The sequence below is a fragment of the Hordeum vulgare genome, chromosome 5H (assembly GCF_904849725.1).
Source record: "Hordeum vulgare subsp. vulgare chromosome 5H, MorexV3_pseudomolecules_assembly, whole genome shotgun sequence".
In the NCBI taxonomy this organism is placed as follows: domain Eukaryota; kingdom Viridiplantae; phylum Streptophyta; class Magnoliopsida; order Poales; family Poaceae; genus Hordeum; species Hordeum vulgare.
Genome location: NC_058522.1, coordinates 22,382,756 through 22,454,844, shown reverse-complemented (window position 1 = coordinate 22,454,844; position 72,089 = coordinate 22,382,756).

Below are 72,089 nucleotides of genomic sequence, written 5' to 3'. Positions count from 1 at the left end.
GGTTTAGCCCTTTCTAACTTCATTTGATACTTTTGAATGGTTTAGCCCTTTCTAACTTCATGGTATCATGCATTTCGACCACATATATATACAAAAAGTCTTCAGTTCAAATAAGTTCAAAAATGAAACCCCTTTTGTAACAGATCTGTTTTTGATTAAAACAATAATTTAAAAATGAAAGACCATTAGTCCCACGTGGCGTGCAGCGGAACCACGTGGCGTGCACCGGAACCACGTGGCGTGCCGTGGAACCACTTTTGTTGTGGGGGTCGCTTCTCCTTCTTCGAAACCCTGCTACTTCGAGAGAGATTGTCCGTTTTGTACACGAACTGCATGCAATTTTTGTCGTAGCCCTCTCAATTTTTTAACACATGCTATGTGGGTGAAATGATTATAGCATGCCAACTTTCAACATTTTCAGAGTTCATTTGTAGTGCTTTTCAATTTCAGGGTCAACTAGCTAAAAAAAAAGTAAATGCACGAAATATACCAAATGAAGTCAGAAATTGTTGAAATTTTGTGATGTGCCTTAGAATGGTGCATTTTGAACACACAAAAAGTTTGGAGTTCAAATAAGTTCAAAAAAATGAAATCCCTTTGTAAGAGATGAGTTCTTGTTCGAAACGCTGCTACTTCGAGAGAGATTGTCCGTTTTGTACACGAACTGCATGCAGTTTTTGTCGTAGCCCTCTCAACTTTTTAACACATGTTATGTGGGTGAAATGATGATAGCATGCCAACTTTCAACATTTTCGGAGTTCATTTGTAGTGCTTTTCAATTTCAGGGTCGACTAGCTAAAAAAAATAAGTAAATGCACGAAATATACCAAATGAAGTCAAAAATTGTTGAAATTTTGTGATGTGCCTTAGAATGGTGCATTTTGAACACACAAGAAGTATGGAGTTCAAATAAGTTTAAAAAAATGAAATCCCTTTGTAAGAGATGAGTTCTCGTTCGAAACGCTGCTACTTCGAGAGAGATTGTCCGTTTTGTACACGAACTGCATGCAGTTTTTGTCGTAGCTCTCTCAATTTTTTAACACATGCTATGTGGTTGAAATGATGATAGCATGCCAACTTTCAACATTTTCAGAGTTCATTTGTAGTGCTTTTCAATTTCAGGGTCGACTAGCTAAACAAAATAAGTAAATGCACGAAATATACCAAATGAAGTCAAAAATTGTTGAAATTTTGTGATGTGCCTTAGAATGGTGCATTTTGAACACACAAGAAGTATGGAGTTCAAATAAGTTCAAAAAAATGAAATCCCTTTGTAAGAGATGAGTTCTCGTTCGAAACGCTCCTACTTTGAGAGAGATTGTCCGTTTTGTACACGAACTTCATCCAGTTTTTGTCGTAGCCCTATCAACTTTTTAACACATGCTATGTGGGTGAAATGATGATTGCATGCCAACTTTCAACATTTTCAGAGTTCATTTGTAGTGCTTTTCAATTTCAGGGTCAACTAGCTCAAAAAAAAAATAATTTTTAATAAACATAGTTTTAATTGAAAATAACAAAATAGATAATAGTTTGGATAGTCAAAATTATTAATTATGAAAACAAAAAATAGTTTTGCATTATTTATTCAATTTGAAACACTTTTCATTATCATAGTTTTGTCAAATTCTCAAATATGCAAAAAGAATTTGTAATAAACATAGTTTTTAATTGAAAATAACAAAATAAGTTAATAGTTTGGATAGTCAAAATTATTAATTATGAAAATAAAAAATAGTTTTGCATTATTTATTCAATTTGAAACACTTTTCATTATCATAGTTTTGTCAAATTCTCAAATATGCAAAAAGAATTTTTAATAAACATAGTTTTTAATTGAAAATAACAAAATAGATAATAGTTTGGATAGTAAAAATTATTAATTATGAAAATAAAAAATATTTTTGCATTATTTATTCAATTTGAAACACTTTTCATTATCATAGTTTTGTCAAATTCTCAAATATGCAAAAAGAATTTTTAATAAACATAGTTTTTAATTGAAAATAACAAAATAAGTTAATAGTTTGGATAGTCAAAATAATTAATTTTGAAAATAAAAAATAGTTTTGCATTATTTATTCAATTTGAAACACTTTTCATTATCATAGTTTTGTAAAATTCTCAAATATGCAAAAAGAATTTTTAATAAACATAGGTTTTAATTGAAAATAACAAAATAAGTTAATAGTTTGGATAGTCAAAATAATTAATTTTGAAAATAGAAAAAAAATTAAAACTATATGAGAAATCATAGACAAAGTTCAACCTGAATACACTTTGAATCCAGATTAAATTTTATCCACAATTTCGAATATAGTTTCAATTTTCAGTAAGTTTAGGCCCGTAAGCCTGCTTTAGAGAGGAGCTCGATGGACAAGCTGCGACGGGGCTTATAAACAAGTGTTTGTCCCCCTCGCTGGGCGAGGTGGGACTAAACTTATCGTGCAGCCGAGGAGGGGCTTTAGTCTCGGGTGGAGCCACGACCCGGGACTAAAGACACCCTTTAGTCCCGGCTGGAGCCACGCCCCGGGACTAAAGACCCCCTGCTTCCCGCCTCCTGGTCTGCCCGTAAAGAGGCCTTTAGTCCCGGGTCGTGGCTCCACCCGGGACTAAAGGGGGGGTCTTTAGTCCCGGTTCGAGCCACGAACCGGGACTAAAGATCCACCTATATAATCGGGACTTCGAAAATTTCCAACCCAAATCGTCCATTTCTCTTCTTCTTCCTCTTGTTCTCCTGCCCGGCGCGGCACAACGATGAACTCGACGATGCCGTCAGGCTACTCGCCGTCCTGCTCGCCGCCGCCTGCCGTCCTGCTCGCCGCCGCCTGCCGTCCTCCTCGCCGCCGCGTCGTCCTCCTCGCCGTCGTCCTCGCCGCCGAGCCGTCCTTCTCGCCGTCGTGCCGTCCTCCTCGCCGTCGCCGTCGTCCTCCTCGCCGTCGCGCCGTCCTCCGTGTCGTCCTCCTCGCCGCGCGCCGTCGACACCTCCGTCCGGTAAGCCCCCCGCCCCCTCCTCCCCAACACTCCGACCAGTAGAAGGAAAGAAGAAAAAGGAGAAGAGAAGGAGAAAAAGGAGAAGAAAGGAAGAAAAAGGAGAAGAAAAGAAAAAAAAGGAGAAGAAAAGAAGAAAAAGAAAAATATTTTTTTGTCACTTAATTCCTATTGTTATTAGGTTTGTGCTAGATTATTAGGGTTAGTAATATTTAGAATTAGGCTAGGGTTACAAGAAGAAGAAATATGAACAAAAATAAGAAAATAAGATTACGAAAAATGAAAATAAGAAGAGGAGGAGAAGAAAAGAAGAAAAAGGAGAATAAGAAGAGGAGGAGTGGAGAAGAAGAGGAAAAATAGAAGAAGAGGAGAAGTAGAAGAAGAGAAAAAATTAGAAGAGGAGGAGAGGAGAAGTAGAAGAAGAGAAGAGGAGAAGTACTACAAGAAGAGGAGAAGTAGAAGTAGAAGAAGAAGTAGAAGAAGAGGAGAAATAGAAGAAGAGGAAAAATTAGTTTAGGGTTACAAGAAGAAGAAATATTTTTTTTGTCATTTAATTTTGCTATTGTATAGTGTATATGCTTAAGTGTTAATAGTGTTTCTTAGATTATTGCTTAATTTTGCTATTGTGTATGCTTAAGTGTTAATAGTTTAATTTTGCTATTCTATATGCTTAAGTGTTAATAGTTTATTTTTAGCAAGAAAATTAATAGAACTAGTTTATTTTTTTAGTTCATTTTACGATGCCTATCTCGCATCCTCGTCGTCTACTCGGCGGAGGACACCTGCTTGATCAGAGGGGCCACGTACGCGACTGGGCTCCGCCCGGCTGGTATTGGGAGGTGCTACCTTCCGGGGGGCGTAGGTTGGTGAGGAGCCAGCCCGTCCTTGACCCGATCCTTGTTTGGTGGCGGTCGCGTGGGCCAGTGAGGGTGCCGAGGCTTCCGGACACCGCGGAGGTGGTACGTCACCGTGTCAGCGAGGAGGATGAGCACGTCCGTCGCTACATGGTTGCGTTGGAGGGCAGGTTCGAGCATACCTGGCAGGGTCTTCGGGGATCTCACTGGAGCTATGATCCTGTGATGGTTCCTTCTCTTTGGGTGTCCACCGCCCGCGCCGATACCCGTCGGGCGCTACGGTTCTAGATGTATCAGTGATGCTATATGTATGATAGTATTCGAGGAGTATTAGTGATAATATTCGACGATGTATGGACAAAAGTGATGATGTATTAGCTTATAATTGAATGCATGCTAATTTGAATACTACTTTATTTTACGATTTGGTTTTGCTTATTGAATGCTCAAATTGGAAAAGTACTCCTACTTTGAATACTATGCAGAAATCTAGGAGTCCCGGGTGGAGCCACGACCCGGGACTTAAGTTGTTTTGGAACGGAGTTCCTGATAGAATAATTCTTTTTTGGTACAAAGGTTAAGAGAATCCGTTTTTTGCAGAACTATGGATCCACATATCAGGAACCTCGAAGAGGAAGAACTTCTCGAAGATATAATCAAAGATGGCCCCGACGTTGAGCCAGCTGAATCTCCGTCGTCATATCTAAAACAGGACGTTGGAATGGAGGTCGAGCGACACGAAGATGAAGCCGATGGGCAGGAGATAGGTCCAATGACGGAGAAGCTGATAGCTCCACTGATGGAGAAGCCGGTGAAGAGGAGAAGTCCGGCGAGGTATACATATGAAGTTCGACAATCACTTGTAATATGTGAAAAATATTGGAGATAGCTCTATATTGTGTACATATACATTCATTTGACGAATGTTTCTCCCTCTTAGGCCTCCACATCAAGCAAAACTACGAAACGAGGCCCGACTAGAAAGTTGGATGCACGGACGCATTACACATTTGAGGTGATATTTCCTACGGGCGAACCCAAGCTTCCTAAGAATGTTGCTGACACATTCAAGAAGCAATGCGGAGTTCTCGTTAGGGATCACGTCCCGATCAGCGTTCGGGAGTGGAACAAGCGCAAAGGGGCAGCTGATAGTGACTATGTCGTCGAAAGGTACAAAGATAATCTTTGGAATGATCTCATGTCACATTTCAACCTGCCAGAATGTGAGAATGAAGACGCCGCAGACAAACTGAGGGCCAAAGTCAAGCAGTGGACTCTAAAGAAGATGGTCGAACTGTTCCGTAGCTGGAAGAAGAAGCTATGGAAAAACTATCTGAAGACACAGAAAGTGCGAGTATTCGAGGGGTATCTAGCCAAGCAGGCGAATCACTGGAAGGCATTTCAAGAGTACAAGGAGTCAGAAGATGCCCAGGCATTATCAGAAAAGAACAAGATAAATGCCGACAAGAAGAAATATCACCACAAGCTGGGGCCAGGGGGCTATGAGACTGCCATCCCAAAGTGGGATAAGAAAGAGCAAGATCTGATAGATAAAGGCATCGTACCTGAACCACTCCGTGATGAGTGGGAATTGAGAGCAAGAAATTGGTTCCTTGCGCATGGTGGGTCGTACGACGAAACAACAGGGGACCTCATCTGCAATGACGATCTTAGGATACCCAGGGAGAATTGGAAAAGGATAGTGAAAGAAATTAAGGAGGGACAAAGAAAGTTCACTGCAGATAGAGATAAAGATTTTCTCACACTGGTCCTCGGCAATGACGAACATGGAGGACGAACGCGAGGCTTCGGTCCTTCTTACCCATGGTGGCTTGGGTTTGCCAGAGACCAAGACACTTACAGAAGCCGAGAGAGAGCAAAGAAGCGGCAGCAGGATGAGGAGAATGACAAGTTCAACCAGTTGCTTGCCAGGATTAACGAGCAACAGAAGCAGATTGATGAGCTTAGAGGAGTACCGCGCGAGGAAGATCCTGCACTTGATATTACCGGCGCCCCATCTAAGCGGAAAAGCAGCGTGGCTGAATCTGAGGCCCCGCCCGACGATGAACGAAGAATGATAGAGGGGTCCCGGCTACCCCGTGGATGGAATCAAGGAGTCAACATCATGTGAACTCCATCAGAAATTCAAGAACATATCCATGAAGGTGGCCGTCGGACAAGCTTTACCTTCTGGCCCTGATGCACGCTGGCATGGCCGTGAGATTCCAGCTGGCTTTGCTAAAGTCGGGGTGGATGAAATCATGACGGGGTTTAATGATATGGAGCTCGACATAGCTGGACCCGAAGATGAGAGGACACTCGGAGAAGTACTGGGTGGAGTCATCCTATGGGACAAGAACTACATCAAGCTTCCAGGCTCGGCCCCAAGGACAACACCGCCTCCGAGTCGTCGCAGGTCACCTACACCTCCATTACCTCCAAGCCCTCCACATGGCGTCGGCCAGCACAACACGAGTCCATCTTGATCAGCGCCGACGGACTTGGGTCGTCCGTCTCCGCCGCCGCCCGCACATGATACTAAGCGGAAGCGTGCCAACAAGAACGCTCCGTCGATGATTTCTAAGCGACGGAGCTCCCCAAAGCGCAAGCTGTCGCCCCTCCCAAAGGTACCTCATGCTAATCTTCCTATCAGACCTTATGATCGTACCCCCGAGGAAAACGCCAGGATAGCAAAGGAACAGCATGATGCGCAGATGAAAAGTAAGGAACCCGAGCCCCGCTCGGAATACACCGAGAAGCACACAGCATGGGCAAAAGACTTCATAACCACTCCATCACAGTATGACTTACACTATAAGCCTGATGACTATACACGCACATTGCAGAAGGAAGTGAAAAAGAGCAGCTCATGTGCAAGTGCAAGTGGGAGCAAATCAAGTTCAACTACAAGCAAGAAAAAATCAGACGTTCCTCAGCTTGGACAACAGGCCAAACAGTTGATCCCACCCCTCAAGGTGTTAACCAAGAATGTTCCCCCTTCGGTGCAGGGGCAAGCTTTTGAAAGAGCAAAGGATTTGGCGGATTAATGTGGTATCTCGGTTGAAGATTTGCTAGCTTCCCAAGACGACAGGATACCCAAGGCTGTGGTAGCCCCTAAGCCACAGTTTGTCATCGGAGAGCCTTTGGTCAGCAAAGATGATCTCCCAACAAATATGCATTACTTGCATAAATGGTACTTAAGTGAATCAAAGAATGGGAGAACGATGATCGTGTTGAGTGTCCCACGGGAGTACTACGGCCGCTCCGAAGAAATCCATATCGACTTTGATGAACTCTTCCAGATGTACAATGGCGATGCCCTCGACAAATCGCTTATGAGTTGCTATTGTCTGTAAGTTTTTTAATTCGTTGTCTACATATAACTTGTTTAGTTATTTCAATTCATTGTCTATATATAACTTGTACTCTATTATGCAGAATGAAGATTCTGGAGTGTAAAAGTAAGAGCATCCTAAATATTGGGTTTATTGACCCAGATAAAATACATATAGCGACGCTAACTGACAAACCCAAGGAGACGGAGGAAAACCTTCTAAGGTTTCTAACAGATCAAAATTTCTGTGACCACATATTGTTTCCATACAACTTCAGGTGATGGTCTTTACTCTGTTGTGTCTATTCACTTATAAGTGTAATTGATAAGTTACTGACACACACACACACACACACACAGATATATATATATATATATACACATGTGCAGCTTCCATTGGATTCTGTTGGACATTCAAATTGATAAGGGAAGAGTTGATGCCTTCGACCCATTATCGAGACCCTTGGAACAGTTCCAAAGCCCGCAGGACATGCTCCAAGGGTAATTTTAATCATTCTTGCGCTCTATCGGTCTCTTTCGATGATTTTCTGATATATCAATTAATGAAAAACTTAGCAAATCATTATCCTTGTCGGGCAGGGTTTGGAAGTGGTTCAAGTGCGTGACTCCTGGTAACTTTCCTGAGAAGCTGACCTTTAGAGCAGCTCAGGTAAGTAGTAGTATGATATACTTCTATTAATTTTCAATACATTTATGATGCTAGATTATTATTTTGATTATATATATTCTATTCTCGTAAAGTGCGACCAGCAGCCACGGGGAACGCATCTATGCGGATACTATGTTTGCGAGACCATTCACACGTTTACCTCTGAGTTCAAGGATCACAGATTCGACGTAAGCAATGAACATTCACACCTCTATTTTTACCCGCCATTCTTTGTTATCATGATTGATATTCATATTCATCTCCTCTTCTTATATAGCACACGGCCATGAGGACGAAGGTCCTACCACAGCAACGCGCGATTGCTGTTGCAGAGGAGCTTGCGGGATTTCTGAGGATGGAAGCTATAGAAGACAAAGGACGATTTAGTGTAGCTAAGGGCCATTACTGATGTTCGTACATGTAATCGAATAGACGGGCTCTAGTCCCGATAATTCAGATCTCCATATAATTGTATATATATGATCGCTTGTAAGATAAGTTAATCTTATATATATATACATGCATAATTATTTCTATTTAAATTATATGAAAACTAATTCCCGAACACCAAACGAGGCATCACGTTAATCTCCCGAACACCTAAACCCTAAAACCCTAAAACCCAAAAATAATTTCATTCAAAAAAACCCCCCAAAAACCAGCAAAATCTGAAAATCTTTAGTCCTGGTCCGTGTAACGAACCGGGACTAAAGGGCCTGCCCCTGGGGCGCTACGAGGCGCCCACGTGGAGCACCTTTAGTCCCGGCGTGTAAGAGGGCGGGGACGAAAAGGTTAGGCCCTTAGTCCCGCCCCTTTAGTCCCGGTTGGTGAACCGGGACTAAAGCCCCTTACGGGCCGGGGCTAAAGGCCCCGTCCCCAATAGTGACTATCATATCAAGATAATTTATGAGTACTCTTGTTACCTATGTGGGTGATCATATTACCCCATTTACCAAGTGTAGAGGATTTAAACAAGATCAAAATTTAAACAAGATGGTAATGATCATATGGAGTAGAGGATTTAAACCTGAATTTCCTTTGGATAACTTATTCTTGATAATGATGACTTGTGTAAACTTTTGTAACTTGATCATGGTCGTTCAACAATTCAAACACAATTCTAGAGTACTTTTGACATGAGCATATCATTGGGGTACTCATTGTTGGATTATAGATGGTCTTTGGCCCATGTAAGACAATAATCTCTGGTTAATCTCTATGGATCATGTGGATGTACGACAAGTGGTGGGAAGTTTAGTATCATATGCCATTGGGAGCTTGAAAAGAGGATTTGTACACGCGCGCTTCTCCTCTACCGCTGCCCGTCTCGCCTTGCCACGCCATGCCTCGCCTCGCCTCGTCACGACGCGCGCTCGCAGGCGCTGCAGGAATGAGCAGAGCTGAGCCTTGTTTTTGCCGGTCAGAAATTGGGTTAACGAGTCGCTAAATGAAAGTGCCACTGTCCGAGACGTTGGACTGTGGGCTGTTTGCGGACTCGGTCGTGGGCTTGACCCAGACCCATCTACCCGACGACCTATATAAGGAGGCGCCGCGTGTGGAGTGAAACATAATCCGTTCACTCTCTCCCTGTGTGTGCAACCCTAGCCGTCACCTATTGTTCCTCGGTGTGCTGCTTTCGGTGATCCCATACCGATGATCGCGTGCACGGTTGGTCGGGAGAGCAGGTGCCTCCGGAACCGTGTCATTCGAGATCTTGCCCTCGAGAACGGTGATACGTTTTTTAGGGAGAATCTCGGCGCGACTGCTCTCGATCCATCCCCATCTCCATCCTCCTCTACTTCGACCACTTCACCTGCATCAACGCCATGGTTAACGTCGCTGCCGCCGCGAATAGGAAGGCCACGAATGATGCTGAGGCTGCTCCTCCCGTTGTCGCGTTGGCCTAGCCAACCGGAGGGTATGGTTCGTTCATCCCCCATTCGCTCGTACTCGTACTAGCCATATATGCCATGTTCATAGATATTTCGGTTTTATGTATTGTATCTGCTAGTATGCTTAGGTATCAGTATGAAGTGCATACCATATTTATCATGCTTGTTGTTTATTCGTGGATTAGTATAATCAGGAAAGTGCTAATATTTCCAACAATCCAAAAACCTTATTTTAGGCACTTTTTTATTCATGGCTTCGCCGCTACACTGATACTGGAAAAGTTTACCCTAATGCATTTTAAGCATTGGCAGCCGAGGACCACCTTGTGGCTCACAGCTATAAATGTGTTATGGGTCGGTATTGTGGATCCCGTAGGAGCGATTGCTCCTGGACAGGAGAAGGCATTTAGGGGGGCTACCATTGTCTTTGTCGGAACCGTTCTTACTATGATCGGAGACAAGTTGGTCGACACATATCTCCATATGCGTGTTGCCAAAAACTTGTGAGATGTGCTTGAATCTAAATTCAACGCAACCGATGCTAGAAGCAAAATGTAGGCTACGGAGCAGTTCCATGATTACAGGATGGTTGATAATCGTCCTCTTCTTGACCACGCTCATAAGATACAGTGCATCTCTTAGGAACTGGAGATCCGGAAGTGTGAGTTACCTAACAAGTTTGTTGTGGGTTGCATTATTGCAAAACTCCCTCCTTTATGGAGGAAATTTGCTACTTCTCTCAAACACTTGAGAGGTTAATTCTCTGTTGATGATGTCATCGGTCATTGATACGTCTTCAACGTATCTATAATTTTTTATTGTTCCATGATGTTATATTATCATTGTTGAATGTTTTATGGTCATTTTATAGCAACTTTATATTTTTTGGGACTAATCTATTGACATAGTGCCGAGTGCCAGTTGCTGTTTTTTGTTATTTCTTTCCTTCGTAGAAGATCAATACCAGATGAAGCCCAAATGCCACGGAATTTTTTGAAGATTTTTTTGGACGAGAGGGAAACTTGAGAATCAAGGATGATCACCAGAGGAGGCCCAGGCGGCCCACTAGGCACCAGGGCGCGCCTAGGGCCCGTGGTGCGGCCTGGTGGCTAGTGGGGGCCTCGGGGACCTCCTCCGCCGCCTCTGAGCTCTATAAATACCCAAATATTACAGAAACCCTTGAGGAGTCGACGAAAAATCGTTTCAGCCACCGCAAGTTCCAGAAGCCACGAAATCCAATCTAGATCCCGTTCCGGGGAGGAACACTATCACGGAGGGGTTTGTCCTCCTCCTTGGTGTTCCTCTGATGATGCGTGAGTAGTTCATATCAGACCTACGGGTCCATAGGCACTAGCTAGATGAATTTCTCTCTCGTTTTGCTTCTCAATACAATGGACTCTTGGAGATCTATTTGATGTAACTCTATCTTTTGCGGTGTGTTTGTTGGGATCCAATGAATTGTGATTTTATGATCACATCTATGAAATTATATCCATTCTTGATTATTATAGCTTCGTATTTCTTATTCGATATTCGTGTTTTGTCTGGCCAGCTTGATCTTTTTATCTTGCAATGGGATGGAGTGCTTTGTGATGGGTTCGATCTTGCGGTGCTCAATCTCAATGACAAGAAGAGACATGACACGCATGTATCGTTACAATTAAGGATAAAAGGATGGGGTCTATTGAAAGTGCGTTATGTCGACTAGAGGGGGTGAATATTCGACGTTTATGAATTTTGTCACGGAGGAATTTCCTTGTGAGGAAATTGCTCAGTCACGAACAACGAGCAGTGGATTAAGTACATAGGCGAACATGCAACATATCAACAACATAGTCTTCATGATGAAATGAAACAGTCGGTTTGCACAAGTAGTGTGTTCAGGATGCGCAGATGAAGAACAAGTTGAGTGAAGAGTTTGGGGTGAGGACATTGTGAAAGTCTTCAGTCAAATTCTCCAAACAGTAACAATAAATTTCATCAACACATACATGAGTAAATAAAAGGGGTGATGAAATAGAACCAGGTACTCGGCGAAGATAATGATTTGATGAACCAGTTCCAATTGCTGTGACAGTCTTAAGTCTAGTTTGGAGCAGCTTGGTATTTAAACCAAAGGACACACAGTCCCAGGACACATAGTCCTTACCATATTCTCCTTGAGCTAAGGACACACATTCCTCTCCCAACACTCGTGCTAAGTCTTCAGGGCATAATTCCAAACCCTCAGAACCTCGATCACCCGATGATCCACAATTCACTGCTGGATGATCTAGACCATGACACCTAACCGTTTGGAGGATGCACGGTCCTCAAAGGTAACAAGTGTCAGTTCCATACAGGAACAATCTCTTCATTGATGCTCAATCACTTTGGGGTTTTTGGGTTTTGGTTTGGGTGTTTGTGGTTTTTCCTCACTAATTATTTTCTCTACAAGTCTTGGAGGAATGGGTTGCTCTTAAACAACAAGTGTCGGTTTCTCTCACGGAGCACCCAACGGGCTAGTGGTTATGGGGGTGGCTATTTATAGCATGGGAGCAATCTCGACATGATTTTACATAAATACTCCAATGATATGACCATTATGTGGATAAGGTTGGGGACTGCTGGTGCGCGGAGCAACAAAAGTCGGAATCTTTCAAGTTGTGAAAGTCCTAATGTCTCTCATATTCCTCACTTGTAGGTAATTCGCACTAGTGAAAACCTAACTCCTTAGTTAGAGAAAATTCCTCAGAGACAAGAAGATCTTCGTCTCTGTCACTGGAGAATTTTACTAAACTGTAAAATATTTCCAAAGGTTTCACTCGAAGGATTGGGTATGTGTAGGCTTTTAGATGAGCATCACTTGGAAAATTTTCCTTTGTTTTACCTCTACCCCTTTAACGGTATAGTGGTCCTATGACTCAAAAGATAGCAAATGAAACTACGAAAACAAAAGTCTTCACGCTTCAAAGTCCTCGCATCAATTTTTTCGTGGACACACCAATTTCCTCGCTTTCAAAGTCTTCGAGGAATTACCAAAGTCTTCAGCTGAAGACATTCATTTTTAGGGGTTGATATTCTTCGAATAACTCAAACTTCTCAGCGACTTATAAAGCATGTGTTTACTCACAAACACATTTTAGTCTCTTAACCTATAAGTCTTCAATACACAAAAATCACTAAGGGGCACTAGATGCACTTACAATTTCCCCTTTTTGGTGATTGATGATAAATAGGTTAAATTTTCAACGGTGATAAATATATGAAGTGTAAGTAGAGAGTTTGAGGAATTTGATTGCAAGATATAGAGGAACTCCCCCAAAGATGTGCATATTTGAGGAATTTGCTTTGGACTATAAATGCACATTGTAGGTTTATACCATGGAGATCTCCCCCTATATCTTGTAATCCATGAAAGCATTTAACATATATCATAAGGAAATTGAAATGCATGATGGAAAGTGGTGTCTGACGAATTTCAGTATGCATGCATTAATTAACGTGAGGAATAAGCATGCAAAGAAAACGATTCAAAAGTGTCAGACCACCATCGGGCATAAGTTTACAACTCACAACCAAACACTTCACAAGTACGAGAGTTGCAACTTAAAAATATAGTTCAAAAGCCCATAAGGTAGACCCGCTTGAAGACTAGCTCAGATTTCTCCCCCTTTGTCATCAAGTGTCGAAAAGGCACAAAACTAAGGACTAACGCCCCTATAGAATTTCAACTTGTTGGCGGAGGAGGAGCACCAAAATTTTCGGGGTGGTTCCTCGTGATTGGGCCGGCGACAATGTCGTCAAGATCCTTAGCTTCATCAGTTGTGCAAGATGAAGAAAATGTACTAGCCACCAGGTGAGGAACTTGAACTTTCTTGAATTCTTCTTCGGTGGCCACGACAACTCAAAATCTTGCTGAAATTCCATTTCAGTGAGTTCTTCAGGAGTCTTGACGTGACACAGATTTCATGAAGATAATAGTGATTTTTCTTCACTGCGTTTTGTGTCACAATCATCTGACGCACAATGGCAGACTCACGAGGAACTTTGGCTGAGGCTTTTGGAGCTGAGTGTTGTGATGCAGTGTCATCATTGGTGGAGTAGGATGCAGCCTTTCAAAATTGTCCATCAAGGGGACGAGATCCCTCATCAATAATTGTTATGCCCTTGCCTTGAATTATCTCGAATGATTTCTTGATGACTTCAAGTGGGGGCAAATAGCTGAAGTGATTCTTAAAATCAGCATAGGAATTGAGGATCTGGCCCTAATGAATTTCATGATCCATGGCGCATAAGGCTTCATCTCAAAAGGTGACATAGCAATATTGGCCAAAGTCCTCATGAAGAAATCATGAAGATTTATTGGAATCCGATGAATGATGTTGAATAGCAAATTCTTCATGATTCCCACAATGTTTTCTTCTTCAGAGTTGTGATCCTTGATGGGGCTGAGGGTTTTGGTGAATATGCGGTATATAGTCCTTGGCACATATAACAGATCTTTGACAAGGAATGTGGTCCTTGGTGGCTTTCCAAGAGCCTAAGGCTTCATCGGCACTTGCATGAGGTGATCGGGCAACTCAGTTTCATCATAGATGCATCTGGCTCCTTCTGAGGGGATTGGACCTGGGACTGCATCAATTCCGTGGCAGGAGGTGTGTAGTGAGTGTCTTTGGTCATCTAGTCAAGAACCCAAGTGTTTGCATGTCATGCTTCACCCGAAAAATGCAAAGTGGCCTAGAATTGAAAAATGAGTTCTTCATTCCATTAGCACATATCCATGGAGAATGGCACTAGGCCACTGATATGTCTCCATTGTATCTACTTTTCCTAACGCTTTTCCTCTTGTTTTGGTCTCTAATTTGCATGATTTGAATGAAACTAACCCGGACTAATGTTGTTTTCAACACAACTACCATGGTGTTGTTTTTGTGCAGAAATAAAAGTTCTCAGAATGGAACGAAACTTTTTTGGAGATTTTTTCTAGAATAAATGAAAAATACTGGAACCAAGACCCACCGGAGGGGATGCCACAAGTGCCCACTAGACATCAGGGCACGCGAGCCCTCCTAGCATGGCCTGGTGTCTAATGGGTCCATGTGGGGTCCACGTGGCTCCGCTGGCCCTAATTCGAGCGCTATAAAATCCTATTATTGGAGAAATAATATGAGAGGAAGTTTCATTGTGTTTCACGATACGGAGCCGTCGCCACCTCCTGTTCTTCATCGGGAGGCCTAATCCGGAGTCCGTTTGGGGCTTCGGAGAGGGGAATCTTCAGTCTTCATCATCACTAACCCTCCTCCATCATCTATTCCATGATGCTCTCCACCGGGAGTGAGTAAGCCCTTCGTAGGCTTGCTGGTCAGTGAAGCGCTGGACGAGATTGCTACTTCTTGAGCTTGCGTTGGTTTTCCCTTGAAGAGGAAAGGGTGATGTAGCAAAGTAGATAAGTATTTCCCTCAGTTTGTTGAGAACCAAGGTATTAATCCAGTAGGAGGAACAAGCAAGGCCCCAATCTTTGCACCTACACAAACAATCAAACACTTGCACCCAACACTAAAAATGGGTTGTCAATCCCTTCACGGTTATTTGCAAGGATGAGATTTGATAGAGATAGATATAGAATATTTCTAGAAAAAAAGTAAAACAAAAGTAAACAAATGGCATCAATATATTGTTGGTATTTTTGGTTTATAGATCTAAAAGTATAATATGGAAAATAGACCCGGGGGCCATAGGTTTGACTAGAGGCTTCTCTCATGAAGGAAACTAATATGGTGGGTAAACAAATTATTGTCGAGCAACTGATAGAAAAGCGAATAATTATCAGATATCCAAGGCAACGATTATGCATATAGGCATCACGTCCATGTCAAGTTGACTGAAACGATTCTGTATCTACTACTATTACTCCACACATCGATCGACTCATGCGTGCATCTAGAGTATTAAGTTCATGAAGAACAGAGTAATGCATTAGGTAAGATGACATGATGTAGAGGGATAAACTCAAGCAATATGATGAAAACCCCATCTTTTTATCCTTGATGGCAACAATGCAATACGTGCCTCGCTACCCCTAATTTGTCACTGGGTGAGGACATCGCAAGATTGAACCCAAAACTAAGAACTTATCCCATTGTAAGAATTACCAATCTAGTTGGCCAAACCTAACTAATAACTCGAAGAGACTTGCTAAGATATGAAATCATGCATATAAGAATTCAGAGAAGATTCAAATAATATTAATAGATAATATGAACATAAACCCACAATTCATCGGATCTCGAAAACACACCGCAAAAGAGTATTACATCGGATAGATCTTCATGAAGATCATGAAGAACATGGTATTGAAGAACAAAGAGAGAGAAGAAGCCATCTAGCTACTAGCTATGGACCCGTAGGTCTATGGCGAACTACTCACGCATCATCGGAGGGGCAATGGAGTTGATGTAGATGCCCTCCATGATTGATTCCCCCTCTGGCAGAAAACCAGAAAAGGCTCCCAGATTGGATCTCACGGGAATAGAGGCTCCCGGCGGCGGAAAAGTATATTTTGTTGCTCTTTTGGTATTGGGGGATATTTTGGAATTTATAGGAGAAGGATTAGGGTTAGGAGGCCTGCAGGGGGGCTAGAAGCCATGCCCCCCCCTGTCTAGGACGCGCCATGCAGGCTTGTCGTCTTCCGGCAGGTGTTCTTCCCCCCTCTCCAAGTTTGGCATGTTTCTTCTGGTCCAAGAAAAATCATTCCGGAGATTTTATTCCGTTTGGACTCTGTTTAATATTCCTTATCCACAATACTCAAAAACAAGGAAAAAACAGAAACTGGCACTAGGCTCTAGATTAATAGGCTAGTCCCAAAAATAATATAATATAGCATGTTAATGCATACAAAACATCCAAAATAGATAATAAAGTAGCATGGAACAACAAAAAATTATAGATACGTTGGAAATGTATCATAGATCCATCATGTAATCGAGATAGTTCTTTTAGGGCTTCATCCCTAGTATCCACTATGTCCGGAGATCAATGTTGCTATGACTTTGCTATGCTTAATGCTTATCACTAGGGCCCGAGTGCCATGATTTCAGATCTAAACCGTTTATGTTTTCACCATTATATCTATGTTCTTGATCTGATCTTGCAAGTTATATGCACCTACTACGTGTTAGGATCCGCATACCCCAATTGACAATAATTGAGATTCTTTCCGGTGATTACCGTCGTATGAGGAGTTCATGTATTCACTGTGTGTTAATGCTTTGTTCCAGTTCTCTATTAAAAGTAGGCCTTACTATCCCTTAGTTTCATTATGGACCCCGCTGCCACAGGAGGGTAGGACAAAATATGTTATGCAAGTTCTTTTCCATAAGCACGTAGGACTATTTACGGAATAGATGCCTACATTATATCGATGAACGGGAGCTAGTTCTGTGTCGCCCTATGTTATGACTGATACATGATGAATATTATCCATCAATATCACCGATCCAGTGCCTACAAGTTTTCCACATATTGTGCTTGCTAAGTTACTACTGTTGCTACTGCTGTTACAACTGCTACAAAATTGCTATGACTGTTACTTTTGTTGTTGCTACTGTTACCACTACTATCAAAACTATCATATTACGATGCTACTCATAACTGTGCTACAGATACTAAATCTCCAAGTGTGGTTGAATTGACAAATCAACTACCAATACCTGCTAATATTCTTTGGCTCCCCTTGTGTCAAATCTATAACTTTGGGTTGAATACTCTACTCTCGAAAACTATTGCGATCTCATACACTTGTGGGTTATCAAGAATGTTTTCTAGTGCCGTTGGCAGGGAGCATAGCAATATTTGCTGAGACACTTAAGTTATCTATTTGTTAATCACTATGAAGAATCTGAAAGATACAAGAACCAAGATCGTTTCCTCTAAGAACAGGGGAGGTAAGGAACTGCCATCTAGCTTTGCACTGGATTCACCCTCTGTTTTGAATAGACTTGCAATACCACCACCACATGCTATTAATCTTGATATGTCGCAAGTTATTTATGATGCTACCTCTACTATGAATGATGCTTATCATGATGCTAGTACCTTGCTTGATGATACTGTGCCACTAGGTGAATATCTTGATGAACAACTTGCTAGAGCTAAAGAAATTGAGCATGCTAAAATTGATGATACTATTGAAACTGGTGAAGTCTTTTCTACTGAAAATATTGAAATACCTTTTATACATGACTATCCTAGAACTGAAATGCCTGAAATACCTGAAGGTTATGTGATGGATGAACAAATTGCTAGAGGCTTTCTTGCTTGTGAGGATAGAGAAGATCTTAAGAAATTACTATGCAAGTTGAAAGAAAAATCATTGAATGCTAGAATGAAATATGATCCTAAGTTTGCTACTTCACCTATCTTTGTTACCGATAAGGATTATGAATTCTCTGTAGACCCAAAGATAATTACTTTCGCTGAATCTGATCCTTTTCATGGCTATGAAAATGAAACTGTTGTGGCACATCTCACTAAGCTAAATGATATACCCACCCTATTTACTAATGATGAGAAAATTTGCTACTACTATATCCTCAAATTATTTTCATTCTCATTAAAGGGTGATGCTAAGGTTTGGTATAATACTCTTGCTCCTAGTTGTGTGCGTAGTCCCCAGGATATGATTTATTACTTCTTTGAAAAAGTATTTTCCTGCTCATAAGAAACATACTGCCTTACAAGTAATATTTAACTTAGAGCAAATTGAAGAAGAAAGACTGCCACAAGCTTGGGGAAGGCTTCTCCAATTACTTAATGGTTTTCCTGGTCATCCTCTTGAGAAAAATGAGATACTTGATATACTATATAATGGACTAACCGATGCTTCTAGGGACCACCTAGATAGTTGTGGTGGTTGTGTTTTCAGCGAACAAACTGTTGAACAAGATGAGGAGTTATTGACTAATACATTGAAGAAGTATGATGAATGGACACTTCCTGAACCGCCGCCTAAACCTACTCAAAGAAGAGGGGTGTCTTATTCCTTAGTCCTGAAACTATGCAAGAAGCAAATAAATGTATGAAGGAAAAAGGGCATTAAAGCTGAAGATGTCGAGAATTTACTACCTATCGAAGAAATCCATGGTCTCAAAACACCACCACAGGTGGTGGAGGTAAATTCTATTTTAAAGTTTTATGAAGGTGACATCCCTTACAATAAACAACCTAGTCAATGCTTATATGAGTTTGATAATTATACAATAAAGCAAGATCATTTCAACTCCTATGTCATGTAACAATTGAAGCAAAACTTTGATATGATTGCTCGCTTAAGTGAGTTGTTATTTAGAATCACCAATGATGTAAGAGGTGTAGGAAAACATGCTTCTATGGTTCAAATCCAACTAGAACAAGTTGCTAAATCTCAAAGTGAGTTACTTCATGAAATGACTAATAATATGAATGATCATGTTGTTAGAGTAATGAATAGAGCAGGAACAATGACTCAACATCCACTATGTCCAGAAGGTCATCCTAAAAGAACTGAACAAGATTCACAAAGAATTAATATTGATGCACCTAGTCCTTCTAGGTAGAAAGAGAAAAAATAAAATGATATGACCTTGCATACTTCTAGTGAACCTGAAGTAGAAATACCTTCTGCTAATGCTAATGATATTTATATCTCTGATGCTGAAACTCAATCCGATAGTGAGCATTCACCTAGTGAAAATGAAAATGATAATGATGATGCTCATGTAGATGCTAAACCTGACAATGATAAAGAATCAGATAATGATGTTGAGATAGAACATGTTGTTGATCTTGATAACCCACAACCTAAGAATAAATGTTATGATAAAAGATATTTTGTTGCTAGAAAGCATGACGAAGAAAGAGATCCATGTGTTCAAAAACCCATGCCTTATCCACCTAAACCTACTAAGAAAAAAGATGATGAAGAATTTGAACGCTTTGCGGGAATGCGTAGGCCAGTCTTTTTTCTTACTCGTTTAACTAATCTATTAAAAATGGCCCCTTATGCTAAGTACATGAAAGACATCGTCACTAATAAAAGAAAAATACGTGAAGCTGAAATCTCTACCATGCTTGCTAATTATACCTTTAAGGATGGAGTATGTAAAAAACTAGGAGATCCAGGAATACCAACTATACCATGTTGCATAAAAAATAACTATGTGAAAACTGCTTTATGTGATCTAGGAGCTGGTGTTAGCGTTATGCCTTTCTCTTTATACAAAAGACTTTATTTGAATAAACTCACACCTACTGAAATTTCAATGCAAATGGCTGACAAATCGGCTGCCATACCTATCGGTATTTGTGAGGATGTACCCATTGTTGTTGCGAATGCTACTATCTTGACACCTTTGTTATACTGGATATGCGTGAGGATGACAACATGTCTATTATCCTTGGTAGACCTTTCTTGAATAATGTAGGGGCTGTTATTGATTGCAACAAAAGCAAGGTCATTTTTCATGTCAATGGTATAGAACATTGATACGTCTCCAACGTATCTATAATTTTTGATGGTTTCATGCTATTATCTTGTCAAACTTTGAATGTTTTGTATGCCTTCTATATATTTTTTGGGACTAACTTATTAACTCAGTGCCAAGTGCCAGTTCCTGTTTTTTCCATGTTTTTGACCCCTTTCAGAGGAGGATTTTGAACGGAATGAAACTGCCAAAAAGATATTTTTCGAAACAGAAAAAGATCGGGAAGCCGGAGAATCAGGGCAGGGGGCCTGCAGGGACCCCACAAGCCCTCATGGCGCGGCCAGGGGGCCCGCACCACCCTGGCTTGTGGGCTCCCTGGGCCACCTCTGCCTTAGGTTTTGCGCCTATATATTCCCTAAAATCCCAGAAAAAATCAGGAGATCATCAAAAGTACTTTTCCGCCGCCGCAAGCTTCTGTCTCCACAAGATCCCATCCGGGGCACGTTCTGGTGCCTTGTCAGAGGGGGGATTCGGATACGGAGGGCTTCTTCATCAACACCATGACCTCTCCGATGATGCGTGAGTAGTTCACCATAGACCTACGGGTCCATAGCTAGTAGCTAGATGGCTTCTTCTCTCTCTTGGATCTTCAATACAAAGTTCTCCATGATCTTCATGGAGATCTATCCGATGTAATCTTCTTTTGCGGTGTGTTTTTCGAGATCCGATGAATTGTGGATTTATGATCAGATTATCTATGAATCTTATTTGAGTTTCTTCTGATCTCTCTTATGCATCATTTCATATCCTTGTAATTCTCTTCGAGTTGTGGGTTTTGTTTGGCCAACTAGATCTATGATTCTTGCAATGGGAGAAGTGCTTGGTTTTGTGATCATACTGTGCGGTGACCTCACCCTGTGACAGAAGGGGTAGCGAGACACGCATTGTGTTGTTGCCATCAAGGGTAAAAAGATGGGGTTTTCATCATTGGTTTGACATTATCCCTCTACATCATGTCATCTTGCTTAAGGCGTTACTCTGTTCGTCATGAACTCAATACACTAGATGCATGCTGGATAGCGGTCGATGTGTGGAGTAATAGTAGTAGATGCAGAAAGTATTGGTCTACTTGTCTCGGACGTGATGCCTATATGTATGATCATTGCCTTAGATATCGTCATGACTTTGCGCGGTTCTATCAATTGCTCGACAGTAATTTGTTCACCCACCGTAATACTTGCTATTTTGAGAGAAGCCTCTAGTGAACACTATGGCCCCCGGGTCTACTCCACACCATATTTTCAGCCTTACACTTTTTACTTCGTTGCACTTTCCGCCTTCAGATCTCACTTTGCAATCAATCTTGAAGGGATTAACAACCCCTTTAAAGCGTTGGGTGCAAGCTCTTTTGTGTTTGCGCAGGTACTCTGGACTTGACGAGATTCTCCTACTAGATTGATACCTTGGTTCTCAAACTGAGGGAAATACTTACTTCTCGTGTGCTGCATCACCCTTTCCTCTTCAAGGAAAAAACCAACGCAAGCCCAGTCTCTGTCAACGTGTTAATTTCTGGCGCTGTTGTCTGTTGCCGTAGCAAACATACAATGCATTTTCCGAGGTAACAATTTCAAGTGAATGGTGTTAATGTTATTGAAAAATCTCCATCTACCATCAATGAAAGTTTTCAACTACCTTGATGTCTACTACACAACCTTCTCCTTGTAGACGTTGTTGGGCCTCCAAGTGCAGAGGTTTGTAGGACAGTAGCAATTTTCCCTCAAGTGGGTGACCTAAGGTTTATCAATCCGCGGGAGGCGTAGGATGAAGATGGTCTCTCTCAAGCAACCCTGCAACCAAGTAACAAAGAGTCTCTTGTGTCCCCAACACACCCAATACAATGGTAAGTTGTATACGTGCACTAGTTCGGCGAAGAGATGGTGAAACAAGTGCAATATGGATGGTAGATATACGTTTTTGTAATCTGAAATTACAAAAACAGCAAGGTAACAAATGGTAAAAGTGAGCACGAACGGTATTGCAATGCGTGGAAACAAGGCCTAAGGTTCATACTTTGACTAGTGAAGTTCTCTCAACAAAGATAACATAATTGGATCATATAACTAGCCCTCAACATGCAAGAAAGAGTCACTCCAAAGTCACTAATAGCGGAGAACAAACGAAGAGATTATTATCGGGTACGAAACCACCACAAAGTTATTCTTTCTGATCGATCTATTCAAGAGTTCGTACTATAATAACACCTTAAGATACATATCAACCAAGACCCTAATGTCACCTAGATACTCCATTGTCACCTCAAGTATCCATGGGCATGATTATACGATATGCATCACACAATCTCAGAATCATCTATTCAACCAACACATAGAACATCAAAGAGTGCCCCAAAGTTTCTATCGGAGAGTCAAAACGTGTGCCAACCCCTATGCTTAGGTTCCCAATGTCACGAACCAACAAGTTGATCACCAAAACATACATCGAATACTCACATGAATCCACGTGTGCCAACCCATATGCATAGGTTCCCAATTGTCGCAAACCCACAAGTTGATCACAGCAGATAGACACGTGCAAGACATACATCAAGTGTTCTCAAAGACTCAATCCGATAAGATAACTCCAAAGGGGAAACTCAATTCATTACAAGAAGGGAGAGGGGGAAGAACATCATAAGATCCAACTATAGTAGCAAAGCCCACTGTACATTGAGATCAAGACATCTCAAGAACACGAGAGAGAGATCAAACACATAGCTACTGGTACATACCCTCAGCCCCGAGGGAGAACTACTCCCTCCTCGTCATGGAGATCACCGGGATGATGAAGATGGCCACCAGAGATGGATTCCCCCTCCGGCAGGGTGCCGGAACGGGCTCCAGATTGGTTTTTGGTGGCTGCAGAGGCTTGCGGCGGCGGAACTCCCGATCTAGGTTTCTTTGTGGGGGTTTCTGAATTTATAGGAATTTATGGCGGTGGAATTGCGTCAGTTGGGCCCACGAGGAGGTCAGAAGCCCGCACGGTGTGACCAGGGGGGTAGGCCGCGCCCCATGGGCTTGTGACTCCCCCGTGGCTCTTCTGGCCTTCTTCCATAGCTTCGGCAGTCTCTTTTGGTCCAAAAAAATCATCGTAAAGTTTCATTCCATTTGGACTCCGTCTGAAAAAGGGTCAAAAACACGGAAAAAACAGAAACTGACACTTGGCACTAAGTTAATAGGTTAGTCCCAAAAAAGACATAAAATAGCATATTCATGCATATAAAACATCCAAAGTTGACAAGATAATAGCATGGAACCATCAAAATTATAAATACGTTGGAGACGTATCAAGCATCCCCAAGCTTAACTCCTGCTCGTCCTCGAGTAGGGAAGTGATAAAGAATGAATTTTTGATGTTGCATGCTACCTAGCGTAGTTGTCCTTGGTAACTTCTCTCACATGACATGAATGTTCAGATCCGTAAGATTCAAAGCAATAGTTTGCTATTGACATGAAAACAATAATACTTCAAGCAAACTAGCAAGGTAATCATAAACTTTCGAAATAACAAGGCCAATGAAAGTTATCCCTACAAAATCATATAGTCTGGCAATGCTCCATCATCCTCACACAACTAATGTAAATTTCGCACAACCCCGGTATTTGCCTAGTAATTGTTTTCGCACTCTTGCTTTCTCAAACTTTTTATAACTATCACGCAATACATGAGCGTGATCCATGGATATAGCACTATAGGTGGAATAGAGTGTGGTGGTGGTTGCGAGGAAAAAAAAGAGGAGATGGTCACATTGACTCGGTGTATCAATAGACTATGGAGATGCCCATTAATAGATATCAATGTGAATGAGTAGGGATTGCCATACAAGAGATGCACTAGAGCTATAAGTATGTGAAAGCTCAAAAGAAAAACTAGTGGGTGTGCATCCAACTTGCTTGCTCAGGAAGACCTAGGGCAATTTTGAGGAAGCCCATCATTGGAATATACAAGCAAAGTTATATAATGAAGATTCCTACTAGCACGTGGTAGTGACAAAGCAAGAAGCTCTCAATCATGAAGAACATGGTGCTACCATGAAGCACAAGTGTGGAAAAAGATAGTAACATTGTCCCTTCTCTCTTTTTCTCTTTTTTTTTTAATTTGGGCTCTTAGGCCTCTCTTTTTTTTTTCTTTTTTTGGGCTCTTTGGCCTCTTTTTTTTATTTACTCACATGGGAAAATGCTCTAATAATGATGATCATCACACTTTTATTTACTCATAGCTCAAAGATCATAATGATGATGCTTCCATAGGAAATGCCTCCAGCAGTGTACCGGGATGTGCAACGATCTAGCATGGCGTATGACGTTGAAACATCTCGCTAGCTATCTTACGATCATGCAATGGCAATATGAGAGTGACGACACAAGTTATGAGACGGAACGGTGGGAGTTGCATGGCAATATATCTCGGAATGGCTATGAAAATGCCATAGTAGGTAGGTATGGTGGCTGTTTTGAGGAAGGAATTTGGTGTGTTTGTGTACCGGCGAGAATTGCGCGGCACTAGAGAGGCTAGCAATGGTGGAAGGTGAAAGTGATTCTATACCATGGACTCACATTAGTCATGAAGAACTCACATACTTGTTGCGAAAGTTTTTATTAGTAATCGAAACAAAGTGATAAACGCATACTCCTAGGGGAAGGGTTGGTAGGTGTTAACCATCGCGCGATCCCGACCGCAACACAAAGGATGACAATCAATAGATCAATTATGCTCCGACTTCCTAACATAGCGGTTCACCATACGTGCATGCTACGGAAATCACTAACTTCAACACAAGTATTTCTAGATTCACAACACCCTACTAACATAACTCTTAATATTATGGAATCCACGTCTCAAAACTAAATGAGAGGAATCAAAACTTCTCTTTCTACTCAATGCACATGAAGATGGAGGTTTTTGCATCCTCTTTGGGTACCTATCACATTTGGGACTACTTTCATAGCATAAGCCAACTACCAAATCACGCACCGCCGTGCTCTAAAGATATAAGTGAAGCACAAGAGCAAAAGTATCTAGCTCAAAAGATATAAGTGAAGCTCTAGAGCAAAACTATCTAGCTCAAATGATTTAAGTGTAAGACTAGAGCAAAAGTATCTAGCTCAAAAGATATAAGTGAAGCACTACGAGCATTCTAGCAAAATCACGATGAGTGCATGTATCTCGCTCTCAAAAAGGTGTGCAGAAAGGATTATTGTGGCCAAACAAAAAGAAAAGACTCCTAAGATACAAGACGCTCCAAGCAAAACACATATCATGTGGTGAATAAAAATATATCTCCAAGTAGTGTTACCGATGGATTGAAGACGAAAGAGGGGATGCCTTCCCGGGGCATCCCCAAGCTTAAGATTTTTGGTATCCTTGAATATGGCTTGAGATGCCTTGGGCATCCCCAAGCTTAGTCTCTTGCCACTCCTTATTCCATCGTCCATGAGAACATCACCCAAAACTTGAAAACTTCACAACACAAAACTTAAACAGAAACTCGTGATAACATTAGCACAAGAAAACAAACTACCACTTCTCTTGGTACTGTAGAAAACTTGAATTCTACCTATATTGATGTTAGGCTACTGTATTCTCACTTTTCCATGGCTAGTGCCCCCTGATACTAACCATAGTTTCATCAAAACAAGCAACCAACTCAACAAAAACAGAATCTGTCAAAAACAGACCTGTCTGTAGCAATCTGTATAGTTCGTATACTTCTGGTACCTCAAAAAATCGGAAAAATTACGAAGGCCTGGGAAAAAGCATATAAATCAGAATAAAAAAGAATCAACTCAAAAACTCGTTCTGAATAAAAATGAAAAATCATCTAGTGAGAAGAAAGTTTCTGTCTTTTTCCAGCATGATCAAACAACTATCACCCAAGCTATCATAAAGGCTTTACTTGGCACAAACGCTAAAAGAAACACATAAAACACAATCATAACAGAATTATGATGGTGTGGAAAAAGAAAAACAGAAAGAAAAAGCAAAAATAAATTCATTTGGTTGCCTCCCAACAAGCGCTATCGTTTAACGCCTTTAGCTAGGCATTGATTTCAATGATGCTCACATAAAAGGTAAGGATTGAAACACAATGAGAGCATCATCGAGCATATGGCTAGCACATTTAAGTCTAACCCACTTCCTATGCATAGGGATTTTTTGATCAAACAATTTATTGGAGCAAAAATCAACTAGCATAGGAAGGCAAAACAAGCATAGCTTCAAAAATTTCAACACATGGAGAGGAAGCTTGATACTATTGCAATAAGTAGAAGCATATGATCCTCTCTCATAGTAATTTTCAGTAGCATCATGAATGAATTCAACAATATAACCAGCACCTAAGGCTTTCTTTTCATGATCTACAATCATAGGAATTTTACTACTCTCCACATAAGGAAATCTATTCTCAAGAATAGTAGTGGGAGTATCGTAAAAGACTTGAGCACTACGAATTGTGTCCACAATGAAAAAGCAAGGTTTAGCAAAGGGGTTCTCGAGAGTACGACAAGTTTTATCATCCCTCTTCTTTAAAGCATAAGTATCCTCACAATAATCATCATAGATAGGGGGCATGCTTTCATCAAAACAATTTTGATCATTCAAAGTGGAAGAACAAAAAAGATCATCTTCATCAAATATAGCATCCCCAAGCTTGTGGCTTTGCATATCATTAGCATCATGGGTATTTAGAGAATTCATGCTAAGAACATTGCAATCATGCTCATCATTCACATATTCTATGCCAAGCATTCTATGTAATTCTTCTTTCAGCACTTGAGCACAATTTTCCTTCCCATCATGCTCACGAAAGACATTGAAAAGAAGGAGCATATGAGGCATCCTCAATTACATTTTTTTGTAGTTTTCTAGCGAAAGAACAAGAAACAAAATGATTCGATTGCAATATCTAAAGATATACCTTCAAGCGCTAACCTCCCAGAAAAATGCTTCGTTGACGGGATGTTAGTGCCGCTTACCTAGCCTCCCCGGCAACGGCACCAGAAAAATGCTTGATGTCTACTACGCAACCTTCTCCTTGTATACGTTGTTGGGCCTCCAAGTGCAGAGATTTGTAGGACAGTAGCAATTTTCCCTCAATTGGGTGACCTAAGGTTTATCAATTGGCGGGAGGCATAGGATGAAGATGGTCTCTCTCAAGCAACCCTGCAACCAAATAACAAAGAGTCTCTTGTGTCCCCCAGACACCCAATATAATGGTAAGTTGTATAGGCGCACTAGTTCGGCGAAGAGATGGTGAAACAAGTGCAATATGGATGGTAGATATACGTTTTTGTAATCTGAAATTGCAAAAACAGCAAGGTAACAAATGGTAAAAGTGAGCACGAACGGTATTGCAATGCGTGGAAACAAGGCCTAGGGTTCATACTTTCACTAGTGAAGTTCTCTCAACAAAGATAACATAATTGGATCATATAACTAGCCCTCAACATGCAACAAAGAGTCACTCCAAAGTCACTAATAGCGGAGAACAAATGAAGAGACTATTGTCGGGTACGAGACCACCACAAAGTTATTCTTTCTGATCGATGTATTCGAGAGTTCGTACTAGAATAACACCTTAAGATACATATCAACCAAGACCCTAATGTCAACTAGATACTCCATTGTCACCTCAAGTATCCGTGGGCATGATTATACGATATGCATCACACAATCTCAGAATCATCTATTCAATCAACACATAGAACTTCAAAGAGTGCCCCAAAGTTTCTACCGGAGAGTCAAAACGTGTGCCAACCCCTATGCATAGGTTCCCAATGTCACGAACCCGCAAGTTGATCACCAAAACATACATCGAGTACTCACATGAATCCACGTGTGCCAACCCATATGCATAGGTTCCCAATTGTCACAAACCCGCAAGTTGATCACAACAGATTGACACGTGCAAGACATACATCAAGTGTTCTCAAAGACTTAATCTGATAAGATAACTCCAAAGGGGAAACTCAATTCATTACAAGAAGGGAGAGGGGGAAGAACATCATAAGATCCAACTATAGTAGCAAAGCCCGCGGTACATCGAGATCAAGACATCTCAAGAACACGAGAGAGAGATCAAACACATAGTTGTTGGTACATACCCTCAGCCCCGAGGGAGAACTACTCCCTCCTCGTCATGGAGATCGCAGGGATGATGAAGATGGCCACCGGAGATGGATTCCCCCTCCGGCAGGGTGCCGGAACGGGCTCCAGATTGGTTTTTGGTGGCTACAGAGGCTTGCAGCGGCGGAAATCCCGATCTAGGTTTCTTTCTGGGGGTTTCTGAATTTATGGGAATTTATGGCGGTGGAATTGCGTCAGTTGGGCCCATGAGGAGGTCACAAGCCCGCACGATGCGACCAGGGGGGGGGGGGGGGGTAGGCCGCGCCCCATGGGCGTGTGACTCCCTCGTGGCTCTTCTGGCCTTCTTCCAAAGCTTCGGGGGGTCTCTTTTGGTCCAAAAAAAAAATCATCGTAAAGTTTCATTCCATTTGGACTCCGTCTGAAAAAGGGTCAAAAACACGGAAAAAATAGAAACTGGCACTTGGCACTGAGTTAATAGGTTAGTCCCAAAAAAGATATAAAATAGCATATTCATGCATATAAAACATCCAAAGTTGACAAGATAATAGCATGGAACCATCAAAAATTATAGATACGTTGGAGACGTATCAAGCATCCCCACGCTTAACTCCTACTCATCCTCGAGTAGGGAAGTGATAAAGAATGAACTGTTGATGTTGCATGCTACCTAGCATAGTTGTCCTTTGTAACTTCTCTCACGTGACATGAATGTTCAGATTCGTAAGATTCAAAGCAATAGTTTGCTATTGACATGAAAACAATAATACTTCAAGCAAACTAGCAAGGTAATCATAAACTTTCGAAATAACAAGGACAATGAAAGTTATCCCTACAAAATCATATAGCCTGGCAATGCTCCATCATCCTGACACAACTAATGTAAATCACGCACAACCCCGGTATTTGCCTAGTAATTTTTTTTTTGCACTCTTTGTTTCTCAAACTTTTTATAACTACCACGCAATACATGAGTGTGACCCATGGATATAGCACTATAGGTGGAATAAAGTGTGGTGGTGGTTGTGAGACAAAAAAAGAGGAGATGGTCACATTGACTCGGCGTATCAATAGACTATGGAGATGCCCATTAATAGATATCAATGTGATTGAGTCAGGATTGCCATACAAGAGATGCACTAGAGCTATAAGTATGTGAAAGCTCAAAAGGAAAACTATTGGGTGTGCATCCAACTTGCTTGCTCACGAAGACCTAGGGTAATTTTGAGGAAGCCCATCATTGGAATATAGAAGCCAAGTTATATAATGAAGATTCCTACTAGCACGTGGTAGTGACAAAGCAAGAAGCTCTCAATCATGAAGAACATGGTGCTATCATGAAGCACAAGTGTGGAAAAAGATAGTAGCATTGTCCCTTCTCTCTTTTTCTCTCTCTTTTTTTCATTTGGGCTCTTAGGGCTCTCTTTTTTTCTCTCTTTTTTGGGCTCTTTGGCCTTTTTTTATTTCCTCACGTGGGACAATGCTCTAATAATGATGATCATCACACTTTTATTTACTCACAGCTCAAAGATCACAATGATGATGACTCAATAGGAAATGCCTTCGGCAGTGTACCGGGATGTGCAACGATCTAGCATGGCGTATGACGTTGAAACATCTCGCTAGCTATCTTACGATCATGCAATGGCAATATGAGAGTGACGGCACAAGTTATGAGACAAAACGGTGGGAGTTGCATGGCAATATATCTCGGAATGGCTATGAAAATGCCATAGTAGGTAGGTCTGCTGGCTGTTTTGAGGAAGGAATTTGGTGGGTTTGTGTACCGACGAGAATTGCATGGCACTAGAGAGGCTAGCAAGGGTGGAAGGTGAAAGTGCATCTATACCATGGACTCACATTAGTCACGAAGAACTCACATACTTGTTGCGAAAGTTTTTATTAGTAATCGAAACAAAGTGCTAAAAGCATACTCCTAGGGGAAGGGTTGGTAGGTGTTAACCATCGCGCTATCCCGACCGCAACACAAAGGATGACAGTCAATAGATCAATTATGCTCCAACTTCCTAACATAGCGGTTCACCATACGTGCATGCTACGGGAATCACTAACTTCAACACAAGTATTTCTAGATTCACAACACCCTACTAACATAACTCTTAATATTACGGAATCCACGTCTCAAAACTAATTGAGAGGAATCAAAACTTCTCTTTCTACTCAATGCACATGAAGATGGAGGTTGTTAAGTTTAGTCTGTGACCCAAAAAAATTTCCAGAAATTAGTTCTTGGAAAAATGATCCTCTTCAAGAGGAGTTCTTCCAAGAAGAATGCCAAGGGGGTTCTTCGTGAATCATCCGCTGCTGGACTCACCACCCCGCGATTGACGGAGGTCCGGCCTGGCGAATGGCCACACACTCCCTTCATGGAACATGTTGGATTACACCATGAGTTTGCGCAATTCATGGAAAATGCTGGTTTGACCAAATTCATCGTAGATGAGTTGACCAATACCATACTCTCACTAATTCCTTTGTTCAAAATTTCTATTTTCTAAATAGGCATGATCCACCTTTAGTGCGGTTTAATCTATATGTTGAAACTCGCCAAATACCGCTTACTGAATTTTGTGAGATATGTTTAATTCCCTCTCAGAGGGAGTTAAGAGAACCCAAACCGGTTGAGTTTGAGGATTTCCTGCTCACCTTAACAGTCGGTGAGATGAGAGGCGTGTCAAAAGCCACATCCCCCAGCCTGCAGTTTCCTCGAGTGCACTAATTTGCTTTATTTATCATGAAGTGTTTAACTGCTAGGGGGAAGGGTAGTATACTTAGTGCTCCTAACCTTGCCATTTTTCACCGAGCAATCCATAATGATCACAAATTTAATTTGGGAGCTATTATTGCTCGAGGTTTACACAACAACACAACTAAGGGTAAAATCCGCGGTGGTATTTATGCCACTCGCTTAGCGAAATGCTTTAGCATCCCTTTTCGTCATGATGACTATCTTCTACCACAAGCTTATCTAGATCGCTAGTCTATGGTTTATCATCAATTTCTTGAGAGTGATGATTCCTTGGATAACCTTCCATATAATTTAGTTTTTTGTGAGTTAGCATAGATATTATCCTGTTGCTTGCACCTACTTTGTTTGATTCTATTGCCACAAACGGATGCAGGATCATGCTCGAGGACATTATTGCCTACTAGAACGCTCACGCAGCGGCAGAGCAGGAGCCCTAGGAGTTGGACTCTCTGGTGCTGCCACCCAAACACTTCAAAATGAGGCCGGACGGCTACTATGGGTGGTGATTACCAAGCTAGGCCAAAAGCCTATGCTTGGGGAAGTACTTGTTTCCACCGACTTTACATTCATGCTTGCATATTCTTGTCGCCAGTGTTCACACTGTTACAATGTATTATCAAATGTTAGATTTAGTTTTCTTTCTTTTTTCTTGTCTGTTCGAAAAACTTGCAGAAAACCCAAAAAGATTTCTCTTTTCTTCTTTTACTTGTGGGGAGCTTTTCCGTGTAAATATTTTTTCTCGTTTTAGTTTTTCCTTCTTTACTTTGCTTTCATATTGAAAAACTAAAAACTCCAAAAATATTTTAGTTTGAGTTATACCCAAGGGGAAGACCACGATGAAAATGTTGAGTGGCTCGCATATGCATTGTTATTTATCTGATAAAGAGCCCATACTACTTTGCCGTCTCCTTTTGAATAAAATGTTGCAGAATCCAGCTTAGTCCATGGCACTCTTGCACTATTATTATTTTCATATCATTCAGTCGTGCAAGTGAAAGGCAATAATGACGATATTTCATGAAGTGACTGTGGCAGAGAGAAGCAGGTATGAACTCAACTTGTTTTTGTTTTTGTAAATATGTTTAGACCAGTATCCATTATTCAACATATTATAACCAACCATGTTTGCAATAACAATTAGATATTATAGTTGTTCATGCCATGCTTAAGTAGCTAGGAGTGGATAATGATTTATCTTGGATGTCAACATGCATTAAAATGGGTGTGATGTATTATGATGATATGGTATCCTCCTCTGAATGTTCGAGTGGCTTGACTTGGCACATGTTCACGCATGTAGTTAAATCAAAACCAACATTGCCTCCATGATATTTATGTTCATGGTGTTTATATCCTACTCATGCTAGTATGCAACGATAATTATTCATAAAGCATGTTCATGACTGTCTTTGCTCTCTAGCTGGTCGCTTCCCAACCTATTTGCTAGCCTTTGCCTGTACTATGCGAGAATACTTCTTGTGCATCAAAATCCTTGAAATAAAGTTATTCCAGATGAGTCCACTATACCTACCTATATTTGCATGTGCCACCTCTAATATTTCAAATGAACTTCTGTTCTGTGTGTCTGGACCGCTCATGGAGTGACAGGTGGTGGTCAATATCTTCCATGCTAAGCGGGTTATTCTCATGACGATTGTTTATTCACTCGTCCTTGCACGAGAGGGGCTGGAAAAAGGGAATCCCAATCCCGAAATCATAAATCGCAAATAATTAATCAAAACTCCCCTGGATTGTTGTTGGTATGGACGGCACCCGTGAATTCGGCTAGCTCTTGAGTGAGTTTGTTGGTGAAGGGGGACTAAACCTTGGGAATCGCTTGGGAACCTCCGCTAATTCTTTTTAGCACAGAAGATACCGAAAAATCTAGGTCCTAACGTTGACACGAAGGGTGTACCTCCCAAAATAATTTATCACTAATTTTTGCTATGAGCTCTCGCACTACTGCAAATCCCTGCTCCCCTCTATGAAAGGATCTTCTATTTACTTTCATGTTATTTCATTTTTACTTTGAGTCATCACCTTGTCATATAAGCACCAGACCTGGGAGCACTATTGTTATCCTCATGCTTTATGGCTAGATAGCCATTGTTTGCAGCATAACTGGATCTCATTTACCATGAAATACAATGTCTAGTCGCTGCTTGAAATTTGGAGGTGCTGTGGATTTATGTTTTGCGGCCTCAGAAAGGGCTAGCGAGATACCATTGATGTCATATTATATCATGATTGTTGGTGCTTGAGTTATCTTTATTGCTCACTAGTTGATTATGACATTGATATGAGCTAATATAGTTTCTAAGGGTTATTGTTGATATGATTAGTCATGATTTATGTTAAAAACCTGGGTACTCTCTAAGCATGTACTCCCTCCGTTCCTAAATATAAGTCTTTCTAGAGGTTTCACTAGTGGACTATATACGAATGTATATAGACATATTGTAGAGTGTAGATTCATTCATTTTGCTCCGTATATAGACCCCTACTGAAATCTCTTAAAAGACTTATATTTAGGAATGGAGGGAGTGTATGTAAACAAGAACAAAAGAGTTTGTAATTTTTTTTCTTTACCACTTTCAGTTTGTCAACTGAATTGTTCAGGACTGCTACTCCTTGCTGATGCATTGGTTTCCCTCCAAGCTTAAAGGGTGATGTAGCAAAATGCCGACAAGTATTCCCTCAGTTAAGAAGCCAAGATATAAATCCAGTAGGGAGATCCACACGACTATGTAAGCAACACCTGCACACAAATAGCAAATCCTCGCAACCCAACGCGTGGAGGGGTTGTCAATCCCTCGTGGGTAAAGTAAGGATGGATTGGTAGATGCAAATAAGAGTGATAGCAAATAGAATGCAGCAATGTATTTTTTTTATAATATACATCTGAAAATAAAATAGAAAAAAATAGAAATGCAAATAGCAAAGTAGAGATTGCAAATAGATGATGTGAAGTAGACCTAGGGGCCGTAGGTTTAACTAGCAGCTTCTCTCGAGAAATAGAAAATGGTGGGTAGAAAAATTACTGTTGGGAAATTGATAGAAAATAAAATAATTATGACGATAATCAAGACAATGATCATGTATATAGGCATCACGTCCAAGACAAGTAGACCAACTTTTGCCTACATCTACTTCTATTACTCCACACATCGACCGCTATCCAGCATGCATCTAGTGTATTGAGTTCATGGAGAAACAGAGTAATGCCTTAAGAACGATGTCATGATGTAGACAAGATCTATTCATGTAGGAATAGACCCCATCGTTTTATCGTTGATAGCAATGATACATATGTGTCATGTCTCTTTCTGTCACTGAGATTGAGCACTGCAAGATCGAACCCATCACAAAGCACCTCTTCCCGTTGCAAGATAAAAGATCAAGTTGGCCACACAAACCAAATATCGGAGAAGAAATATGAGGCTATAATAATCAAACATGAATATGTATACATAGATGTGATCATAAACTCACAATTCATCGGATCCCAACAAACACACCGCAAAAGAAAGAGTTACATCATATGCATCTCCAAGAGACCATTGTATTGAGAAAAAAATAAGAGAAAACCATCTAGCTACTGCCTACGGACCTGTACGTCTGATATGAACTACTCATGCATCATCGGAGGAGCACCAATGAGGATGGTGAACCCCTCCGTGATCATGTTCCTGTCCAGAATGGGCTCTAAACTCGATTTCGTGGCTTTTCAACTTACGGCGACTAAAATGATTTTTCATCGACTCCTCTAGGGTTTTATGAATATTACGGTATTTATAGGGCTCAGGAGCAGTGGAGGAGGTGCCCGAGGGCCCCACTAGACACCAGGACACACCAGGGGCCTCTGGCCTGCCCTGATGTCTAGTGCCCCCCGTGTGTCTCGTCTGCTGCTCAGTCTTGGCTCCCAAGTTTCCTTGTGGTTCAAAACATATCTCCGTAAAGTTTCATGGTATTTGGACCTCATCTGATATGGATTTTCTACGAAGAAAAAACAGCAAAAAACAAGAACTGACACTAGGCACTATGTCAATAGGTTAGTCCCAAAAAATGATATAAAGATGCTATAAAATTATCAGAAAACAACCATGAATGATAATATAACAACATGGAACAATAAAAAAGTATAGATACGTTGGATACATATCAGCATCCCCAGGTAAATGATAGAAACGATTTTTTGATGTGGAATGTTGCCTCACATATTTATCATATTCTTTCTCTTTTCAGCATGGACATATGTACTTGTAGATGACCAAAGCAATAGTCTATAGTTTGACATGAAAATTTCAGTACTCAAGCATATCAACAAGCAAGCAAGTCTTTGAAAATATCAACGCTAAAGAATGTTATCCATAGCCCATCATGCTCTATAATTCATCCATTCATGCAACACACTCAAATATTAATTACATCCAATGCTCAAGTATGATAATGGTGTTCCTTAGTTGGTGCTTTATAAGAGAGGATGGAGACTCAAATAAAAAAATAAAAATTGCATAAAGTAAATAGATAGGCCCTTTACACAGGGAAGTAGGGATTTGTAGAGGTGTCACAGCTCAAAGTGAAAAAACTTAGATATAATTTTTTTTAGTGTGTCATGCTTTTCCTGTCAACAAGAACGACTAACAATTTCCAATATCCTCGATGCTAAAAAAATTATAGGTGGTTCCCAAAATGAAATAAATTATTCATTTTTCCACAATTCTTTCACATTCCACGGCTACCGTATCCACGGGTACCGTCCATACCAACACTTCCCAAGGAATTTATTATTTGACAACATAAAATATTTTTTAATTTTTGGGAGTCGGCGTCCCTATTACCGCCATACTATTGTGCAATGATAAGTGAATAAACACTCATCTTGAGAATAACCTATTTATCATGGAAGATACCGGCCACTCCTCGCTGCTTCATGAGCGCTACGGGCACACAAAACAGAAATTTATTTTGAACATTAGATTTGGTACTTGCAAATTTACTTGGAACGACATTGAAATACCACATATAGGTAGGTATGGTGGACTCATTTGGCACAACTTTGGGTTTAGGATTTGGATGCACATGCAGTATTCCCGCTTAGTACAAGTGAAGGCTAGCAAATAGATTGAGAAGCGCCCAACCAAGGAACAAAAATCATCATAAGTGAACATTAAACATAACTAACACCGAATAATGCAACACAAGTAGTATGTAATTTTAGAGCATAATTTTTGACTTCATGTGCATGCATAGGGAATCACAAACCTTAACACCAATATTCTTACTAGAGCATAATTACTCATCAACATAACTCACATATTACTATCATCATATCACAAAACTATTGCAAAGAATGAAGCTTAATATCCAATTATCTTGATGCTTTTTTTTATTATATCTTTCCTGGACATTCGTCACTTTGGAACTAATTTTCATTTAAAGCAAATTGGCATTGAAAATAACAAGCTATCAAACAAATATAAGTGAAGAACGAGAGCACAAGTTTATTTTAAATTTTCAAGTCTCAAAATTATATAAGTGAAGCAAGGGAGGATTTCTTCATAATTTCATCAACTCTCAAAATAATCTAAGTGAACATGAGAGCAAATTTCTTCAAAATAACAGCACCACCGTGCTGAAAGATATAAGTGAAGTACTTGAGCAATTCCATGGCTCAAAATATTTAAGTGAAGCATAAAGAGCAATTCTAACAAACTATAGCATAATTTAGCTCTCTCAGATGGGTGTGTCCAGCAAGGTTTATTATGACAAACAAACCAGCAAAGAAAGGAAAGACACAAATGATATAAGACGCTCCAAGCAAAACGCATGATATGTGTCGAATAAAACTATAGCTCCAAGTAAAATTACCGATGATTTTTAGAAGAAAGAGGGGATGACTTCTGGGGCATCCCGAAGCGTAGTTGCTTGGTACTCCTTAGATATTGCCTTGGGGTGCGATGGGGCATACCCAAGCTTAGGCTTTTATCACTCCTTATTCCTTCATCCATCGTGATCTTACTCAAAACTTCAAAACTTCAATCACACAAAACTCAACAAAATTTTCGTGAGATCCGTTATTATAAGAAAAACAAACTTTACTATATGTACTGTTCAAAACCTATTAAAATTTTCTTTTTGCACTATACCTATTGTATTGTAACTTTACCATGGCTTGTGCCCCCCGATACAAAACATAGAATCATTTAAAAAAGCACATAACGCAAAGAAAATGGAATGTGTTAAAAATACAACAATGTGTAAAAATTAGAATTTTACTTATACTTATTTTACTCGAAAAATTATGAAAAAATAGGAAAACGTAGGGAATTTGTATATAAATCTTGTGTACCAAATTCATACACTTTTGATGTTTCTGTTATTTTTACGATTTTTTCTACTAGACGCAAAAGTTTCTGTTTTTCAACTGGATTAAAGCAACTAACACCCCACATGATCCCAATGTCTTTATTTGGCACAAACACTAAATAAAACACAAAAACACAATTATAACAGTAGTATAATTCTGCAAACACTCAATAACATAAAACAAAAGTGAAAACTAAATTTTATTCATTGGGTTGCCTCCCAACAAGCTCTTTCTTTATAGCCATTAAGATAGGCTTAAGATTTTATTGATGCTCACATGAAAGATAGTAGTTGAAACACAAGGAGAGCATCATGTATCATAATACAAACAAATTTAAGTATAACATACTTCCTATGCATAGGCATTTTATAAGGAAACAAATTATGAAGATAAGAAATATCTAACATATGCATGGAGGAAGAAAGAAACAATATCAATCTCAACGTCAAGAGAGGTAATTCAGTAACATGAATATTTCAATAATCATATTTCCCTCTCTCATAATATTTCTATAACCATATTTCCCTCTCTCATAATATTTAGTAACATGCATAAAAGTCTTATAGTCTTCCAATATAGTGGGATTAACATTAAATGAAGTCACGACCTCTCCAAACCCACTTTTATCAAAAAAATTACGAGATAGATAATTCTCCAAAATAGTGGGATCATTATTACCTAAAGTTGACACTCTTCCAAACCCACTTTCAATACTATTCAAACATTATTATCAATATCATATTCATCATGAGGATTAAATAAATTTTCAAGATCATAGGAAGCATCACCCCAATCATGATCATTACAATGAGTAGTGGACATGACAAAATTGCCTTCCCCAAACTTGTAGTTTTGCATATCATTAGCACAATTAATAGTAACAGAATCTATAATGGCATCGTTGCAATCATACTTTTCATTCGAGAAGATATCATGAATCACTTTATAAATTTCTTTTTTAACACTTCACCACAATATTCAGATTCACGATTTTCAATCAAAACTTCAGAAAAGCAATCAAGAGCACTTGAGTCACTAGAAATTTTTTTAACATGATTAGATCTTTTGAAAATATTAGCAAGTGGATGAGGATCCATATGTCTTTAGTTTTCCTATTTATTTTTCTGTTTTCGAGTGTTGTCATGAAGGCAATAGAAGCAAGCAAGCAAGAAAAAGGCAAACGGAAATAAGGCAAATAAAAGGGAAAATGTTTGTGAAGTGGGGGAGAGGAAAATGAGTGGCAATTGGAAAATAATGTAATTGCAAGGATATGAGATTTGTGTGTAGGAACCTGATAGATCTTGATTTGATCTTCCTCGGCAATGGCGACAGAAATCTTGCTACTCTCGCTGATGCTTTGGTTTCCCCTCAATCTTAAAGGGTGATGTAGCACAGCGACAACAAGTATTTTCCTCAGTTAAGAAACCGAGGTATCAATCTAGTAGGAAGATCCATAAGACTATGTAAGCAGCACATGCACACAAATAGCAAATCCTCGCAACCCAATGCGTGGAGGGGTTGTCAATCCCTCGTGGGTAAAGTAAGGATAGATTGATAGATGCAAATAAGAATGATAGAAAATAGAACACACCAAGGTATGTTTGGGTTTTTTGATAATATAGATCTGAAAATAAAAGAGCAAATAAAATAGAAACGCAAATAGCAAAGTAGAGACTGCAAATAGATGATGTGAAGTAGACCCGGGGGCGTAGGTTTCACTAGTGGCTTCTCTCGAGAAATGGCAAACGGTGGGTAGACAAATTAATATTGGGCAATTGATAGCAAAGAAAATAATTATGACGAAATTCAAGACAATGATCATGTATATAGGAATCACGTCCAAGACAAGCAGACCGACTTCTGCCTGCATCTACTTCTATTAATCCACACATCGACTGCTATCTAGCATGCATCTACTTCTATTAACCCACACATCGACCGCTACTCACTAGCTATTGAGTTCATGGAGAAACGGAGTGATTCCTTAAGAACAATGACATGATGTAGACAAGATCTATTCATGTAGGAGTAGACCCCCATCGTTTTATCCTTGATAGCAACAATACATGCGTGCCATGTCTCTTTCTGTCAATGAGATTGAGCACCGCAATATCGAACCCATGAAAAGCACATCTTGCCATTACAAGATAAAAGATCAAGTTGGCCACACAAAAACCAAATATCAGAGAAGAAATACGAGTCTATAATAATCAAGCGTGAATATGTTTTCATAGATCTGATCATAAACTCACAATTCATCGTATCCCAACAAACACACTTCAAAAGAAAGAGTTACAACATATGGATCTCCAATAGACCATTGTATTGAGAAACAAAACGAGAGAGCAAGCCATCTAGCTACTACATACGGACTGGTAGGTATGATATGAACTAGTCACGCATCATCGGAGGAGCACCAATGAGGATGGTGAACCCCTATATGATCGTGTTCCTCTCTGGAACGAACTCTAGATTGAATTTTGTGGCTTTGGAACTTGCAGCAGCGTAAATGTTTTTCCGTCGACTCCTCTAGGTTTTTATGAATATTGGGGTATTTATAGAGCTGAGAGGCGGTGGAGGTGGTCCCCGAGGGGCCCACTAGACAACAGGCCGCACCAGGGGCCTCTGGCGCGCCCTGATGTCTAGTGGCCCCCCTCGTCCTCGTCTGTTGATCATTCTTGGCTCCCAAGTTTTTTTTTGGTCCAAAAAAATCTCTGTAAAGTTTCGTGGAATTTGGACGTCATATGATATGGATTTTCCGTGAAGGATAACAATAGCAAAAAACAACAACTCACATTAGGCACTATGTCAATAGGTTAGTCCCAAAAAATGATACAAAGGTTCTATAAAATGATCATAAAACAACCAAGAATGATAATATAACAACATGGAACAATCAAAGATTATAGATACATTGGAGACGTATGAAGGACAAGCAATGGGTTAAGCTTGGGGGAGTTGATACGTCTCCATCGTGTCTACTTTTCATAACGTTTTTGCTCTTTTTTGGACTCTAATTTGCATGATTTGAACGAAACTAACCCAGACTAACACTATTTTCAGTAGAACTACCATGGTGTTTTTTTTTGTGCAGAAATAAAAGTTCTAGGAATGGAACGAAACTTTTCAGATATTGTTTCTGGAATAAATGAAAAAAATACTAGAACCAAGACCCACCAGAGGAGAGGCCACAAGCGCCCACTAGACACTAGGGCGCGCAAGCCCACGTGGCATGGCCTGGTGTCTAGTGGCGCCCACGTGGCTCCGTTGACCCTAATTCCAAAGCTATAAAATCCTATTTTCGGAGAGAGAAATCAGAGAGGAAGTTTCATCACGTTTCACGATACGGAGCTGTCGCCACCTCCTGTTCTCCATCGGGAGGCCTAATGTGGAGTCCGTTTGGGGCTCTAGAGAGGGGAATCTTTGGTCTTCGTCATCACCAACCCTCCTCCATCTCCAATTCCATGATGCTCTCCACCGGGATTGAGTAATCCCTTCGTAGGCTTGCTGGTCGGTGAAGAGCTGGATAAGATTGATCATGTAATCGAGTGCATGTGAATTTTCCACATATTGTGCTTCCTAAGTTACTATTGTTGCTACTGTTGTTAGAACTGCTATGAAACTGCTATCACTGTTACCATTACTGTTGCTACTGTTACCACTGCTATCGAAACTATCATATTACTGTGCTACTGATCACTATGGTGCAGATACTAAATATCCAAGTATGGTTGAATTGACAACTCAGCTGCTAATGCCTGCAAATATTCTTTGGTTCCCCTTGTGTCGAATCTATAAATTTGGGTTTAATAAACTACCCTTGAAAACTATCACGATCCCATAAAATTGTGGGTTATCAGCCAGCACCATATAGAACGTTGAGGACTAGCCCGAAGCAGGGAATGATTTCCATGTCTGCATGAGGAATTTGTAGATGCTGAAAACCCTTATTCTTGTTAAAGATCACAGCACCATAGAAGTTCATATGTGTACTAGTCCAGAATCTCTTTCACCTTATCCTTGGGGAGTCATACGGATTTGCATCGATGAAGAAATGATGTTCATCAAAGAATCTCTCCTTCTAGAATTTGGGTCTTTTTGTACCACTTTAAGGCTGAAGAGTCTTGGGTTGAAGATTTGGCTTGAATCGGCCCACTAGTCTTTGAAGTTCTTCAGTCTAAGGAACTTGAGCCATGACAACTGCACACTGAGGATTTTGAACATGAGGTTCATCTGCAGTGTCCTCAGCTTGAGGAGGAGCATTTTCTTTAGCCACATTTTCTTTAGTGTGAGGAATAAGATGTACAAATTCGTCAATTTTCGGTGCATCAGTATCCTGAGTGGCGGTTTGCTTCACAGTTTCTTCAGCTGATGCAGATGATTCATCCTCCGGGATAGACTTCATTGGAGTGTGTTTGTCATCAGACCCTATATTAATTTCTTTACTGACTACAGGGGACCGAGGATTTTGTGTAAGAGGAGTTGCCAGTGGTGAGTTGGGATGACCTTCTTCCGAGTAATCATGGTTCATAACTGGTGTTTGGCATCCAATGTCAATGTCTTCATCTTTTTCCTCATTGCCCGCCTTTGTTCTCTGCTGAGGCGGAGGTGATAAGTCCTTAGGAATTTTAGTATTTTGTTCCACTTCAATTTCTTCATCAACCTGTTGTATGGAAGCAGAATATCGATTATCTTCCATTTCTTCATCCCCTTCTGGGATGACATGATCAACACCAAATGGCACCACCTCGTAAGAGTGTACCATGCTGATTGGAGTTGCGTCAAAAGGTGCACTTAGCGCGTGTTGATGCCTTTCGCTTCTTAGCGGCTTCCTTTTCAACAGTCTTGTTTTTCTTCACTTCTGATGTAGAAGGAAGTGTCACTTTATTCACTTTTGAAGATTTTGGTGCTGGGCTAGATTCTTCAGGCACGGCTGATGCAGTCATCCCCGCACTAGCAGTTTCTTCAGGCACAACATGTTCTTCAGCTAGCCTGGCACGTTCTTCAGGTGCAGATTCATGAGGCGCATGAATTTCTTCAGCCCTGACAGCTTCTTCAGGTAGTTGAGTACAGGAGCTAGCTTGAGGAATTGGAGGTTGCGCTGGAACTGTAGACCAGGTGTTGCGTTCAGTGATGGCTTTGGTGGCCACATTGACGGATCTTACCTTTGCACCATTCCACAGAGCGTAATAGCGACTGTATTCATCATTGAGGCTTTTGATCTCAGGTTGTGGAGAGATGAGCTGATTAGTGGTCAATGATAGAATGATGTTCTTCAGAAACCTTTCTTTCTGAATTTGTGCTTTTCTGGCCCTTTTTCCCTTCTCAACTTCCATTTTTGTTCATTGATGAAAGTCGACAACACATCATTAGGTCCAGGTGGGAGCTTCAAATCATTAATAGGAGTTTGAGGATCTTGATACCACAGGTCAATGAAGTCTAACGCCACCTTGGGATCCATCATGAGGGGGATGTCTGTGCCTTCGGCCTGTGCAACCCTCTCTTGTTTGTTTCTAATGATTGCAGCAAGTACTTCATCATCGGCCTCTTCTTCTTCCTTATATCTAGAGGGAACATTGAAGACCACCTTGTTAGGGGTAGGCATTTTTCCTCGCCCAACAGTCATTTTTTCTTTATGGTTGCACTTGAAGAAGTGTGTGCTTAGACAGAGGCAGAGGGTCCTGAAGGAATTAATGTCCCCATTGGATGCTGGCTTGTCTCCTATTGCACTGGGAGCGAGGACTTTGTGGTAGTTGTTGAGAACTTTCATACACAGTTGGAGCTGGCTCAGGACTTTGCTATGAGGAATCTGCATTTGAAGACTTTGTTTGCACAATCAGTTTCTTCACCAAATCTCGCGTCGGAGCTATTTCTGTTCCACATACTTCAATAGCAGAGAAGGAGGCAACAACACATTCACCAGCAGTCTCCAAATTGAATATCCTCGCGGCCTCTTTTGCAGTCTTCTGTAGTTTAGACTAATGCTTAGCCCATTCTTCTGGAAATTCTTCACGAGTGACCAGGCTTGTGGGATCAACAACTTGTTGATTACCAAGAGGAGGTGATACGTCCCAAACGTATCTATAACTTCTGCTTGTTCCATCATCTTTTGGGTGACATTGCTATATGTTTTGCTACACTTTTATATCTTTTTACACATATTTGGACTAACCTACTAACTTAGTGCACCAAGTTCCAGTTTCTATCTACTGGTGTCTTTTTTGCACGGAGTTTTACCCAAATTTCCAGAGTCCCGAAAATCCCGAGAAAAATATATAAAAATTAGCGTGACAGAAGCTTCCAGAGCATCAAAGGTGGGCCACAAGGGAACCTAGGGCTGCCTAGGCACCCTCCCTGCATGGCATGGCCCCTTGCCGCGCCCACAAGTCGCCTGGGTGGGTCCCACCTCCTCTGGTGCCCTCCTTCGGCCTATATTTACTTCTATAATAGGAAACCCTTCAAGGAGATCCAGAATCGCGAATTTCTCCATCGTTCCGGCGCCGCAGCGCTTCCGAGATCGGGAGCGTCACAAGACCTCTTCCCGGCACCCTGTCGGAGGGAGGATCGACCTCCGGGAGCTTCTCTACCGCCATGGACGCTTCCCGGACGTGCCGTGAGTAGTCCTCCTTGGACCATGAGTCCATGACCAGTAGTTATGTGATGTCTTCTCGCCAATCTTGTGCTTCAATGATTAGCCCTTGTGAGCTGCCCTACATGATCAAGGCATCTATATAATTTTCCTGCTATTACTATGCTCGGTTTGTTAGGATCCGATGGATTATGAGATTATGTTCATATTATGATGAGTTATATATTTGATTATCCTTTTATATTATGTTCTTAGGTAATTCATGCATGTTCTCCGTTACTTTTTATTGCTTTGGCCGAGTAGTAGACTGTAACTCTAAGAGGGAGCATTATGCATGATTGTGGGTTCATGCCCCCTGATGTCTAGCTTGAGTGACAGAAACATGAGACTAGGGGATGTGTTGTTGCCACCAGGGAAAAAACAACGGTGCTTGTGACCAGGGTTGCAAGGATTGTTTACCTTACGCAAAGTTCATTAATGCAGTTGTCCATTGCTTTGATTTTACACTTTGGGTGGGGCTCGCAACTTTATACCAGCGAGATGTTCTGGATAGATATCTCAAGGTGGATGATTAGTAAGTACATGCTGATGAATAAACGATCTACTTGTCTTGGCGTACTACCCATTACTTTTGAGCCTCTTACTTTCTTGTAGCATGATTAGCATTGCGGTGCATTTATAATTCTGTCAATTGCCCAGCTGTAATTTGTTTACCCCAGCATAGTTGCTTATTGTCTTTTGGGAGAGAGACATCACTACTGAACATCATGTGACTCAGGTCCATATTACCACCATTGCTTACACCTCCACCATTTACTGCTTTTATTTACTTTTCCGTCGCGATCGCTATGACTCTTCCCGCTTGTGTTTTGATCCTTTGCAAACTACAAGGCCGGAGAGATTGACAACCTCTCTATACTCGTTGGAAGCAAAGTTATTTGTTGTGTGTGCAGGTCCACATCTTCTGCTAGCGCCAGAGCAACGGACACCAACTTGTTGATCCTCGGAGTCCTCCTGGTTCGATAAACCTTACAGTCCCCGTGTAAGGGAAATCTGATACTGGCTACATCTCCACCTTCCACTTGGGGTAACCAACGAGGGGCGAAAAGTATATCCATCAACTCATCATCAAGCAAAATCCTAGCGCCGTTGCCGGGGACTCCAGTCTTCAACATAGGGGAGTTGCACGCTATCTTTTACCTTTGATTTTTAGTCTTGTTAGTTTTCTTTCTAGTTTTTGCTTTAGAGTCTTATACCAAAAACCACAAAAATATAGTTATTTTGCTTTGTTTAGTCAGTATGTATAAATCCTTTGCCTTTGGTGTTGCACCCGAAGGAAATATTCTTACCTTAAAACACAGGTTGGAGAAAGTTTGAAAGATGCGTGGTATAGAATTAAAAATTCTCAAGGTAGAGCCACCAAGAAGCAATCCACCACTATTTTTCTTAGAAATTTTTATGTTGGTATTACTTCTTGGCATAGGTTTGTTCTAGACACAACAATAGGAGGGAATTTCTTGGAAGCTCCCGTTTGGGAAGCTCTTAACGTTATGGAAAATCTTGTCGGAATCCCACCTATTGTTGACATAAAGGATGATATCACTTTAGCACACATTATGAGTAAACTTGAGAATATAGAGCTAGAGATGCCAAGCATGGGTAAAATAAATGAAGTAGATCATAGGATTCAAGGGAATTTAAATATACTTGATAGCTCCATGCACAAAGTTTACAAAACTTTGGAGACCCTTAAATCCCATGATGTGGATCCTTCTAAGATTGATAAGTTCGAGGATATTATTGAAAATTTAGGAACTACTCTATCCTCCATCAAGACTAAAAAGGTAGAAACCCCCGCAAGGAAGGGACCTAAGTTCGTTAACGTACCCAAGGTTCCTCCACCTAAAACGAGTATACCTATTGCTAAGGGTGTTGAAACTGTGAAGACCTTGGAAGAGATACCTCTCTTAAATAGAATTAGAAATGAAATTCCAATTGGTCCTACTACCTTTGCTTTTGTTCCTAGAAGTCTTGCCACTAGGCCTCTCTTTGAGAGTCCTCTTAAGATTAGTTGTACTATTGAAGAGCTTTTTGATGATCTTTGTGATGGTTCAATTGATACAACTTGATGTTTTTGCATCATGCCTAGCTCAAAGTCATAAAAGAAAGCGCTTGTTGGGAGGCAATCCAATTTGTTTTTACTTTCAGTTTTAGTGGTCTTGATGCTTGTTACTACTGTAGCAACATCATTATATCTTTATTTTCAAGCTTTGCTCCAAGTTTTAGCCTCTGATTATAAGAAAGTTCAAAAGTTGTGACATGATGTCGAGAAACAGATTATGTCTGCTTGACGTAAAATTTCTCCAAAAATCACCAGATCATCTTTTTCATCTGAAGTTTTTTGAAAGTATGCCATATATAATTGTCTTTCTGGCGTCTGTTCTGAGTTTTTTTATTTGAGTTGCAGAAGTGCCCCGAAAAAATTAGTTACTACCTGTTGTTCTGTTTTTCACAGATTCTACCATGTTTTGTGTTTTCATTGTTTTGCAAATCTTAAGCTTGATTTTCCTTTGCAAAAACCTTTTGGCAATCATGAGAAACAGTATATTTTCATGAAAATCTTTATTTCAAGTAGGGAATACATTATTTTACCATGGGTACTAACCACTCTAATCAGCTTATGATGAGTTTCGTATGAAGGGAGTTTTCAAGTATGCGATGGAAGATGATGAAAGAAGATTCAGGAGTGTCAAGCGCTCAAGCTTGGGGATGCCCCCATGCACCCCAAGAAATATTCAAGGGTACTCAAGCGTATAAGCTTGGGGATGTCCCCGTGCATCCCCTTCTCCATCAACAATCATCAGTTCGTCCATCTCCATGCTATATTTTTACCACTTCATATGTTGTGTGCTATACTTGGAACGTCCCGCTCTTTACTTTTTAGTTTATATTAGTTTTTCTTGATGTTCATAACAAGTTGGAACCTAGCCTTCCTTTTTTGGTAGAGAAACATGCTCCACTCCACCCTAGAACACAACATAGGTTTTCATGCTTATCTTTTTTGTGTGTTCTTTATATTTTCGTAGTTGTTGTCATGCTTAGCTCTTAGTTTTCATGCTTTATCTTTTTAAGAGCTTTTATTTAGGTTGATTTTGGAACTCTCTTGATTTATCATGCTTATCTTGTTTAGAGAGTTGGCTTGTTGCACTGAGTTGTGTGTCTTGCATGAGTAGGTAACTGAGGTTGCTATTTAAGTATAGTAGTAACTTGCAATAATTTTGAGGTATTGATTTGAGTAATGTTTGGACTATTGGTGCCAAGAGCTTGAGAATATTAGTGATAGGTGTCGTATTTTGGGAAATCTGTGTGTTTTTCAAAAACTAAAAATTAGTTGAGAAATCTAGCTACTAGATTGATCGCTAACCTCTGGAGGGGTTGGAATATATAGAGTACCCTCATGTTACCATGGGTCGAGGATGCGCAAGGATAACCAAACCCCCAAACAATCCTCCTTGGGGTACTTGTCTCTTTGAGAATTTCCTGAGTAGATAGAGAGTTACCGATAATAAGTGTACGAGTTCTTCGGACTAATGTGAGTATTCGATTGTTGGCACTTCCACCATCCAATTTTGCTAGCCTCTTCGGTACCATGTGTTGCCCTTTATCATCTTGAGAGCTGGTGCAAACTTCGTCGGTGCATCCAAACCCTTGGCATGATACGATCTATCATCTAAGTCTCATTATATATTTCCTCAAAATAGCCACCATACCTACCTATTAAGGCATTTCCATAGCCTTTTCGAGATACATTGCCATGCAACATCCACCATCTCATGAGTTGATCTTCATGTCATACATGCTTTTGCTTGATCGAGGAGTCGCATGCTAGTTGGGCCTCGCCGTTATTATTGCTACATGACGCGCTAGTTTCATTGCATATCCTGCTACACGGGCAGAGGCATACATTTGCGTACATCATGATAGTTTTCATTTGTCTTTGTGTTGAGTACTTCTTATAAAGTGTGAAGATCTTCTTTTTATTCTTGAAAAACATAGAGTGTTGCCCTTAAGTGAGGAAAAGATCCCAAAGAGGACAAATTAAAAGATCCCAGAGGGGACAAATTAAAAGATCCCAAAGAGGACAAATGAGAGATAAATAGAAAGAGACAAAGAGGCCACAAAAAAAGAAAAAAAGGAAATAAAAAGAGAGAAGGGGGGCAACACTACTATTTATTTTGAAAGATCCACACTCGTACTTCATTGCTATATTTGTACTCCATAGAGATTATCATTCATGCATAACTATGTGGGGACCCTTAGACTATAGAACTTGGCTTGTATATTCCAATGATGAGCCTCCTCAAATGAGCTCTAGGTCTTCATGAGCAAGCAAGTTTGATGCACCCCCACTAGTTCCATTGGAGAGCTTACCTAGCTCATATATGCTTCCGTTGCATGGCAATCCCTACTCCTCACATCATATCTATCATTTGGCTTTCTCTCACCTATGATTGTCCTCATTGATGTGAGCCTTTCACACCTTTTTTTGTCTTCCTTCCCCCTCATTATTCTCTTTGCCATCCTAAGTGCCAACATATCTTGCTTGCGCTCATCCATTGCATGAGTGCTCAAAGTCAAAAGGGAGAGGATCATTTTGACTTGTGCCTCACTAGTGGTCTGTGGATGAGTCAAAATAAGATTCTGAAGGAGACCAAGTGTGAAGTTTAGTAGATTGAGTTATCAATTAAAAAATATTTTTACGCTCTAAACCCATCTCCCACTTCTTGCACGCAAACACCATTTGGAGACATTCGAGTCACGGGCATCGAGAGCTCTTGCACCGTTATGTTCTTACTTTGCTATTTTCAACACTAGGTATAGACTCTTGCTTGTTATTGTCTTGCCTTGAATTCAATATCTTACTTTCTTTACTTTGAAGTTCTTATATGTGTATTAGCATGTCACCACAAAAATTATTTGTGTTATCATTTACCTACTCGAGGACGAGCAGGAATTAAGCTTGGGGATGTTGATACGTCCCAAACGTATCTATAATTTCTGCTTGTTCCATGATCTTTTGGGTGACATTTTTATAGGTTTTGCTACACATTTATATCTTTTTACACATATTTGGACTAACATACTAACTCAGTGCACCCAGTGCCAGTTTCTGTCTGCTGATGTCTTTTTTGCAGGAACTTTTACCCAAATTTCCAGAGTCCCAAAAATCCCGAGAAAATATATAAAAATCAGCATGAAAAAATCTTCAAAAGCACAAAAGGTGGGCCAGAGGGGATCCACGGGCTGCCCAGGCGGCCTCCCTATGCGGCCTGGTCCCTGGCCGCGCCCACAGGTCGCCTGGGTGGGTCCCACCTCCTTTGGTGCCCTCCTTTGGCCTATATTTACCTCTCTGATAGGAAACCCTTCAAGGAGATCCAGAATCGCGAACTTCTCCATCATTCCACCGCCTCAGCGCTTCCGAGATCGGGAGTGTCACAAGACCTCTTTCTGACACCCTGCCGGAGGGAGGATTGACCTCCGGGAGCTTCTCCACCGCCATGGATGCTTCCCGAACGTGACGTGAGTAGTCCACCTTGGACCATGAGTCAATGACCAGTAGCTATGTGATGTCTTCTCTCCAATCTTGTGCTTCAATGATTAGCCCTTGTGAGCTGCCCTACATGATCAAGGCATCTATGTAATTTTCCTCCTATTGCTATGCTCGGTTTGTTGGGATCCGATGGATTATGAGATTATGTTCAGATTGTGATGAGTTATATATTTGATTATCCTTTATACTATGTTCTTAGGTAATTCATGCATGTTCTCCGTTGCTTTTTATTGCTTTGGCCGAGTAGTAGATTGTAACTCCAAGAGGGAGCGTTATGCATGATTGTGGGTTCATGCCCCATGATGTCTAGCTTAAGTGACAGAAACATGAGACTAGGGGATGTGATGTTGCCACGAGGGAGAAACGATGGTGCTTGTCACCACGGTTGCAAGGATTGTTTACCTTACGCAAAGTTCATTAATGTAGTTCTCCGTTGCTTTGAGTTTACACATTGGGTGGGACTCGCAACTAAATACCAGCGAGATGTTCTGGATAGATATCTCAAGGTGGATGATTAGTAAGTAGATGCTAATGAATAAACTGTCTAGTTGTCTTGGCATACTGCCCATTACTTTTGAGCCTCTAACTTTCTTGTAGCATGATTAGCATTGTGGTGCGTTTATAATTCTGTCAATTGCCCAGCTGTAATTTGTTTACCCCAGCATAGTTGTTTATTGTCTTTTGGGAGAGGTACATCACTAGTGAACATCATGTGACTCAGGTTCATATTACCACCATTTCTTACACCTCCACCATTTACTGCTTTTGTTTACTTTTCCATTGCAATCACTATCACTATTACCGCTTGTGCTTTGATCCTTTGCAAACTACAAGGCTGGAGAGATTGACAACCGCTCTGTACTCGTTGGGAGCATAGTTATTTGTTGTGTGTGTAGGTCCACGTCTTCTGCTAGCGCCAGAGCAGCAGACACCTACTTGATGATCCATAGAGTCCTCCTGGTTCGATAAACCTTACAGTCCCCGTGTAAGGGAAATCTGCTGTTGACTACATCTCCACCTTCCACTTGGGGTAACCAACAAGGGGCGATAAGTATATCCATGAACTCATCATCAGGAGGTCTTGGGCCTAGAGGCTTCAGTGTGAATTTCTTCATGTACTTTGGAGTGACATACCTATACTCCCTCCATTCCCTAGCCCATCTCCTTTCTATTTTCTACAAGCGCGTCTTGTGCTTTTCCTTTGTTTCCTTCCCATGTATTTCTTCATCTGGGTGCAATATTCATCATAGATGTCTTCAAGGATTTCAAAGGCAGTGTTGGTCTCAAGCTTCTTTCCACCCTTCTGTCGTTTCTTCTCTTCAGCCATTTTCTTCACTTGAGGAATTTGAACCTTTGAGGAATCTGATGAGGTGTGCAAAGTTTCTTCAAGAAACGCTCAAATGAGTTAAGTTGATGAGAACTTAGAGATTCATCAACAGACATTTTGTACCTGTGAATAGAGTATAGGTGTGAAGAATTTGAAGAGGTCATATGCGTCCTCATAATATTTTCATAAATAACTTATGTTGAGGAACTTGATCAATATCGTGTTCAAGAATTTTGCTAAGTGTTCTTGACATGGGTTCCAGAGTTGTGCAGATCCGAAAATTCACACAGTTGAGGAATCACTTGAAAAATAGTGTAGCTTAGTGAAATTGATCAAGTGATCTAAGCATAGGAAGAGTTCATATGATGAATTTGCTCAGGGATAACACTTTTTGAAGATTTGAAGGAAGCACAAAGATCTATAAGGGCGGTAAAATTAAATTTTAATTACCCTTGATGAATAACACAACGAAAACACAGAAGTGGTGTAGAGGCTCATCGGTTTAGATCTTCGGCGCCCTAACTCGGCGGCTGAAGACGGCTACGATGGTGGCAGAGGGAGCATTTCTGCGGCCGACGTGAGTACGACGACGAGGAGGTTGAGGCAGTGAAGCTCTACCTCACCGGCGACGATGATTTCTAGTGGCGGCAGTAGGTTTGGGCTTCGAACAGTGAGAAGTGGGATCGAGAGGAAGAAAGTAACAAAGGGGTGTGAGTGGGGTATTTATAGCCTAGGTGAAAATGGTCGGGCCCGAATTTTTTGGGCCAAACTGCCCCTGACTCTTCCTCTTGAGGTTGAGGACTTTGAAACTCACTAGTAAGTATATAGTCAATGAAGAACACATGTTGGAAAGTTTGAAGAATTTGAACTTTTTTAGGAATTTGCAAACTTGAGGAATTTGAAAATCTTAAGAATTTGACGATTTGAAGAATTTGCAAAAATCTCAACTTTAAAGAATTTCAACTTGGGTTGGTGGCGTAACCCACCGTATAAGAATGATGATTTCACATACCGCGTAGAATTGTCGTAGGGTCCTCAGAATCAAATTCTTAATTAATTTCTTCACACCTAGAGTGTTATTCTTCATTGATTGAAGATAAATGTTACTTCGTGTGTTCCACAACTAATTCATCAATTTTGCATGAGTGTTAGGATGTGTGTCCCTTCACAGAACATTCAAAGATTCTAAGATATTTAGTTCACACTGCAACTTGCAAAATCTCTTTTCATCCAAGGGCTTAGTGAAGATATCTGCCAGTTGTTCTTCAATCTTTACGTGGTCGAGGAAGATATTGCCCTTGAGTACATGATCACGAAGAAAATGATGACGAATCTGGATGTGCTTGGTCTTCGAGTGTTGCACTGGTTTGTTTGCAATCTTGATTGCACTCTCATTGTTGCAGTAGAGTGGCACATTCTTGATGTTGATGCCGTAGTCCTTGAGGGTTTGCTTCATCCACATTAATTGAGCACACCATGAACCAGCAGCAATATACTCAGCTTAAACAGTGGAAAGTGACATGTAATTGTACATCTTCGAGGACCAACAGAATAAGGATCGTCCGAGGAAATGGCAGGTGCCTAATGTTGACTTGCGATCCACACGGTCACCGGCATAGTCAGAGTCATAATATCTAACAAGATGAAGATTTGAGCCCTTGAGGTACCATAATCCAAGCATTTGTGTGTGATCTATATATCGAAGAATATGCTTCACATCCTTATGGTGTGATTCCTTTAGTGTTGCTTGGAAACCAGCACACATGCAAACACTAAGCATAATGTCTGGCCTAGATGCACATTGGTACAATAAAGAGACAATCATGGAGCGATATACCTGTTGATCAAAAATCTTTACCATTTTCTTCAGTGCGGAGGTTGCCGTTGGTAGGCATTGGAATTTTTACGCCTTTGCATTCATGCCTGCCGAATTTCTTCAGGACGTCCTTGAGGTATTTCTCTTGAGAGATGAAGAAGTCATTCCGTTGTCAACGAATTTGTAGTCCTAGGAAGAATTTCAACTCCCCCATCATGGACATTTGATATTCTTCACCCATCATGTAGGCAAATTCGTCACTGTAATGTTTGTCAGTACAACCAAAGATAATGTCGTCTACATATATTTGGCACACTAATAGTTCATTGTCATAGGATTTTTTGAAAAGGTTTGGATCGAGTGAACCGGGTTTGAATCCTTTCTTCATGAGGAATTCCTTCAATGTGTCATACCACAGCCGAGGGGCTTGCTTGAGGCCATAGAGAGCCTTGTTGAGTCTGAAGACTTTGTCCGGATGCTTTGTGTCTTCAAAACGTGGGGGCTGAGCAACATATACTTCTTCCTCAAGCTTACCATTGAGGAATAGACTTTTCACATCCATTTGATATAAGGTTATATTGTGATGGTTAGCATAAGCAAGCAATATGTGAATAGATTCATGTGTAGCAACAAGTGCAAATGTTTCATCAAAGTCAATTCCTTCAACCTGTGTGTAGCATTGTGCTACAGGTCGTGCCTTGTTCCTCACTACCTGACCATCTTCGTCTTGCTTGTTTTGGTAGATCCACTTTGTACCGATGACATTGTGCTTGAGAGGTTCGGGCCACTTGACAAGTTCCCACACATTGTTCAGCTTGAATTGATGAAGTTCTTCTTGCATCGCTTGAATCCACTTAGGTTCGATGAAGGCTTCATCAACTTTTGAGGGTTCTGTGATAGACACAAAGGAAGAGTGCCCATAAAAGTTAATTAAGTGTGAAGATTTTGAATGAGTGAGGGTACCTGGCGCATTGATGTTGTTGAGGATTTTGTCAATTTGCACTTCATTTGAAATCCTTGGATGCGCGGGTTGAAGACTTTGATCGGGTTGAGGAATTTGATCAGGACCAATTTCCTCGGGTGCACCAGACCGTCGTTGTTTGGGATGACTTCTTCAACACATATTGGTTCTTCAGTTGGAAAGATATATTTAGTAGCCTTGAATCTAAAAGATTCTTGAGGAGGCATTTCATCCTGCATAGGAGGCGTGTGCTCTTTTTGCGAGCCGTTAGTTTCATCAAAGCACACATCTACAGTTTCAACAACTTTGTTGTGATAGTTGTTGAAGACTCTATAGGTATGCGAGTCCTTTCCGTAACCAAGCATAAAACCCTCATGTGCTTTCATTGCAAATTTTGAACTATGCTGAGTATCTCTAATCCAGCATCTTGCATCGAAGACTTTGAAATAACTTACATTGGGTTTCTTGTGAGTGAGGAGTTCATATGTGGTCTTCTTGAGGAATTTGTGAAGATATACCCTTTTAATGATGTGGCATGCGGTGTTGATTGCCTCAGGCCTAAAGCGACGAGGAGTGTGATATTCTTCAAGCATAGTGCGAGCCATCTCAACAAGAGTCATGTTCTTGCGCTCCATCATGCCATTCTGCTGAGGAGTATAAGGGCAGAAGGCTCATGAGTAATACGAATTTCATCAAGATAGTCATCAAGACCAGTGTTCCTGAACTCTGTCCAATTATCACTCCTGATGTGCTTCATATTGACTCTGAAGGTCGTCGAGGCCCTTGAGGAAAATCGTTTGAAGACTTCCTGCACTTTAGTTTTGTAACATATAGTATGCACCCAAGTGTATCATGAATAATCATCAACAATGACAAAGCCATATAGAGATTCTGCATTGGTTAGAGTATCATAATGAGTAGGTCCAAAGAGGTCCGTGTGAAGCAATTCAAAAGGAGGAGTGGTGGTCATGCATGATAGTCTTCAAGGGTGCTTGGATCTGGTCATCTTTCTAGACTCACAAGCCCCACATAGATGATCCTTGAGGATTTTGACACTTTTGATGCCAATGACATGCTTCCTATTCGCCAGTGTGTGCAAGTTCCTCATGCGTGCATGACCAAGTCATCGATGCCATAGCCAGCCCTCTGAGGCTTTTGCAAGTAGACCCGTGGCCAGCTGTGGACCTGTAGAGAAATCAACAATGTACAAGTATCCTCTCATAAATCCTTCGAAGACTTTGGATTTGTCAGATTCCATGATGAGTACGCATCGATATTTTCCAAAGATGACAATCATATCAAGATCACAAAGCATTGAGACAGACATAAGGTTAAACCCAAGGGATCGACAAGGATGACTTTGTCCATGTGTTGGTCCTTAGATATAACCACCTTACCGAGGCCCAATACCTTGCTTTTTTCCTTTGTGTGTGTAGGTGATATGCTTCAGTGGTGGAGTCAGTGGGATGTTCATCAATAAACTTTTGTCACCAGTCATGTTATTTGTACATCCATTGTCCAGAACCCACTCTGTGGTTTTGGGGTTGTCATCCTGCAGATGAATTAGTACAACTTACCATCTCATATGCTTCAGAGTGAAGAGTATGATAACAAATTCATCAGACTTGAATTTCATCACATAGTTAATATAATATGAGGACATGTGTGAAATGATAAACATTTCATCATGATTAGCTTGCATCCTTTCAAGCATTTCCTCAGGTCTCCAGCAAATTCTTAAGTTGATCATGTTGATCTGGAGAGCTGACCTGCAGAAGTGATTAGTTCAATTTCTTGACCACCCACATCTGAAGGAGTGGCAAAGGGTTCATCATCCTAGAAGCACCATAAGAGAATTTTGGCAATGAAGCTAATGCACTTTGTTTAACACGAGGGGGTTAGTGTACTCAAATGTATATGTAGAAAAAAATTCTTCGAGGACTTATGAACATAAAGGTTTGAGGAATAGTGCACATATTCATGACCCTTGTAGTTTCCCTGCATATCAAAAGCATTAGCACGAGTATAAGAAAAATTGTGACCATAAAAGGAATTTGATCCTCGTGAAGACTTTGGTCCACTTGAGGAATTTGATCTGGGGTTCCTGTTCTTCACACGTGGTGTCATGAGGACATTCACCCGAAGACTTTCCAAGATGGTTCTGGGAACCCAGATTTTCTTCAAGGGTGGTCCATTCATATAGTTAGTTCCAACATATCTAGCAAATACTTCACCATTCATATGAAGTTTCACATGCAAATCTTGATAATGTAGATGGATCAACAGGTGGTCCTTTTGCAGCAACTCATGAGGTTTTAGGATACTGCTCAGGTTTCGAGTATGATCCATCAACATTCAATTTTCTCTCAGATGCAATGCCCTCTTTCCTAGGGTTTCTATTTAGAATTAGATTTTTGAGCACATTGCAAAGGGTTTGATGCCCTTTGAGGATTTTGTATATGCATGTCGCATACAATTCCTTCAAATATGCATTTTCGTCATTGAGATTTGTGGTTTCCTCAGGTGAGGAATTTGGAACCACAGATACAGTTGAAGAATTTGTAGCAATAGAAGCATTTGAACTTTCAGATGAAGAACTAGTAGATTCACATTCAATGCGTTTCATGCATGGTGGAAAGAATTCTACCTGAGCGGGACTGATCAGTTGAGAAAGCAAAGAAACATTTTCACTTCGAAGGTTGTCATGGAACGCCCTTAGTTTCTCAAGATCTTGCTTTCTTTGAAGAAATTCATAAGAAAGCTTCTCATGATCAGCCAAGAGAGTGGCATGACGTTCTTGAAGACTGACAAACTTAGGCTGAAGACCTTGAATATCATTAGTCAGGATTTGAGTCCAATCCATTTCCCCATTCAACACGTCATCGCTTTTGTCTAGGAGTTTTTGAAGCTTTTCAAGTGCATTTTGTTGCTTAGTGGCAATATTAGCAAGCTTGTAGTAACTGGGTTTTTGATAGTCAACAAATTCACAGTCACTTGAGTCAGAAGAGGAAGTGTGTTTGGGTACCTTGGCACCCTTTGCCATGAAGCAATAGGTGGGAGCAAAGTCGTCGTCGAAGTCATCAGTGTTGTTGATGTTGTCATTTTCTTCGAGCTCAAACGTGGACTTCTTAACTAATGTGGTAGCAAGGGCTAGGCTTGCCACACCACACTCCCACTCCTCCTCAGATCCTTCCTCTTCATCACATTCTTGAGATTCTTCCTTAGAATCCATTTCCTTGCGAGTAAGAGCTCGAGCCTTTGTGAAACTATTCTTCTTGTGCAATGAGGACTTTGATGATGAGGATTTTTAAGATTTATTATTTTTATTCGAGTCGTCAAAACTGTCGTCCTTGTATTTATCATTCTTTGATTCATTCACCCAGCGAGGACAATCAGCAATGCAGTGACCAAATTTTTTGCATTTATGGCAGGTTCTTTTCTTGTAGTCCTCAGATGAAGATTCTGATTTCCTCATATCTATTCTTGAAGATTTGCCGAACTGGCCTCTTCTGGTGAACTTCTAGAATTTCCCCACAAGCACAGAAATTTCCTGACCAAGTTCTTCAGGATCACCAAGACTGCAAACAGATTCTCCTTCTTCAGATGACGAAACAGCCTTTGCCTTCAGCGCATGAGATCTTCCATAGCTTCGACCATCAATATGTCTCTTCTCGGCTTGTTGGAATTCATGAGTATAAAGTCTCTCTAAAATATCAACAGGATCTAGTAACTTGTAGTCTCTTCGCTCTTGAATCATTGGAACTAGTGTATCGAATGAAGAATCAAGAGATCTCAGCAGTTTCTCCACCACCTCATGGTCAGTGATGTTTGTGGTCCCAAGAGCCTGTAGTTCATTAGAGATATCAGTGAGGCGATCAAAGGTTTTATCATAGCTCTCATTATCGAGTCTTTTAAATGGTTGAAGAGATTGTGAACAACATCAACCCGAGAGTCGTGTTCAGTAGACACTCCTTCGTTTACCTTGGACAGACTGTCCTAGATGAGCTTTGCAGATCCCAAAGCACACACTCTGCCATGTTGACCTTTGTTGAGATGGCCACAAATGATATTCTTCGCTTGAGAGCCGAGTTTCTTGAATATCTTCACATCAGCAGTGTTGATATTTGTGGTGACAGAGGGAACAACATTTTCCACAACATACCAGAGATCGTTATCAATTGTTTCAAGATGCATGCACATCTTGTTCTTCCACTAGGGGTAGTCCATCCCTTTAAAGGTAGGACAACCCGCATTGACCTTGATCATACGTGTGACACCCTCATTTTTTCAACTTTTCATTTTCAAAACCTTTTGTATTTTTACTTGCAAACCTAGTGGATTTTCAAATCTTTTCAATCAAGATGGATTTTTGAGTCTCTAAATTTTCCAAGCAACCCAAAACCCTCCTCCTCTTGCCAAAACCTTTCTACACCTCTATTAGATTAATTTGCAATATTTAATTCTTTTCTTTATTTGGGGAACTATGGCATTACCATGGGTTGTGAAGCAACCTATAGTTTGGATGATCTATAAACCCCCAAACTTTTTTCCACATCTTCTCATCATCATATAATTCCAAAATCTCCAAAAATATTTCCTTGCCCAATATAAAATTTTGTCCAGAATAATTGTTTCTTTTCTGACCAGAATTGTCCCATTGTGAAGCAACCCCATTTTTCCTATTATAGAGAATTCCCAATAAATTTCCCAAGTTCCTAGGGATCCTATTTAGCCCCAATATGCAAAAACATCAGATGGTCCAGTACAAATTTTGAGCAGGAAAACGGTGTTAAGTTTCTGCTGAATCTGAACCTTTGTGAAGGAAGTATTAGCTAGGGGTGCACAAATAATCTATAATTTTGGGCATGTGTGAACTACCAAATAACACTCCTCCACCAAGTTCCACCCTTAGCAGAACATGTATGAGAGTGCTCCAAGCTCATTTCCATTCTGGACCAGAATGGTGGTTTTCAAAGGAACTATGTTCATATCTTCTTCAAAATCCTTCAAACTTTGCCAGTTTGTAGTCCTTCCAAAGCTGATAACCCCAGACATTTCATCTAGCTCCATCCTTGTCTTATTTTATCTCTAGAACCTCCTCCAGTTGGCTCGGAGAACCTGTTGCTGACGAGATCCATCAAACCAGAGTGCACCTAGTCGAGCCAATTGTGCAGGGAGGCTAGATGGTTGAGGGACTACCCTGTAGACATGGTGCACAGTCTTGCGTGGCCTCGTGGTAGCCGCACCCGTGGTGATCACGGTGCTGGCATACCACAGCGCGCGCTCTACACGGTGCCAGTGTCGGATGCGCTCGCCCGAGCCGTCCCTCGATGTCCCCCCTTGTCCCTTGGTGCCGACATCGCTCCCGGCAGACGCGTGGCACCTCCCGAAGCCTCTTGGTTGATGGAGAAGGCCACCGCCACTCCCAGCCAAGCTCCGCACGGGCAGAACAGTGGGCTTCAGCCACTGTGATCGTCTGCAAGCCATTAACGGCTCCGGACCTATCCCGTCGCTCCCGTGCCCTCCTCCATCACCTCACCTCCACGCCACGACAATCAGCTCGTCGTCCTTGCTCTAGTGGCAGGCCCGAGCGACGCCACTTCGGGAGAGCTCGGTGATGCCCGCCGCTGGCCTATAAAAGGCGTTGCCCAACCCCTCCTAGCCCATCGCCCCACCTCCCCACCTCTAAATCGCCCATAGATACCCTCAGCAAGAGCCGAGAGCTCGTCTCCCTCAGCTCTGGCGACAGGCTCCGCCGCCAAATCCCCTTTGTCGCCAGCCACCTTCGCCCTTCCCCAGCCCAATCTGAGGCCACCATTGAGATCCCCTGGTCTCCCTGGTCCCCCTAGAGCTTTCTGTTAGCCGACCCTTTGCCGGAATCGTCGCCGTCGACGACCACCGTAGCATCCACCCGCCGGAGAAGAAGGGGTGACGCCGTCCGTCCACCTCCGGAGGAGCTACGGGTACACGGGGAACCATCTTCGAGCGGCCGAACCATTCCTGCCATCTCCTAGACCCGTCGCCGTCCCTATCGCCGGTGAGCATCGCCGGCGAGCTGCCCCGTCTCTATCTCCCTTCTCTCTCTGTGTTTCAAAATGGTAGGCCCCACCTGCCAGTGTTTGGAGCCCACGCCCAAAGCGGTACGTGGAGGCGCCTCCTCCACCTTACGCCTTCGACGTGGCCTCTACCAGGTTATAGTATTTTTATTTAAATTTCAAATTTGACCAGTAACTTTGACTCTTTAAAACTTTTTTGAAGTCCAAATCAATTGATTATTTTTGCATTGAGTTGGTACTAAGCCCCTCTAATTTCTGGTAGATTTTGGTATTTTTTCTATACAAACAGAATTTTTGGTGAACAAAAAGGTATTATGTGACATTTTCTTTTTGCAAATTCAAAATATTTCACAGGGAAACTTTGGTGAATTTGAAGACCAGGAGTGTTTGAACAACCCAACTGAACAAGGCAAGCCATGATACCCATGTGATGTAGTATTTTCATAGCATTGCATATTTTCATGCATTATGCCCACTTATTTGCTATAAAATAAATGCATAGTAAATTATTTAATATAAATAGTTGCTCATTGTTATAAACCACTATATTTGGAATAACTTAGTGGTAGATCTAAAGTCACATGTCCGAGCTTAACCGTGCAACCCTATTTTGCCGGTATGGGATGACCCTGACTTGGGCTGATCGCGTGACCTTTCACCGGTACCTCCAAAGAGGGAGGGTTATGCACGCGTGCTACCATGATCAGGTAGGCGGTGATAACCCTGTGAGCCTAGTTGAGTTGTTTTGGGCTCGTCCCATGTGGGACAATTTAGTTTGGCCACGACGGTGGCAGGTGTCATGAGGACACAGGGCCACCCAGGGCAGGACTCCGTGGGAGGATGATTGTCAGTGGTATGATGGGAGAGTCACGGGTCAGGCAAGTTCCGTTGGAGTAGTACTGGTCCACCCGAATGGTATCACGAGGTCAGTGATCCATGATGTGGGTAAAGTGTGCAACCTCTGCAGAGTGTAACCTATTCGAATAGCCGAATCCAAGGTATTGGACGGCCCGTCCAGACCTCACTAGGTGGTCAACCATATTCATGTTAGTAATGATGGAAGAACTCTTCAAATGATTGGAGATGCTCAATGAGTACTCGGGGTGTCGTGAGACAACCCAGATATGAGTAAGTTGATAACTGGTACAATTAGTATTGTTGCTTAATAATTTACCATATTGATTGCCATGCTATTGTTTGTTGCATTATTTGGTTGTTGTGAGCTTGCGAGTACGTTCCAAGTACTCACCTGGCGTATCATGCCAGATGCAGGAGAAGCCGAGGACGGAGGTCCTGATGGTCCGTACTAGGAAGTTTCCACATCAATGTCCTTGTGGATGGAGTTGGCGCTATGTTCTGCTACACTGTAGAAGTACTTAGTAGTCTCGAGGCCCCTCTATGTTTCATAAATAATGTAGATACTGTTGCAGCACCAAGGGTGCCTTTGGCGTCGCTATCCTTGTAAGATATGTGTTTGCAACTGTATGCCATCAATAAAGTCAGTTCAGTTATGTTCCAAGTTGCTGAGTGTTTCCAGAAGACATGATCTCTGGGCTGGAAACACTGGTAATCTGGTTATCTGAACCGGGGTGCCACAATGCTTGGTATCAGAGCCACGCTGACTGTAGGACACCCTAGTTAGCCATGTTAGCACGACGAATAATATAGGGTCTTGAGTATGCATTTGCTTGCTGCATTTGATTGTTGCATGGCATGCATCATGATTCATTGTTTTACTAACCTTAGGCTTTGTGAGTGTAGATGGCACCAGTTCCATACCATTTCTAGTTTTAGCCTGCACCATCAACCTTCCAGTACTGCTCCGGAACGTATGGCTTTGATTGTACCCTCACGGCGAAGATTGAGTGTACTAGGTGTCGTGGTTTTGTCATGGCAGATGTCCTCGTGAAAGCACTTAAAGATGGATCCATCGCACCTTGGTGGCGACTCAAAGGGGGTGAGCGAAAGCGAGACTCAGATTTACCCAGATCGGCCCCTCGTGTGGAGGTAAAAGCCTACGTCCTGCTTTGTGTAGATTGATGATGATTTCGATTACAAGGAGGGCGTAACTCGCTTGACCTGGCTCTCGATGATTTCTAATTTTTCCTATCTTTCCCAGGGACTCGCCTTTATATACAAGTCGAGGCCCTAGGGTTTACAAGAGTCCTGGCTATGCTACAAATCGTAGCTTTCCTTATCTCTAAGTCGCCGTGCCTTCCAAGACTGGAAACCTCCTTGGCAGTCTATCTTCTGTATAGCTCTTGAACCACCATCCGGCTCCTGGGCCAACGGTTGTACTACCAATGGTTGAGTCACCCTTTTGATGACCCGGCCCATCTAGGGCGAGTTATCCCGCAGGTAATATCCCCAACATTAGGCCCCAGATTGTCTTGAATTTATTCATGTCAATAAACCTTCACCCACTCGGGGCGACTTGTACCATCCTTTCTTTTCGACGGATGATAAGACGCCATTCATCATGAATTTGTTTGACCCGCCATGTAATCTTTGATGACATCAGCTTATCCCTTTAATTCTGGGGTATTAATGTCGTAACCACCCAATGGTTTTTTTTGCTCCACCATTTACTTATCCCTAAAATCCAGGCGCCATCATTGCAGATTTTTGGTTTGTCACCTTGATTCCCGCGTTGACCGCCTCGATTCCTGCGTTGGTTCTTTAAATAGACGCAGGGGGAGTGGGGGCGCCGTCACCTACCCCCACTTCGGCCTCCTCGTGACCTTCTTCTTCCTTGCGCCCTTCGTCTTCCTCGTGCCAGCGCCTCGGCCTCCTCACCGGCCCCTGAAGCTCCATCTCCAGGCGTGGGTTCCTGGGCGTCTTCGAGACAACCGAAGGCGCGAAGCTCTCCGCGTCCATATCCGACGCCATTCTCCTCTCCCAGGTAAACGCATTTACCCATTAGGGTTAGACCGAGAACGCCATTGTTCCTGCAAGTTAGCTTTGAAATGCAACGAACGTCCTTTTTTTGCTCCGGATCTGCTTCATATTCTTGCGATAGATCTTTGCAGTAGCAAATCATGGTAACCTCATTGCATCTCTCCGCCACTTTAAATTTTTACTCCGTAGATCGAGATAATAGTACTGCCGCATCTTTGTGTTCATAGCCTTTGCCATTTTATCAAGTACTATCCTTTTAATTTGATCCGCCCGTAGATCCGTATTTCACTGCCCATTTTTAGAAACATGTTTGTCCTCCTCCCGGGAATATCCCTAAGGAAAAAGACCTTTGAGAGTCATCGCTCAGTTCCTTCCACCATAGCAAGTTAGATTATCATCATCGCTATGCCCTTTGTCCGGTCGAGGGGCGAGTCGCAATACCTTAAAGATATTTCATAAATCGCCAAACTGGCGAGTTAGAATGCCTTCACATCCATATTATGTCACCTAATGGCGAGTCATAAAGTCCTTCGTAGACACATCGTAGAACCCGAACTTGCGAATTACCGTACTTCATGGTCCCCACTGAACTGCCTTGTTTCCTCTCTCTCTTCTTTTTTGTAGTCATGGTCGTTGTTTCGAAATGCGATTGGTTACCAACCAAGATTGATGATGCTACTCTTGAGAAATTTGTTAAGTCGGGTCACCTTGACAGTAAGGAAGTCATCGGTTGGCGAACCGCCCCAGGCGAGTTGATCCCCAACCCTGCCAAAGGACAAGTAGCCATTTTCACCGACTATCTTGAATGAGGTTTTAAACCGCCCGGGTCAAAGTTTTTCAGAGACACTCTGCATTTCCTTAACGTTCATCCTCAAACTTGGGACCCAATTCCATTAGCAATCTCTGCTAGTTTCAAGTGTTTTGCGAGGTATACCTGCAAAGAGAGCCCACAGTTCCTTTGTTCTGGAACTTCTTTCAATTGAATCGCCAGACTGAATTCTCTAATGGACCCAGTCATGAACTCGGAGGGATCAACATCCAAATACGCCGTGAGCGTGGGTTTCCATCAGTCCTTTTGCCCAGCCATCCCAAAGGCTGGGCTGAGTCATGGTTTTACTGTCGCGACACCTCTCCTCCTGGCGAGAACCCACTTCCGGGTTATAGAGAAGATCGCCTACCCATGGATTTCAAGCTACCCGAGAAGCTCACAGAAGAAGAAGAATCAGAATTCATTCCCATATTCTCCGAGTTACGGTCCTTGACCAATAACGGGCTCATTGGGATTGATCTGTTCCGTTGTTGGGTGGAATGGAACATTCTTCCTCTGAGTCGCCGGGACGGATTGATGTGTGAATACGATGGTAGCATGGACCATCCGCAATGCTTACACCATAAAAAACTTGCAGAGAGGGACATTGTTGGGATAATTAAGAAGCTAACCGGCGAGTCTTTGGAAGATTGTGCCAAAATCGGGCTCAAGGCCTTCTGTCGCTCCAACCCGGCTCCGCCGGTAAGAATCTGAGCCGCCTTCCTTTACCTTATAAATACACGTGCCAACGCTCCGGGTTTGAAATTTTATTCTGTCCATCAGAAAGATGATCCTTTTTCGCGAAGGGATCCAAAAGTGACAGCCCCAAAAAACACCAAACCACCACCAAAGAAGAAGAAGAAAGCAAGCAAAAGCAAAGCCGTCGTCAAGGATTCATCCATTGTCGGCGAGTCACAAGCTGTCAAAGAACAGTCAGAGGTAAAACTTCCCCTTTACTTATCATCCTTAAGTTCTGACTCATGCTTATACCCTGTGTCCTTATGTGTAGGGTGACGACGACGAGAGCCAAGATGATGCGGTTGAGGTAATTTCCATTTCTTCTGACTCAACTTCCTCTTCACCTAGGCCAGCCACGCGGATCTGTGGGAAAGTACCCATGTCTCACCCAGATGCTTATATGGACCCTGATTTCCTTTTGAAGAAGGCGAAATATCCTCCCAAGCGCAAAACCAGGAGCCGCTCTGGCGACTTAATTTCCGGGTTGCCTGAGAAGACAACTGGTCGGAAGCGCACAATCGAGGTATACTCTCGTTTAAACACACTCTTCCTTGTGGAAAATGTGATTCGCAACTCCCTCAGTCTTCAAACTTTTATTCTTTCATACTTCTCCCCCTTCATCTGGCGACTCAGCAATGTCAGCTCTCCCACCAATGATTCGTGTACAAGGGTGAGTTCCTTTATTAACTCTCTCTCTTCCCAATAACGATATTTGCCCTAATCTTGGTGCCCTCATCTCAGAGCACAAGCGAAGAAAAGAAAGACTGGCGACTCATCTTCTACTCCTAAGATGACTGAGGTCTTAGGTACGAGCGCCTCTGTCCCAGAGCTTGATGAGGACTCAAGTGGCAGCTCATGATGTTCATGTGGATGATATCCCCGACGTCCGGGATGACTCGCCAGGCATTTTGAAGGAAACTGCTGACAAGGTTAACCCGCCGAGCCCTCTCAAGGCGACCGAAGACCCAGATGCCGTCATAATCACTGGTACTGGCTACTCCACACCTACGGCGGCGGTGTTATCTAAGCACACCTCAAAGGAATCCCATCCTTCCACCGAACAAGATGTCAGTAAGATGAAACTTCCCAAGTATGAGAAGCTGGAATTTGATCAACTCTGCTATGGCTTTGCAAGTCGCCTAGAGACGAGTTACAAAATGAACAAAAGCTTGATCCACCTTATGAAAGTTAAACATGAGGTACGTCTATTATGTATTCTCTTCCACCCATTAGCCTTCCGATAGACTAGTCTTTGCTTGATGAAATTATTTTTGTTGCAATGTCTATTGGACCCGTATCTGTCCATAGCCCCCAAGGGTCGGGTCATCTTTCGAAATATGAGTCGGGTCTTGTATATAGTTTAAAATCTTCAACCTATAGCCCCCAAGGGTCGGGTCATCTTTGTGAAAGATGAGTCGGGTCTTGTATTTAGTTAAAAACTTCAACCTGTAGCCCCCAAGGGCCGGGTCATCTTTTGAAAGATGAGTCGGGTCTTGTATTTAGTTAAAACCTTGAACCTTTAGCCCCCAAGGGCCGGGTCATCTTTTGCAAGATGAGCCGGGTCTTGAATTTTTTTATGACTTCGAATAGAATCATACATTAGCCCCCAAGTGTCAGGAATATTGCTTGCAATAGTTTTGAAACTTGTCTCCCCAAATTTTATTTTGCACGAATCTATGACCTAGACTGAGTCAGCCTTAGCTGAATTAAGGAAGAATCTAGCCGAACAACAAAATGCACGGTCTCAGTCTGAGAAGAAATATCACTTGGTTCTGGCTGAACTAGAAAGAATGAAAGCTGATCATGAGAAACTGGAAAAGAAGGCCAAAGTTGACCAAGCTGCCATCCTGAAGCGAGCTGAGCAAGTCGAGGGAAAACTGGAAGCCGCCCAACAAAAGCTCTCCGGCTTGAAAAAACACATCTCCAACATGACTCTAGCCATGTTTGGTAAGTGTTAAACCCTTTCATCAAAAAATCGGTCTAGTTTCCCAGGGCTAACAAACACGAATGGATCCTTTGTAGGTCCACGAGCCGCCAATCTCCAAGATGACTGCATGCTGAAACTAAAGGCTATGTATACCTTCACCGAGCAGTTGTATATAGGGAGCGTGCTGATTATTAAAGCAGTGATGGGCAGCAAAGAGCCAGTTAAATCCATCAAGAACATGCTCAGCTACCTGTCCACATTGCCTCCTCAAATAGAGGACCTGAAGAGATTGATGACCCACAAGTATAGGGGATCAATCGTAGTCCTTTCGATAAGTAAGAGTGTCGAACCCAAGGAGGAGCAGAAGGATTTGACAAGTGGTTTTCAGCAAGGAAATATCTGCAAGCACTGAAATTGTCGGTAACAAGTGATTGTGTGGTGAGATGATTCGTAGCAAGCAAAAAGTAACAAAAGTAGCAACGGTGCAGCAAAGTGGCCCAATCCCTTTTGTAGCAAGGGACAATCATGGACAAAGTCTTATAGGAGGAAAAACGCTCCCGAGGACACACGGGAATTTCTGTCATGCTAGTTTCATCATGTTCATATGATTCGCGTTCGTTACTTTGATAGTTTGATATGTGGGTGGACCGGCGCTTGGGTACTGCCCTTACTTGGACAAGCTTCCCACTTATGATTAACCCCTCTCGCAATCATCCACAACTACGAAAGAAGAATTAAGACAAAGTCTAACCATAGCATTAAACTAGTGGAGCCAAATCAGCCCCTTACGAAGCAACGCATAAACTAGGGTTTAAGCTTCTGTCACTCTAGCAACCCATCATCTACTTACTACTTCCCAATGCCTTCCTCTAGGCCCAAATAATGGTGAAGTGTTATGTAGTCGACGTTCACATAACACCACTAGAGGAAAAACAACATACAACACATCAAAATATCGAACGAATACCAAATTCACATGACTACTATTAGCATGACTTATCCCATGTCCTCAGGAACAAAAGTAACTACTCACAAAGCATAATCATATTCATGACCAGAGAGGTAATGAGTAGGATCAAGGATCTAAACATAAACTCTTCCACCAAATAACCCAACTAGCATCAACTACAAAGAGTAATCAACACTACTAGCAACCTTACAAGTACCAATCGGAGTCGTGAGACGGAGATTTGTTACAAGTGATGAACTAGGGTTTGGAGGTGAGATGGTGCTGATGAAGATGTTGATGGTGACGAGTCCCCTCCGATGAGAGGAGTGTTGGTGATGACGATGGCGATGATTTCCCCCTCCGGGAGGGAAGTTTCTCCGGTAGGATCATCCTGCCGGAGCTCTAGATTGGTTCTGCTCAAGTTCCGCCTCGTGGCGGCGGCGAAACCACAAAAAAGCTCCTCCCTGATTTTTTTGCTGGACGAAACCCTTCATATAGAAAAAGAGGGGGCCAGTGGGCCAGTGGGCTGCCCACAAGCCCTCATGGCGCGGCCTGGGGGGTGGTCGCGCTGTGCAGGCTTGTGGGCACCCCCTGGTGCCCCTCTGGCACTTCTTCGGCCCAGTATTTTTGATAAATCCGGAAAAAAAATCCTCGTTGATTTTTACGGTGTTTGGAGTTGCGCAGAATAGGTATCTCAACTTTGCTCCACTTTCAGGCCAGAATTCCAGTTGCCGGCATTCTCCCTCTTCATGTAAACCTTGCAAAATAAGAGAGAAAAGGCATAAGAATTGTACCGTGAAGTGAAATAACAGCCAAAGAAGCGATAAATATCAATATGAAAACATGATGCAAAATGGACGTATCAACTCCCCCAAGCTTAGACCTCGCTTGTCCTCAAGCGAAAGCCAAGCTCAATAAATATGTCCACATGTTTAGGGAGAGAGGTGTCGACTAAACAAGATATGAATATGCATGCATCATGATCAAGATCAGAACAACCATACCAACATATAATCAATCATGCTAAAGTGATAATTCCTTCACAAAGTAAAGCATGGATCAAGAACTTTACCGAGAAGTAACAACCGATAGCCTTTAGTCGTTGAAGCAATTGCAATTTATCACAACATCAGAAAGAGTCAAATAAGAGCTTGTAAAACAAATCCACATACTCAATCATTCTTTCGTTCTCTACAATTGCTACAACTCACATGGTACTCATGAGATCAAAGTTTCAGCTGGACACAGAGAAAGATAGGGGCTTACAGTTTTGCCTCCCAACTGCTTACCTCAAGGGTAGTGTCAACAATAATAATTCATGAATACCTACCTCCAAGTTGACATATGAATATATATCTTTCCCAAGCATATGACGGTAGCCAAGATAAAGGCGAAATAAGGAATTGGTGAAGATCACCATGACTCTTTCAAGGGCAAAAAGTAAAGGTACAAGATAGGCCCTTCGCAGAGGGCAGGAGAGGTGGTCATGCGCTTTTGAGGTTTGGATGCGTGTCCTCTTAGTGCGGAGGAACGTCACTTTATATTGCCTCCTGTGATAAAGACCTTTATTATGCAGTCTGACGCTTTTATGTCTTCCTCATCACAGGTTCGTATAAAGTTTATTTTCCACACACTAATAGATCATACATATTAGAGAGCAATTTTTATTGCTTGCACCGATGACAACTTACTTGAGGGATCTTATTCAATCCATAGGTAGGTATGGTGGACAATCATGGCAAAAATGGTTTGAAGGTTTATGGATGCACAAGTAGTATCTCTACTTGGTGCGGGAGGTTTGGCTAATGTGAGGTGGAAGCAATCGTCACATGCTAAGGGATATCTAATCATATAACATTGTTCAGAGCCAAGCAAACACAATTCATTATGTTGTCTTCCTTGTCCAACATCTACTTCTAGGAATGGAATAGTTTAGTGAGTGTTCACAATCATAGATGGTGTTAGAGATGATATATTTATATGTGAACCTTTCCTTCTTTCTCACTTCCTATTAATTGCAACAATGACCAAGGTCTACGTTTCCTACCCTCAACAAGTTTCAATCCTCATTCTTTTTATATGTGAAGCCATCACTTCCCATAAGATCATTACATGATCTTTCATGCTTTTGTTCTATTCTCACTCTTTTGATCATGGAAAGAGGCAAAGCCCTTCAACTAAGACACTCTTTATTATATGGCTCACGAGCAAGAATACATCGGGGGTGACACAAAGCAAAACTCAAGACTAAAACACTAAGACTTTTAATCTACAAGAGAAAGAGAAAACTGAAAAGGAAAACTAAAACAAAGGTAAAGCCAAAAGATGTGATGGTGATACGATACCGGGGCAACTCCCCCAAGCTTGGCACAATCCAAGGCAATTGCCCATACCAATGCTCAGTTGTCTTCCTTTGGTGGTGATGGTGTAGGAGTTGTTGAAGAGGTCTTGAGTTTGTTTACCTTCCACTTGAGCATAAAATTCTGCTCCCTCAGATCATCATTTTCCTCTTCAAGCTTCAACACCCTTTGGCATAATTCCTGCTTACTCTCCTGCAAGAAACGAGAAGGGATAAACAAAGTCTTAGGCTTCTTCCTTGAGTCAGGGAGGCTCGACTTCTTGAACTCCACATGCGTGTGTCCAGGTTGAGGTAGAGGAGCCTCCTCTTCATCGGAACTTGTTTGTTCTTTCCCCTTGGGATCATAATCTTCCTCCTCATCAGTGGTCCAGCCATAAGGATCCAAGTCCCCATAGACCTTGGGGTTAGCAAGGTAATCAGCCACATAGCTCTCCCCCTCTGAATCCTAAAAAGACATCTTGACCTAGATTTGTGGCAGAAAACAGGCTCGAAACGAAAAACAGAAGAGATCTGCGTGATGCAGGGGTCAGACCAAACGAGAGTATATATAATGATTTTTTCCAGACCAGAAGGAGTACCCTCCACGAAAACGGAATCCTGGAGGCGCACGAGGTGGCCACAAGCCCTCACGGCGCGCCCAGGGGGTGGGCCCGCGCCGTGCAGGCTTGTCACCTCCTCGCGCACTTTCCGGACTACTTCCAATTTTTGTATTTTTTCAAATATTCCAAAACGGAGAAAACTTCCTACTGGAAAAGTTTTGGACTCTATTTTCTTACCGAATCACATACCTCTTCATTTTCGGAGTCTGAAACAGGCTGATAAATATCCCTTAGGTATTCTTCCGGAGTTATGGTATTTATGATATTGCTTTCAACATTTATGGGAGTACCTGAGATATAATGCTTGATTCTCTGCCCATTTACCACTCTCGGACAATTACCTTCCGTGTTGTTGATCTTGATAGCACCGGAACGATATACTTCCTCAACAACATAGGGACCTTCCCATTTAGAGAGAAGCTTTCCTGCAAAGAATCTTAAATGAGAGTTATATAGCAAGACATAATCACCTACATTGAACTCACGCTTTTGTATCCTCTTATCATGCCACCTCTTAACCTTCTCTTTGAACAGCTTGTCATTCTCATATGCCTTAGTTCTCCACTCATCAAGCGAACTAATATCAAATAACCTCTTCTCACCGGCAAGTTTGAAATCAAAGTTGAGCTCTTTGATTGCCCAATAAGCTTTATGCTCTAGCTCAAGAGGTAAATGACATGCTTTCCCATACACCATTTTATACGGAGACATGCCCATGGGATTCTTATAGGCAGTCCTATAAGCCCACAGTGCATCATCGAGCTTCTTAGACCAATTCTTTCTAGACCTGTTGACAGTCTTTTGCAGAATTAGTTTAATCTCTCTATTGCTTAGCTCTACTTGACCACTGGACTGAGGTTGATAGGGAGACGCAATTATATGGTTGACATCGTACTTAGCGAATGTTTTATCGAAAGCACCATGAATGAAGTGTGAACCACCGTCGGTCATTAGATATCTAGGGACTCCGAATCTAGGGAAGATAACTTCTTTCAACATCTTGATAGAGGTCTTGTGATCAGCACTACTAGTGGGGATAGCTTCTACCCACTTAGTGACATAATCAACAGCAACTAGGATATGATTATACCCGTTGGATTTTGGAAAAGGTCCCATATAATCAAAGCCCCAGACATCAAATGGTTCAATGACAAGTGAATAGTTCATAGGCATTTCCTGACGTTTGCTAATATTACCTATTCTTTGACATTTGTCACAAGACAAGACAAACTTACGGGCATCCTTGAAGAGAGTGGGCCAATAGAAACCTGATTGCAATACCTTGTGTGCAGTTCTACCTCCCGCATGGTGTCCTCCGTAGGCCTCAGAGTGACACTTCTGTAGGATATGTCCCTGTTCATGTTCAGGTACACAACTTCTAATAACACCATCTACTCCTTACTTATAAAGGTGAGGATCATCCCAAAAGTAGTGTCTCAAGTCAAAGAAGAATTTCTTCTTTTGCTGGTACGTGAAACTAGGTGGTATGTATTTGGCAACGATATAGTTCACATAATCAGCATACCACGGTGCACTACGTGGAGCATTGATGACATTCAGTTGCTCATCGGGAAAGTTGTCATCAATAGGTTGTGGGTCATCAAGAACATTCTCCAACCTAGACAAGTTATCTGCTACGGGGTTATCAGCACCCTTTCTGTCGACAACGTGCAAATCAAATTCTTGTAGCAAGAGAACCCATCTGATAAGTCTAGGTTTAGCGTCTTTCTTCTCCATGAGGTACTTAATAGCAGCATGATCAGTGTGAATAGTGACTTTGGAATCAACTATGTAAGACCTGAACTTTTCACATGCAAATACGACTGCTAAAAACTCCTTCTCCGTAGTAGCATAGTTTCTCTGGGAACTTTCTAGAGTCTTACTAGCGTAGTGAATGACATTCAACTTATTATCAACTCTTTGCCCTAGAACAGCACCAACAACATAATCGCTAGCATCACACATGATTTCAAAAGGTAAGTTCCA